The following is a 72,089-nucleotide window of genomic DNA, read 5'->3' as shown; positions in this document are numbered from 1 at the left end:
TCCTTGAGTTAAGGGTATAGAGAGATGATAGAAATAAGTAGAATAATTTAGAATTGTTTGATAATTAAAAATAATATTTTATTTATTTTTATTATATTAATTAGTGAAGATAGAATAATTGGGTCAAATATGAGAAATTAAGAAAGTTAGTGGGAGGAAGGAATATGAGATAATTAAGTTTGTGCCAAGTTGGTGATTTGGAAATTTTTACCCTAAAAATAAGGAATATGAGAAACCTAGGTTTAGGGAGATTTTCACAATACATATTTGAGAAAAAGGAGCAAAGAGGCAACAGGAAAGGTGATCAAGAAAAGAGAATGAAGGTTTCAATTCAAATTTTTTACAAGGAATTCAGGTAAGGATGAGAACTTGTTCCAATAGTAAAGGGTATGATAGAATGATAGAATGATAGAATAGAGGAACCCTTAACCTCCTTAGGGTTGTGTGTTTTGATTTATAATTTTGAATTTGGATGCTATGATGATTATTATGTGATGATCATATGATGAATTTCGTGTGCCTTATATGTGTGTAGTTTTCTGTTTTGATGATAGAACTTATATTCATCATTATTATAATTTTGAAGGTTTTAGGCATAATCTTAAAATAATGATTAGATGATTTACTTGTGTTAAAACTATAAATTAACTTTATATAATTAGAGTATTGCATGATTTGTAAATTTTTGAGCATTTGGTTTTTTACGGAATCTAAATCGGAGGTCCGGAAGGCCTCCAACGATGAAAAGCGCAAAAAATTTTGCATTCTGTCTGTCACAATCGCGAGCCTTTTTTATGTTTTTCGGTCGAAATCATTTTGGAAATAACTTTTGATCCGTAAGTCCAAATCGAGTGTCGTTTGAAGCGTCGGATATCTGAAATAGAGGCCTATAACTTTGATTCAGATATGAAATAATTTTGGTGATTATTTCATGGATGTTTTTGGGGTTGAAGATGAAAATTATGTTGGAAATTTTAGAAAACAACAAGTTTTTAGTAACACCTTCGAGCACGGTTTTGATCATAACTTTCAACTCGTGAATCATTATGGGTTGGGGTTTGAAGCATTAGAAAGCCGAATGTAAGAGATATAATATGATGGTAATAAGTGAATTGATTGAGTATTATTCCTATGCCTATTGTGTTGGTGAAGGTTTTATTCATATGTTCGGTTAATGAATTGTTGACACATCCCGACGATTTTGGTCATAACTTTTATTTCGTAAGTCCGATTTTGATGTAGTTTGAAGAGTTAGAAAGCTAAAAATCATACCTATAACATGGTAGTGATTGTTGATATGTTTTAATAATATTCACATGCCTAATATATTAATGAATGTATTGGTTTATATGTTTGGTTGATGAATCATTGCATTATTGTAATATTGTGGTGTGATGATTATGTTGTTATGTCGATGATGTTAAGATGTTGATAAGTTGCTGATGTTTATTGATATTATTCACATGGCAACATGAATTGGTTATTGCATGATGAATGATGTGATGCATACATGATGAGATGTGTGTGGGGATCCTTTAGGTGAACTTTGTTGTGTTAATGCATGTTATTTGAGAGTTATACATCTTGGTGTACAGGTTTCGGTCTAATTTTGGTGAGCCTCAATTCTATGGTGATGGATCGGGTGCGAGTAGCTAATTCTTATTAAGGTGGATTAGTGAAGCGTTACCTATGTTGATGGTAACGAGTTTTGGTGAGCCTCGATCCCATTGTGATGGATCGGGTGCGAGTAGCTAATTCCTATTATGGGGGATTAGTGAAGTGTTACCTATGGTGATGGCAGCGATTTTGGTGTGCTCCGGTTCCAAGAGGGAATCGATCCTATGGTGGGGATCATGGAGTGAGATGAACCTGAGTGTTCATATTTGGTACCACGTGCATGTCGAGTCGGTGTTGAGTACATTGCATAAGTGTTGCATTTGTATTGGTTGTTGTTGATGTGTTGTTGGATGATATGTTGTTGCATATGATGTTAATGATAATTGAGATGTGGTTTTGTATGATGTGGATGATAATTGAGATGTTGTCGTGTATGATGTTGATTATGATTTGGATGTAAGAATGTGATATATTATTATGCATGATTGTGTAGATGTTGTACTCTATTCTTCATTCTATATCGTTATTATTGAAATGATTCTCAGTCCTTCTGTTTGAATGTTGCATTTACATGGGCATCGTGAAGATACTCAAGAGTAGTATTGCTGAAGTAAGTGGAAGGTAGCTCTTGGATTACTTCTTTATTTTGTCTCTTTTACTAGTGGTACCTTGCTCTAATCGTGTAACACCAGGTTAGGTTAAACGCTTATTTCATTCCTTATGTCTAATTATGTTGAAGTCATAAGAATAATTTTGTTGTTGAGAATTCTTAAGATGTTGAGTTGATTGATTACAACTCTCTTATTTTGCTATTACAGTTGAAGTTGAGACTAGATGTTATTACTTGCTTTATCTTCCATAACTGTGATGATAATTCTGCTACGATGATATTTTAAAATGGAAGTGAGCATGCAATGACAAGTTATGAATGTCTTATTATGTGAATATATAATACCGATCAGATGAGATGGATGTCGTATAAACATCCCAGGTATGATTCAGATAAGTGGGATGTCGTGTAAATATCCTTATTACAAATGTGTGGATTGAAATTTACTATTGAAACCCGTGTTACATAGCAGGTTGTGTGTGTTATGAATGTGTGACACTCTACGTAGTTTTACTTTATATTTAATTTACGTGATAAATTATGTTAGGGGATTAGGATGTTACACTTTCCTCCTCTTATCATGGTAGCTCTTCTGGCGAATGTGTGAATCTTTTCATATTCTCTTGGATCATCTTGATCTTCTCAGAAGTTTTATTGCACAATATCAGGTCCAATCACCGCACTTTCCCCAGATTCATACCAACACAGAGGTGTCATACACCTCATACCATACAATGCCTCAAATGAGGCCATTCCAATACTCAAACGAAAATTGTTATTGTAAGTGAAATCAATCAGCGACAAGTAATTATCCCAACACCTCTTTATTCTAGCACACAATCCCTCAACAGATCTTCTAAGGATTGGATAGTCCTCTCCTTTTGACCATCAGTCTAAGGATGATAAGCAGAACTCAACTTCAGCTTAATACCCAAAAGATTTGAAATTTGTTTCTCCTTTTATGGTCAAGGTGGTCTATATGGACGGATCATCTCTTCTGTTTAAACTTCTCTTGTTGTTTTCTTTTGTGTTTTTTGTTGTCTATGTACTTTATCTTTCCCTTTAATGAAATGTTTTTCTCTATTTGATTATTGTTTTTCTCTATTTGATTATTGCTTGGTTTCTTCTTATTTATTATTTTCTAGTTTTATTTCTGATTGATTGATAAGAATCTTTACAAACTTCATGATTATATGGAAAAGAAAGTTTAATAGCTAAAATGGTTGCAAAAATTTCAAAACTGTTTAAAGGAGACATTACATGATATTGACCTAAAGACTATTACAATCATTTTTATTCAAAGACAATTGGAATTCTCAGACTTGCTCATTTGTAATTCCTTGTGCCTCCAAATAAGTCTTCCAGTCATAATCCCACTCCTTCATCTTGAAATTTGTCAAATCTGTTTTTGAAGTATTTCCTGTTTTGGAGACTTCAATAGATGAGCTTTCATCTTTTACATCCCTAGATCTCTAAGCCTTTGCTAGTTTCGCAGATTTATATTTTTCATTCATTGCCTACTTATTCATCAGATTTTGTATCTCCTTTGCAAAATCTCTCTTATCAACCTTGAAAGGTTTTGTCTTACCCATTCTTTTGCTATGCAGAAAACCTCCAGAGAAATATGATCAAGGTGTTAGTTCAACATTTGCTTTTAAAGATGTGTTTTTGAGTAAAATTATTTCTTGAGTCTTGCTTTCTATTCTATGATGTCAGAACCTAGCTTTGACCATCTTGGAACTTATGGAAACAATGTTTATCTATCAATAGTTTTTCAGGTTTTATTTTTATTTTTCTTCGGTATCTTTTCTCTATCTATGCTGGCTTGTTTACTTGTTAACTTTTTGTTGATGACAAAAGGGGGAGAAAATTATGGGAGTATTTTAAGAGGATAAAAGTATTTTTGAATGCTTTTATTTACCTAAACCTTGATCAGAACTTAATTCAATGCTTAAATATGAATATTATATTCTTATGATTTTAAGATAAGTTTAATTAACTTGGATAGGACTTAGGGGGCCTTACAAAACTCAACCTTTGAACTATTAGACTCAGGGGGAGCTTACAAACCGCTGACTATGATGTTGTCAAATTAGTTAAACTGACCAACCATTATTCTTAAATACATGTGTTTGTCATCATAAAAAAAGGGGAGACTGTTGGAACAAGATTGTTCACATCCCTTGGGTTTTGATGATAACCATGTACTTGAAGAACAATTAGGTATACTAACATATGTTTAAGTGTGTATGATCATAAGCTTAAATTTAACTCGGAATTGACCCTGATAAAAGCATTTGTTGACAAGCTTGTAGTCTCAGATTCTGATGGATCAGAATTTAATGACACTGATATTGGTGTTTCAGCCTCTGAAGGATCAGACTCTGAACATTATGTTTCAGCTTCTGAATATTCATACTCTGATGATGGTATCCCTGCCTCTGGTGACAACTCAGACTCTAGGGACCTCAACTTGAAGAGTTCAGTCTCTGGTCTCTACTATGTCTCCATAGCAGACTTATCTTGTCAACACCAGACTTATGGAAAAAGTCAACTAGAGACTCTTAGTGCAAGGCTCAAGGAAAGTTGATGCGACTTCTCTAGTCCGCCCCTCATCTAGTTTATACCTAGTGTGATAAAGATGTAGTGGGCTATATTATTACACATTGGTTGACGATCTTAATAAGATTCATCTTCCAATGTCTCTATCTCTTGGAGCTACTGCATTTCAAAGATCATATGTGCAAACAACTTTCCAACAACTCTTTTTCTGCCTCTATAAAAGGGAGCTGAAGATTTGAAGGAAGGTTGACAATTCACAAACAACTATCAGCTAATCTAACAGAACGCATTGAGTATAAACTTTGAGCTAAATTTTTATATGTTTATTTGCACAAGCTATTAAGATTTCTTATCTTAGTATATCTTAGAAATCTTAAGTGTTAAGAAACATTGTGGTTGTTGTAACACTTTTATACTTCTAATTGAACATCAAAGTATAATTGTAATCATTTCTACTAAACTGTTTTTTTTAAATAGAGGAAGTCTCTTACAAGGTTGCTTAAGCAATGAAGTCTTTTGCATGTGTGCTTGAGCAGTGAAGTCTCTTGCCTTTATGCTTGACCAAGAGTCTCTTGCAGGATTGCTTGAGAGGAAGTCTCTTTCTGGTTTGATTGAGAAGTTGAAGTCTCTTTCTAGTTTGACTGGTCAAATTTGTAATCAGTTTGATTATAGTGAAATTATCTTGTTGGACAAAGGGACTGGATCACTCTCAGTTTAGGAGAGGAACCAGGATAAACTTTGTGTGTTGATTTTCTACTTACTTCTAAACTCGATTTAATCCATTGCTATTAACCTTATGATATCAGACTCTGGACTTTTTTCAGATTCTGAAGTTGTTCATCATAAGCGAAATAGAATTTACATACACAATATAACCCCCCCTCTCTTCTTGGGTATTTTTCTCACCTTCAAGGGGGACATATACTAAAGAATATGGATGTCGATCATCCACTGGCGTGTGGAAACTGCAAGTGCATGACTATGTCAAGTAGTACAAAAAGATCGAACCCACAGAGAGATATTCTATGAGTACTAGATATTTATTCTAATGTTGTTTAGCTAAAGTGATCGTAATGGTTGGTTGGTTAAGTGAAAATTGGAATAAAATTAACAGATAAATAAAGCAAGAGATAAGGTTTATGATTACCTATCTAAACTCACCCCATCGATTATCTATATTTCAATACAAGAATATCTAAGCTTTTATTTATAAAAAATTAGATAAATGTGTGTGACACCCACTTTCGTGGCGTGCACATCTAGACGTGTTTCTCGGAACGAATAAGCGATTCAATCAAGAGCGAAGCCCCTTGTCACATGATGCCACAACTTAATTGTTTCTCAACTGAAATCAAGTCTCTTTGTCAGTGGCACCTCGAAATCTAGTGTTTAGCAATTTGTGGTTCGACAGCGATGCATATCCTTTCAGACTAAGATCGTGTTTGGGTTAACTTTACTTTCATAACCGATACAAATATATTTATGGTCTCGGATTCTAAAATAAAAATATGCTTATTATTTCTCGTAATTAAAACTTAAATGAATCAATTAGGGATTGTTATAAGATATGCTCTCATAACCCTTTGTCATTATAGGACTACTCACATATGGTGAGGTAAATAACAATTAAACAATGATAAGGCATAACGTGCAATTGAATAAAAATACAGCAATTCAACAAAACTAAATTGTAGTAAAATTAAAATAAAGAAAGCAAGAATTGTAATACTGGAGTTGCTTAACAATTACAAGTGTAGGTAAGAATAAAAGGTATAAAATGGAAGCAAGCAACAAGTGAAAAGTGTAAGTGATGGATGATGGAAATGTCAAGCTCTAAGCCTCTATTTATACTAAACTTAGCCATAAATCATCCATAAATATACATAAATTTGTGTCAAATCATTAATACATAATAACATAAAGTTTGGGGGGGTTACAAAGGTTTAAAAGTCACAAAAACGTCCAAAGAAACAAAGAGGTTGTAACTGCCTAGGAGCCAACACGGATCGTGTCAGGGGGCACGGGTAGGCCGCATTGCTCCCGATTTTCTTATTTTGGAGGGGCGCCAAGGCATTTAGACCTAGCTTTGCGAGTGCGGGGGGGGGGGGGGGGGGGGGGGGGGGGGGGGGGGGATTCATGAAATGAGATTAGGTTTTGTGAATTTTTTATATGTGTGTGAAATTGATGCATGACGATCTTGTTGTTTTGCATGTCTATTTGTGTTAAACCATGTTAGTTAATGTTATTGGATGCAATATGATGATACATGATTATATGTGTGACTTATTTTCCCTTCATGCTATGTTTCTTCCCTGGATGGACTTTGTCTTTCTCGCTAAGCGAGAGAACTACTCGCTAGGCGAGCATATCAATTCCTAGTGCAGAATTGTTATGTTATATTCGCTAGGCAAGGATATGTCTCGTTAAGCGAGACAACAAATTCTGAGAAAAATGTCATCCTGTTTGGCCTAGCTTGAGACTCGCTGGGAGCTCTTTAGGTGAAAGCTCTATTTGATATGTCTCGTTAAGCTAGTAAAAAGTTCTAAAACTTTGAGAAATTACTTATTTTCCGGTTTCCACCATAAAACATGATTCGTAACTCCAATTAATGTGAGGTCAGATACATTGGAAAGCTAGTCCAATGCTCTACTCAGGGTCGACCCTTTGTCTATGTAAGCAGTGTCACAACACATAGCCTCATAAAAGTAAAAGGCCTCAAAAATTAAAATTTCATAGCTTATTTTCTTAACTGCACTAATCATATAAAGTAATACATCACCTGGATATTAATTTTATTTTATTTAATATTAGAAAACTTTCTATTGGGTCCACCACTACAAATGGTATTTGCTTTTATTATCACATAAGTTCGTTTATACTAAAAATATATAGCCACATTTATTTGTCCAGTTTTTAACAACACCCAGAGGTTATACTTCAAATATCTCTAGTAAAATTTAACACATTCTATAATAAAATTCAGAAGTTACTTTACAATTACTCAACCATAATATTAAATGTAATATTTGCATCATCATTAACAAATTCTTCACTTAATTTATGGTAGATACAGACCGGTCCAATGTAGGTGTATAGCCCGTGTTATAACACTGAAAGTTTATTTTTTTTAATACTAAAAATATATTTTACACATGTATCTAAAAAATAGATGTAAAATTATAGTTTGTTTTCAAAATCTATTTTACATGTACTTCTTTAAAATATGTGTAAAGGCATAATTTATTTTTAAAATTTATGATTTTATATAGGTTTTTTAAGGTTAAAATTAATATTTTTTAGGCCTATTTTATAAATTATAATATGGTCTCCAAATTGATTGGGTCGACCCTGACTCTACCTTTTGGTAAAGAGAAACAATGTTTGTATTCCAATTATTACTTGGATAATAGTAATGAACTATTATATGTATTTTATGTATTATATTATGATGTGTATGGATTGAATGAATAATAAATGAAGCAAGTTCCATGATGATGAGTGAGAGAAACCTAGAGTAATAACTAGGTGAATCAAATTAGTAAAGACAAATTAGGTTATGATAATAACTTAGGTTGTGATACTCGAATGTAAGAGGTGCCTCGGTGTGTACACATGAACAAGTAGTCACTTAAGATGAGTCGTCCCATCTACGAGAATGTCGAAGGCATGTGTTGAGAATGATGTCATAATTGTGATTCAATGAGCTTGTATGAAAACATATTATAATATATTGTAATTGTCATTTAATAACATGTAAATTGTGTATAATATTATGATGATTATGATATAATCACATGAAGACTGAAGAGAATAATCATATTATGATTAATGATAATAATCATGTATTCAGAAATAACCTTTATTCGTGTTTCTCTCAAAAATCCAAGACTTATATAAAGTAGTGATCGGGATATATGAATCATTCAGATGGATATCATGACTCGTGTCCATAGTCAATGGACTTGGATCATCCAGGGAGAAGTATTCCAGTTATAGGAAATATGTGACTCGTGTCCATAGTCCTTATATTAGGATCGGTCAGAGAGAAGATGTTCCTTATAGAGCGGACAATCGTGACTCGTGTCTATAGTCCATGGTTTTGGATCGGCTAGGGAAAGTTGTCCGAGGTAGCATAGATCTGTGACCCGTGTCCATAGTCCTAGACATGGATCGATCGGGGAAAGATACTTTGTTGTTTGCATTCATGAATATTGATTCATTGAGTTATGTGAACTCATGTTGTTTGTTTCCATACGAAGTGTATAATCCTTTGAGCGCTTAAGTCCTTGTTACATTTGCGTGAGTGATTCACAAGTAATGTAAGGTGGAAAAGCTTAAGTAAAAAATCCATAAGAGACCCCTTTAGAGCCGAGTGAACCCATAAGATAGGGGAACTATCTGAGATTATTATCTCATCCCATTGTTATTGTTGTTTTTCAAGTAATTCTATGCAGGTAAAAGTCAAGGGCAAGCTTACTTGATGATGTTTGGCGACTCAACTTTTTTATTATGATCTTTCATTATGGATCATCTGGATGTTATACATAGATCCTAGTTTTGCTTAGGCACTCTTGTATATCATGTGCCATAAGTGGAAAAGAAACTAGATGTTGATCGAGTGTTTATTCACATTAGTTTGAAAATGGTTTAAGATAACTTGATTAAATTTGGAAAAGGTTTTGAAAATAAGGAATATCATTGAAATATTTATTTTGAAAATTGTTTGATTTTCTTATAAAAATGGTTTTGAATCGATGATGGAAATGGTTGAAAAACAATTGAAAAGTGAGAATCGCAACACGGGGTTCGCGAGTTGCATCGCAAGGGCACAATTTCTAGCACGATGGCGGGAACTCTAACGTGATGCCGTAACTTAACGCCACAAACCATTCGAATTGAAATACCGCACATAAGAACGCAATAGAAAGACATGATAAATGACGCACCTACAATATAATTACAGTAAACACACATTCATCACAATCAAATCAAAAGTTAAAGAAACACATAGCGTGCACTTGTTAAATTAACCTAACGCAAGTACGCGAATTGAGTTCACGTAACGCGAAGACGTGTGATGCAAAGCTACTAACGCAGAATTTAAATTCGATTTAAATGTAACAAAATTGAAACATTGTATGTCACCATAAATTAGATAACAAGTTTCTAGCGCGAAGAGCGGTCATCGCAAATAAATTAAATGCAACGAAATATATCATAACGAAAGCAACATCACATGACGAAACACAAAGTAGCGAAAGCAAATGCGAATTGACGATATGCCAAACTACCAAAAGCGCATATGAATCTGAATCAAACGCGATGACATTAGAATTGAAATGTCGCACATAAATAAAAGCAGACCAACCAGTAACTGCTAATGTAAGATAAGATTATCACAATCAAAATGAAATACACGTAGCACAATGTTGACGAACGGAACTAAACTGAATGCACATGATATGCTCAAATCCGATTTCGGTGCAACAACAAACAACAAAACAATGACTCATATACCAAATACTTCCATCATTATACCAAAATAAAAATACAGTAGCGTTACGACATGCAAATCGTGTCAAACCTGCGGATCGATTCGGATCAATTTCAACGCAATAAACAATAAAACAACAACATACACATTCACACATGTTTACATTATTACATGTGTTTACAGCTAAATCTAGCATACAAAGTGCAACCAGTATTCAGAAAATAAAAAATATAATGAAATAACATATTCAGCAGCACGAAAACACCACAAAGAAAAGAAATTTGAAACCAAAAGTTATCCAACGAAATGTCGAATGCTACGCGTTGATATTCCTGTTGTTAGAGATGAAAGCTCGTGGTGGCCGGAATGTTTGAACTGTGGAAGGGGGAGTGAGCTTGTTGTTGTCACATTTTAAAGGTGAGCGATGGAAATGAGGTGTTGTGACTCTGAATCTGCTTCCAGCGGTGGAAATGTGTTGTTGTTGAATGAAGGTGGCCAAAGTTTGGATGTCTCACAGTGGTTGTTGGAGGTGCACAGTGGTGACGACGAGAATATGTATGTGGTGTTGCAATATTGAAAATTGAATAAGGCGAAGATGTTTACATGAGAGTAGTAACCGTGAGAGGATGTCGGTTTAGTGTGGTATGAAGTTAAAATGTGATGGTTGTATTCATGCGAGTAGAGGAGGAAGGTCCTCTCTCAACTGTTTTCCTTTTTCGTTTTTTTACTTTTTCTCTTGTCTTATGAAAGAGGGATGGTAGAACGTAAGGTTGAAAGGATTTTTTGTGAGAGTGAAAAAAATATACTGAGATTTTACTCCTAAAGAGAAACATTCTCCTTCTCTCTTTTCTATTTTATTTATTTATTTATTTTTATTTGTTTATTTTGATTTATGAGATTCGTTTTGGAAATGAAAGTAGGTTAGCATCAGTTTTTTTTAAAGTCTTTTGCAAAAAAATATATACCAGTAGATTTAGGGTTTCATTTTTTTTAATTCCAACAATACCCTTGTTGTACCCAAATTATGTGATGAAGTTGGTCTAATTTTGATGAAATAATATCACCCAATTTTAAATAAAAACAAATAAAACCAATTAATTATTTTATTTCTTCTTATTTATTTTCTTTATTTATTTTGAATTATAAATGAAATAAAAGCAAATAAATCGAGCAAAACTCGAACGCGCGAAGACGAGAAACAAGCAAAATGAATGCACTAAAATAATCTACGCAAAATAAAGTTTAGTAAAACATCGAGGATCAAATATTGAAGTTAAAAAATATCAGATGAAAAGGCTCAAATTGATCAAAAGGCGACCGCACACAGAATCAAAAAAATTAAATGAACACACCAGATTGACCTGCACAAAACATAGATCGATAAATCAGATAGTTACATGCCCGAATTTTAAATTTTCCGCCCGCTAATTTTCCGCGCAATTGAAAATTGCTTCAACCGATTTGTATGCAAAACTAAAATTTTATTTTGGTTTACTTTTTAGGAAATATGCCTAATGAAATGCATGTCATGATATGTAGATTATGCTAATGTCATGTGATTGAATCAATTTATTGATCTAGGGGTAAAATTAGGGTATGACAACCAAGAGTTAGTGAATTGATAGAACAAGAAATAGTAAACCTACTTGGATCAGTGACTTTGGGTGAAAGCTTTTGTTGAATGAGTGTGTTGCACTCTTACGCCAAAGCGATATTCTCGTCATACTTCAATTTTCACTTTCCCGACAAGAGATCCTTCATGAATTTAGCATAAACTGGAATTTATTCGAGGGCTTCACAAAATAGAATGTTAACATGTATTTTTGTCAACATATCCATAAACATTTTGAGTTGACCCACTTCCATTTCTTTCTTTAGTTTCTTTTTCCATATTGGGTAATGTGGTTTGATGTAGTCTGGTAAGTTTGGGTTAGGTTAATTGAGGATTTGTTTCTTAGTCCTTCTCTAAGGTGTGTTTTTATCTATGAATTTGTCAATGGTAAGCCCCTTAACTTGAGTTTCAATACTTTTCTCACTTTTTTCTCCCTCTGATTTTTCCTCAACCTCATTTTCGACTACTATCTCCTCTTCAATTTCAATCTCACCATCACTTGCTTCTTTCCTCTCATCACTAGTCTTTTGGTTCGAAAGTACCAATATATTTATCAACTCAATGGCCTTGCAACTATCTTTTTCCAGGTTGTTGCGCTTGAGGAACATGTAAAACTGCTTGATTTGCATTCAGAGTTTGATTTTTGCTCCACTTAAATTTTGGATGATCTTTCCAACCAGGATTATAGGTGTTGGAATATGGGTTGTTATTTGAAAATTTGCATACTAAGCTTCAACATTATCTCCCTCTGGTACATAATTTCCGTTTGCATGTCCCCCCACATAAATCACACCATATTGCCTAAACTTGACTCACATTTTCTTTCCCCAATGAGGATGCGGCTAATTGTTTCGATATCAACTCAAGTTGAGCTTATACTACAGTATTTGAATCTATTACAAGAATACCCTTTGGTTTCACTATTCGGTTAGTTTAGCGATACTCATTTTGAAACATATTTTCTATCATTGTTTTCACCTCATATTCATTATTAGTTCTTAAGGTACCTTTTACTGAGGCATCCAGAAGTATTCTTGTTGGAGTTTTGAGACAGCTGGTAAAATGTGTCATTTGTTCCATAACACCCATTTTATGACTTGTACATCTTCGGAGTAAGAACTTGAATCTCTCTCATGCATCGGATAACGACTCAGATTCACCTTGATCAAAATGTGAAATTTATGCTTTCCTCTCCACAAACTGAGCATTAGAGAAATACCTCTTCATAAATTTGTCTTCCAATTCCTTCCAAGTCTTAATAGTACTATTTAAAATGCATTTCACCCAATTATTAGCTCGACCTATCAATGAAAACCAAAAAACCATAATTTTATCTGATTGTTAGTTACATCATTCGGCTTTCACATCGAACAATTCTCATAAAATTTAACCAGATGCTCCCAAGGGTCTCTGATAGCTTTCCCGTCGAACGAGTCATCTCTCAAACCTGAAAGAACAAAATTTTGATATCAAAAGTTACAGGGTTAGCTGGTCAAAAGCCTAATATATGTCCAACATTACTCCTCATGCAATAATCCCCCATTGTTTGTCGTGATGGATTAGCCATCTCTTATTCAAGTTCTTCTTTAGCTTCTAGTGCCTCTCTTTTTGCTTTTCAAATTGATCATGTCTTTCTTTCGATTTCTGAATCAAACGGTATCAACATCAAATTTGAAACTTGCGTAAATAGACAAATAATATCTTAGTAGCACTACACAAACCCAAACTGAAGAAGAGTAGAAAATATGAAGAAAATTAAAAATAAACACTACATAATAAAAAGTAAAATTAGAAAAACTGCCTTGTTGAAATTCTCAACAATCCCCGACAACGACGCCAAAAATTTGATGACTTTCTTAGCAAGTGTACTAATACAGTAAAAGTAATAAAAATAAATTTGTTTCCATAAGGATTGCAAATTTAAATAAGGTTGTAATCGTGCGATTTAAAATAAAATACAGGGGGATTTTCAGATAGAGTCTGCAGATAATTAATTACATGAATAGAATTGATAACATATACGTTAATGCGAAGGCAATAAGATGTTTATTCGAATCCCCTAATTATCCCCTATTGGTGAATGTGCATTACTTGAATGAAAATTACTCTATAATTATATGGAGAATTAACAATACCACTGTACACAGTTTCCTTGGTGTACAACCCACTAATTTAGACTACAACTCCCTAATTGCTTAGGCGAATTCAAAGTAAAACTAGGCGTTCTCTATTAGTTTATTCTCTAGCCACAAATTATTTACCTATCCCTAGTTAATTACTAAGTTAAACATTTGATCTATTTTTGTTTGATAGACTTACGATCAATAATCCCTACTCATATAAAATCACTTTGCGTGCTCGTCAACACATAAAGAGCATTAAAAATAAGAATAATTGAATAATAATTATAAAATAAAAGCATTCAAATAACATCAAAAATTCATACGATCCAACTGAGTTCAATTAGGTTCATCTCTAAAGACCTAATCAAAGTACATCTAGCCACTCATAGTTTAAGAAATAAATACCACGAGTTTATGTGAAGTGTTAGATACCCAAAAGTGCTTATTTGAGCTATCAAATATGGGTATCTTTCACTCCATTTCCTTGCTAAAGTGTTCGAAAACACCTTTATTTTAGATGAATTGCAATACAATGATAAACAATCTTGGTACCTTTGATTTGTGTGTTATTGTGCAGGAATTAGGCATGAAATAATAGAAACTGAAGCCACAAGAAAGTTGGCAAAGGGACCAAAAAGAGATGCATTCATCAGCTTCCTCGCTAGGCGAGGGCTGTGGCGATGAGCTCGCTAGGCGAGCGCCCAGCGAGTCCCCAGCGAAGAGCTCCAGTATTTTACAGTAGCAAACATCAACAAACTCGCTAGGCGAGCTTCCAGCGAAGGGTGTAGCGAACACGTCCAGACTTGGCCAAAAGCGCAACCAGCACTCACTCGCTAGGCGAGCCATTAGCGAGCTCCCAGCGAGCATTCCAGTAGCAAAACCTCTCAAGCTCGCTGGAGCGAAGGTTGAAGCGTGTGCTTCGCCTAGCGAAGGTTTTGTTCGCCTAGCGAACATGCCAATCTGGCAAAGGTCATTTCTTTGGGCGCAGGTGCCACAGGTGCCTCATTTTGGGGCTCGCTAGGCGAGCCATTCTGCTCGCCTGGCGAGCATGACAGCTCAGTAGCAGCTCTATAAGTAGCAAGGGCTACTTTTTAGAGCCATACTTTACACCTCCATACTTTTGTACTTTTTAGATATTTTTCCAGCATTGCTCTAGAGATCTTTTGTGACCTAGAAATCATTTCTCTTCATCTCTTAACAATCTTTCACAAAAAGAAGGTGGATTCCCATCCAATCTCGATTATTCGACTCGGATGTTGATCAACCTTCTTCCGAAACTTGTTGACCAAAATACCATGAAAATGAGTAGCTAAGTTCTTCATTTTGTCAAGGTTAGATGTAGATGATCATTAGCTTTGTGCGTAAATGGGATGATCTTCATTTGTAAACTCTTTAATGGTGAATATAAGGTGAAAACTTTGTTTTATTGAAAACTCTTTGTGTTGGTTTATGATCGAGAGATGTTTACCAACTCTTTACCTAGGTTTTCATCCAATCTTGTTTGTTAGCTAGAGATAGTAATGAATGATTTTGTTCACCATAAGGTTGAACCAAAAAGTTGTCATTTTGATAGATTGTGTTAGAGATAAACAATGGATCAAAATGGGAAAACTCACAATGTGTGTTAGAGATAAACACATTGGGAGGACTTTGTGAAATAGTTTATCATCTAAAGGAGTTTATAAGTTTTGTTGATCGAACATATACACGCAAAGTGATTGTCGAACCCTAACTTTGGCAATATTTCTCAAATATTAAAACCAAATCTTTTACCGCATTTTCTTACACTTTTATGCAAGATACCGTGACTAAAACCAAGAACCATTGTTACCTTAAGCTAAGAGTTAAAACAACTGTCGAAAGGCGGTGATATCTCACAATCCCTGTGGAGACGATAACAAAAACCCGACACTTAAAATTAAAATCAACAAAATGGCGCCGTTGCCGGGGATTGTGAATTGATATTGCGAGTATCGCAATAGTTGCTTAATTTTTAGCTTTTGAATTTTTGACTTGTGCTTGTAATTTGTTTGGTTTAGTGTGCAACTTTCGTTTTATGCGAGGTCAGATTCCTGTGGACGAACTTCTTTTTGATCCCGAGATCGAAAGAACCGCAAGGAGGCTAAATAGCAGAACAAGACGAAGGAGGCAATAGGCTAGACAACGACAAGAACAAGGAGAAAGTTCTTCTACCACACATCCACCACCTTTCATACCTATCATGGAACCACCACCACCGCCCATTTCCACTCCATGTGTAAACCGTCCAAGGAATACTGCTCAGTTTGCCAACCACACGGGAAGGCAAGCCGAGATGAAAACGGGAACTCTTAATTTACTATATGGAAGTCCATTCACCGGAATGGACCATGAAGATCCCTTTGCTTTTCTCACAAAATTTTACGAGATAGCATTGGCGGTCGAAGTTGATCAAGCTCAAGAGCTTCCGTTGTTCAAAAGATTATTTCCCCACGCTTTTCTCGGCAAAGAAAAAGATTGGTACTTAGATCAAACACCAGCCGTCATGACAGACTGGAACGTGTTGGAAGAGAAGTTCATCGAAAGATTTTTCTCCCATAACCGGTTCATGGAATCCAAGACGGCCATCTCAGTGTTTTCACAAGGAACCAATGAATCATTAAATGAGGCGTGGGAAAGATTCAAATCCATGCTTCGAAAATGTAAAGGGCATGGTTTTGATGAATTGACTCAAATCCATATTTTCAAAAATGGACTTCAACCAAATTGCAAGACGTTGTTGGATGCTACCTCGGGAGGTTCTTTATTGTCTAAAAGCACCGAAGAAGCTACAAATATCATAAATCGAATGGCTCTAAATGATCTTCAAAGTCAAAGTAGAGGCAACTCTTTGAAGAAGCCGGGAGTGCTTGAACTTGGGACGAACGATGCCATTCTTGCCCAAAACAAACTGATTTCACAACAAGTGGAACTCTTAACGCAACAAATAAAAGAGTTGAGAGAACCTTCAAAAGCTAAACAAATAGCTTGTTGTGAGCTTTGCAAAGGTGAGCATGACACCGGATTTTGTCCACCTCCCGGGTTCGAAGAAGTAAACTACATGGCAAACCAACGGGACTACCAACCGAGACAACAACAACAATAACCTTATCAACCACACCCTCAAAATCAACAACAATTCCAAGGGAATCAAGGGTTCCAACCTAGGAGTAACTATTACCATAACCAAGGTTATGGGGGTGGTTCTTCTAGCCGTCAAAACCCTCCCCAAAATCCTTATCAACCTCAACAACCGCCGATCGTAACGTCCAAATTAGAAGATACATTGACACAATTTATGCAAATGTCAATGGCTAATCAAAAGAGCAACGACGCGGCTATAAAAAATCTCGAGACTCAAGTTGGACAACTCGCTAAGCAACTAGCGGAATAACAACCCGGTCCTTCTTTTTCGGCGAACACGCAAACAAATCCTAAGGAACATTGTAAAGCGATCACGACAAGAAGTGGGAGGGAGTTGATTAGTGAGAATAAAGAAAGAGATGAGAGTGAACAAAGAGAGGAAAAAAAAATGAGGAGGAAATATTGGAGGATAATATTGATGGTGAAGTTGGGGAGTGGAGTGATGAAGAAGTTGAAAAGGATGAAAAGAACGGTGAAGTCGAAAATAAAGAAAGTGCAGAAATTGAGAAAAACGATAGTGATGAAGTGAAGGTGGAGCCAGTGAAAAAGCCTAGATGGAGGAGTTCTAGAGTTGCTAAAGGAAAGGAGGTAGTGAGCGCTACTCCAATCCAAAACCTTCCGTACCCACATGCTCCATCTAAGAGGGAGAATGAATGACATTACGCCCGGTTCATGGATATTTTCAAACAATTGAAAGTGAACATTCCGTTTGCCGAAGCATTGGAGCAAATGCCTAAGTATGCAAAATTCATGAAAGACATACTTACTAAAAAGCGGAGGTACACGGAACCAGAGACAATCTTGCTTGATGCACGATGTAGTGCCATCATTCAAAAAACTCTCCCAAGGAAGGAATCCGATCCGGGACGAGTCGCTTTACCGGTAACCATCGGAGACACCTACACGGGTAATGGCTTGATTGACTTGGGATCTAGCATCAATTTAATTCCCCTATCCATTGTCAAAAGATTGGGAAATGTTGATATCAAACCTGCTAAGATGACTTTACAACTAGCTGATAAGTCTACCACTGCACCATATGGAGTGGCTCAAGACATGTTAGTCAGAGTTGATAAATTCTTCTTCCCGGTTGATTTCATTGTTATTGATATGGAAGAGGACGATGATGCTCCGCTTATTCTCGGCCGACCATTCATGAAAACCGCACGCATGATGATTGACGTTGACAACAGTTTGATGAAAGTAAGGGTCCAAAATGAAGAGGTAGCCTTCCATCTTTTTGAAGCCAAAAAGCATCTTAATGAGAAGCATGATTCTTTCCGAATCGATGCCACCAAGGAGAAGCTAGTGGAGGTCGCAAACCAGGTTCATGTTTCTAATCCTTCTGAAAGATCTCTTATCGGAGTCTACAAAGTTTCGACTAAAAATAAAGGAAAAGAGATGGAAGCATTGTTGCATGAATTAGAGGCTTGTGGAGAACTCGTCTATCATGAAGAAACAAGGGAAGGCTTGGATATGACAAAGAAAGTGGAGGAGCCAAAACTTGAGCCAAATTTGAAGTATGTTTTCCTGAGTGATAACTGTACCAAACCGGTAATCATTAGCAGCACTTTGTCCACAAAGGAGAAGAATCAATTGATGCGGGTGCTGAGAAAGAAGGATGTTGTCAAACTAGTAGAGGCCGGGATGAATTGTTCTATCGCCGATGGTGAATGGGTGAGCGTTGTGCAAATAGTTCCGAAAAAGGGTGGTATCAGATTTTATCGAAGGTTCATCAAGAACCTCTTGAAGACAACAAAGCCCTTGAGGAAGTTTCTCAACAAAATGGATCCCGGAAGCTCAAACAATAAAGTGGATCGCGGAAGCTGCACAATTCCCTTGGATGCTCCTCAGTGAGCATCGAACCGTCGAGCTTATCCGACGTTAAACAAGCGCTTGTTGGGAGGCACCCCAACATTGTAAGTATTTATAGTTTTTTTGTTGGTTGGTATTGGTGTTCAACTTGAAGAAACTTGCTGAATTGTGCATTACATTCTGTTTTGAAAAGCAAAATACTGTCATGCTCACTAGCTTCTCGCTAGGCGAAGGCAGTAGCGAAGATTCGCTAGCTGCTCGCTAGGCGACGCAGTAGCGAGTGCTGCGTGACAAAACCAATTAAAGTTTCAGCAGGCCACTATTTTGGGCCCAAATACCATCTTTCTTTTTAGTGGTGTAGTCTGAATTAGCACTCACAAACACTCTCTCACTTTTCATCTCACACAAACCCTAAACGGTTACATTCCATTACAAAACTTATTGTGCACTTCAAATTCAATCATTCTCTTTCACTAAGATGGCGGCAACTCAGCGCGCCATGCTCGATATGCACGATTCTATGCAGCTGTTACAGCTGCAGGCACGTGACCCCTCCGGTGATCACTCGTTGATGACGCGTGAGCAGTTTCTGCAGAACGCTAGCTGGCCTGTGGACAGGCCTGTGTTTGGAGAGGGGGCGGGTGCTGGTGCATCTTCTGGTGCTGCTGATGGAGATGATGATGATGATGATGAGGCTACCGGTTCTGAAGCCGGTACTGATGAGGGTTATGAGTCCGTGGAGGGCTAAGTTATTTTATTTTTCATATTATGTTTTATTTCTATTGTATTTTCAGACTTTTGTATTTTGATGTTGATTATGTACTTTTGGGGTGTTTTGTCCCCCATGAACAATTTTAAATTTTGAAGTAATGTATTATTTATGTTTTAAATTTCGTTTGTTTTAATAAATTTTTGGTTGGTTGAGTGTCAAACCTTCTAGATTGGTTGCTCCTCAAAGAAGTATCCAATGAAGGTGCATCCGAGCTTGGATGGCAATGATAAAAATAAACAAGTGAATAATGCTAAGGTACATGGTTACCTCCGGCTAGAATTTTAGAATGCATTAAGAACTTTACTCTTTTTTTGTAATTGAATATTGTCTTTTTGCAACACAATTGAATGAATGTTTCATCTAGGACTTAAAACCACAAATTGTGAGGAAACCTCCATTGTACACTTAAATGCTGGATTCTAATAAGCTTTGTTGATTCATTTGATTCATGCTTTGTCTTTTATTATTGTGAATATATGGAAGCAATTAGAAATGATCAAGGCACTTGTTTTCTTTCGAGCACAACCAGTTCCAAATACAACTTACCTGTGAGCAGAGAGAGTATTCGTTAACCCCTTTGAGCTTAAATAGTTGAATCTCACCTTGAAATCAAGCGAGATTTCAAAAATCTTTTTTTTACAACCCGGAAATTTTTTGATAATTGTTCTTTTGCCGTAAAAAGTCAAGAGCATTCACTTAGGGTGAGTAAGAAAAAAGTTGGGGAGAACGAAAATGAGAATCGGTAAGTGCCACAACTCTTGAAAAACCAAGCAAGCATAAATATAATATATATTATATATATATATATATATATATATATATAGATATATATATATATATATATATATATAGATATATATATATATATATATATATATATAATATATATATATATAGATATATATATATATATATATATATATATATATATATATATTATATATATATATATATATATATATATATATATATATATCTATATATATATATATATATATATATATATATATATCTATATATATATATATATATATATATATATATATATATATATATATATATATATAATATATATATATATATATATATATATAGATATATATATATATATATATATATATATATATAAAATATAGAAAAGAGAAACATCTGTTTGTAAGTATGATGTGAAAGAAAAGAAAAAATAGAGAAAATGAAAATGAATGCTTGCTTGGAAGAAAAATAGTGAAAAACAAAAATTGAGTGGCGAAATAAGAGTTGTGAAGGTTTCAAATGAGAAATAAATGGAACGAAGTGGAGATGTGTGAATAATGTACAGTGAATGTCTCTTTTGCATCGCCAATTTCGTTTTCAATGGCCTTAGAAATGACCCTTGTTTGTTAATCTAACCAAGCTTCAACCAAAAAGTCCTTAGTGATCTTCGTGCTTCCACATTACCATTTATAATTGTTAGACATTGTATGAATTGAATTGATTTCGTCATTGTTTATTGGAGAGTGAGATTATTCCCGCGGTTGCAAACGCTTAATTTCTTCAATCCTTATTCGAAGAGGAGAGATAGGGTGATTCATTCAAGATAATATTGTTGTAGATAGATACATATTTCACATTGCTACTAAGTTTTAGTTCTTGTGTATTATTTTATTCTAACCGTTGGAAATTTGTATCTGCTGATTCGCTTGTGTTTGAGTCGTTTTATCCGATTTCGGAGAAACATTTTTCTTAATGCAAATCCCCTTGTCCTTCAAGAGGCATACTTTGCTTGAGGACAAGCAAGAATCTAGTTGGGGAGAGTTGTTAGATACCCAAAAATGCTTATTTGAGCTATCAAATATGGGTATCTTTCACTCCATTTCCTTGCTAAAGTGTTCGAAAACACCTTTATTTTAGATGAATTGCAATACAATGATAAACGATCTTGGTACCTTTGATTTGTGTGTTATTGTGCAGGAATTAGGCATGAAATAATAGAAACTGAAGCCACAAGAAAGTTGGCAAAGGGACCAAAAAGGGATGTATTCATCAGCTTCCTCGCTAGGCGAGGGCTGTGGCGATGAGCTCGCTAGGCGAGCGCCCAACGAGTCCCCAGCGAAGAGCTCCAGTATTTTACAATAGCAAACATCAACAAACTCGCTAGGCGAGCTTCCAGCGAAGGGTGTAGCGAACACGTCCAGACTTGGCCAAAAGCACAACCAGCACTCACTCGCTAGGCGAGCCATTAGCGAGCTCCCAGCGAGCATTCCAGTAGCAAAACCTCTCAAGCTCGCTGGAGCGAAGGTTGAAGCGTGTGCTTCGCCTAGCGAAGGTTTTGTTCGCCTAGCGAACATGCCAATCTGGCAAAGGTCATTTCTTTGGGCGTAGGTGCCACAGGTGCCTCATTTTAGGGCTCGCTAGGCGAGCCATTCTGCTCGCCTGGCGAGCATGACAGCTCAGTAGCAGCTCTATAAGTAGCAAGGGCTACTTTTTGGAGCCATACTTTACACCTCCATAGTTTTGTACTTTTTAGATATTTTTCCAGCATTGCTCTAGAGATCTTTTGTGACCTAGAAATCATTTCTCTTCATCTCTTAACAATCTTTCACAAAAAGAAGGTGGATTCCCATCCAATCTCGATTATTCGACTCGGATGTTGATCAACCTTCTTCTGAAACTTGTTGACCAAGCTACCATGAAAATGAGTAGCTAAGTTCTTCATTTTGTCAAGGTTAGATGTAGATTATCATTAGCTTTGTGTGTAAATGGGATGATCTTCATTTGTAAACTCTTTAATGGTGAATATATGGTGAAAACTTTGTTTTATTGAAAACTCTTTGTGTTGGTTTATGATCGAGAGATGTTTACCAACTCTTTACCTAGGTTTTCATCCAATCTTGTTTGTTAGCTAGAGATAGTAATGAGTGATTTTGTTCACCATAAGGTTGAACCAAAAAGTTGTCATTTTGATAGATTGTGTTAGAGATAAACAATGGATCAAAATGGGAAAACTCACAATGTGTGTTAGAGATAAACACATTGGGAGGACTTTGTGAAATAGTTTATCATCTAAAGGAGTTTATAAGTTTTGTTGATCGAACATATACACGCAAAGTGATTGTCGAACCCTAACTTTGGCAATATTTCTCAAATATTAAAACCAAATCTTTTACCGCATTTTCTTACACTTTTATGCAAGATACCGTGACTAAAACCAAGAACCATTGTTACCTTAAGCTAAGAGTTAACAACTGTCGAAAGGCGATGATATCTCACAATCCCTGTGGAGACGATAACAAAAACCCGACACTTAAAATTACAATCAACATGAAGCGCACATGAAAGTCAATGACGAATTCTGGTTCTAATGGCTCCAAAGATCTCTAAATTGTGTTGGAATTCTTCTTGTCGTCCCTTTCTCATATCAAAGTCAGAACCCCTTGGAAAAATCTTTTTTTACCCTTTTTAAATAGCCAAAATGTTCAAAAAAGTCACCTATCGTTCACACGATGCTCAAGATCGTGCACACGATGCTCAAGATCGTTCTCATGATGCTCAAGATCATGCACACGATTTTATTATATAGTGCAAACGATAGCCTTTTATCTCTTCTCATCGTGTGCATGATGCCACATGGTTCCCACACGAATTTTCCAATAACTTTCTTGCTTTTTGCTTGCAAACTTTCATACTTTTTCATCTTTTGTCTCTACTCTTCACTTGATCAAATATTGGTAATTTCATCTCCAATTTCCTCTTGATTAACTCACTAACACATAAAATTAATAAAAAATGCTTGTAAAATTACGTAATGATGGAGTGTCATCAGTAAAATACATTATTATCACAACACTTTTGCAACAAGATTCTCACATGTATTTTTTACTCTTTCGACACTAAGGAAGCTTTAGTGAAAGAATATAAAAAGTAGAAGAAACAAGTAGAAAGTGAGAAAGAGAGATTTAAAATTTAAATTTTGGTGTAAAATGAAATGAGGAGAACCCCTATTTATATAGAAAAATATTTGCCTAAAAAAGAAAATGATTCATGGACATTTTTATTCTTCTAATTGATTAGACAATTGAAATATAGAAAGTTTTTTATTTCTACTGTCATTCAACAATTAAAGGCGTATCTGATCGATTAATTGGGGTAAAAGGACTCTTAATTGATTTAAACAAAAAAACTAATCAATTAATGATGCATATAAAATATTTTTAGGTGTTTTATCAAGCAAGATAGGCTTTGAAAAGACTTTGTGTGTGTGTGTGTGAGCCGTCTTAGCATCTCGAGAATCACTCTTATACTTTTTCATATTAAATTGATCACTCAGATACGCGCTAAATGCCAGACCAGACAAACTTTCACACTTCCTCTCTTTCATAACTTTGGAATTTCAAGTTCCTTTGATTGATTCAATATTGATTTAACACTTCAATTGGAACTTGACTCTTGTTAAGAGTTTCACATCGGACAATATATGGCCTGAACATGTCTTTATAAGTGGTGGCAAACCTCACTGTACAAGTCAGTTTTGTAGGATTGAGTTAGGTCTAACCACATTTCTTAACATGGTATCAACGTCTCGTTTAAGATCCAGTGGGCCACCTTCTATCAAGTTTCCATTATGGGTCCACCTACCATTTATTTCCGAGAGTCTCACATCGGAGAATATATGGCATGAACATGTCTTTATAAGTGGGGGCAGTGAAGAATTATAATATGTATAAACTGAAGGAGAATTGCCATCCAAGGCGCAGCGGAATTTAAAAATTTCTCCATTTAGTGATCCTTACGAATGGGCATGATCAGTGATAGAATCGTTACCTCTTGTGGCGATTCAAACCTTTGGTGCAGATCTCTGATAATGATCAAAACCTTTGATACAGATCCACAGGGCGATCACGAACGTTGAACGATGACAACGTCTCTACTCAGTCCACACGAACGGATTCCTTCAATCGCAGTGCTAGCTGTTGTGAATGAAGGCTTTGAGTGAGAGAAAGAGGGAAACAAAATTCCAAGTCTCTACTTGAATTTCTGTCTGAGTGGAATTAGAGTGACAATGCTTCTACCCAAGGGGTTCTATTTATAGAACCACTTGTGTGGGCTTCAAGCCAAAAAGCCCACTTAAGTGCATTTTGGCCCATATCTCATAATATGCCAAAATCACTTAAGTATTTGGTACCTTACCATATTTCGTCTCCCACTTAAGTGCACCGTACCTTACGGTGTTCCTTAATTATTCTATCTCTCATCAATCCGTCCTTTGTGTGTGACCCTATAGGTTTTCGCGACGTTGGCAATTATATTAAATCACGCATTTAACATAATAAACAGTGAGCGGTATCTAGCAACACATCACTGCTACCCAAGTCACGAAAATGTCATGTGATCTGACAAAACCTCCTGTGATAATAATTATGTGTATAATTACCCCTTTGCCCTTATGTCTATATTGAACACAAGGTATAGACCATGTCACCCTTGTCCAGTTCAATATTGGGCCCATAGACATTTATCCTGTTACGCAGGATTGGCAAATTCCATCTAGGACACTCATGTCCCTCAGCATGCTTCGTGGAGTACCCATCAACTGTCTTTATGGTCATCCAGTTACGGATAACGTTGGATCAGTAATAAAGCACTCAACTCTACATCTAGGATCCATAGTGGTTTCAGGTCGAAGAGTGGTATACACTATTATCACCATGAGAATAACTTATGACACTTTGCATAACTTTCTATATAGTATTCTCATAGCGGGTCAATCCGGTATAAATATTACTCCTAATATTCATACCTATGTTTAAGACTTGATAACTCTTTATCCATGATCCATGAGATGTGATCATCAGTCTACAAACATAATAGTCTTAATGCTTTAATGTTATCCCACTTCACATTAAAGCTCGACTACGGATACTTTAAGAATAGTGTCCTTATGTTTAATGTGTTCTCATGATTAAGTCACACTTAATACATTAAACGGACTATCTATTCTAGGGACTTTATTAATCAACCATAATAAAGAAAATGCCTTTTATTATTAATAAATAATTCGATACAAGTACCAAAAGTATTGGCCTCTAGGGCTTACACCAACAATCTCCCACTAGCACTAGAGCCAATCAGACATACCCCGTATGCCCATTGATCTAGTATGGCCATCATGCTTCTGCTGCGCAAGAGGCTTTCTCAGTGGGTTAGCAACATTGTCAAGTGTAAGTACTTTACATATTTTCACACAACGCCTAAGTATGTGTTTGGATCGTTGGTGAGATCTAGGCTCCTTAGCTTATGCGATAACACCATTGTTATCATAATAGAGACCAATGGGATCCATAATGCTAGGGAATATGCCAAGTTTATTGATCCAAACAGCTTCCTTTGCTGCACTTAAGGCAGCAATATACTCAGCCTCAGTTGTAGAATCAGCAACTGCATCTTGCATTGAACTTTTCAAGCTCACAGTGCCACCATTTAAGCAAAACACATGACCAGATTGGAATCATTCATATTAAAGCGTCTCAGCACTTTGTCTATGTACTCTGACTTAGGACAAGCATTTCATGATCTATCTCTATAGATCCTGATAGGCTGCTTCACCCAGGTCCTTCATAGAAAAGCATTTCCCCAACCAAGACTTTACTTGTTGCAGGGTAGGGATATCGATTCCAATGAGTAATATGTCATCTACATATAATACCAGGAATACGATCATGCTCCCACTAACCTTCTTGTAGACACAAGGCTCATCTTCGTTCTTGATGAATCCATACAGTTTTACTGTTTCATCAAGGCGAAGATTCCATGAGTAGGTCACAGGCTCATCTTGATCCATGAGTAATACATCACCTTGATCAGATATCCATATATCTCAGGTAGGTGACGTATCCTGCCTGACCTACGCTGGTCTTGTTCTACTTGAGCAGGTTGCTCTTACTCAACTACTTGTGTTTCCTTCTCTAATTCCTCCATAGGTGTATCGATGCTTTGTGATTCTTGAATTTCTTCAAGCTCTACTTTCCTCCCACTGGTTCCTTTGGAATTAAAATCCTTTTATAGGAAAACTCCAGTTCGAGCGACAAACATTTTGCCCTCTGAAGGATTGTAGAAGTAATATCCTCTTGTTTCTTTAGGATATCCCACAAATAAGCATTTGTCAGATTTGGGCTCAAGTTTAGTTGAAATTTGTCGTTTCACATAAACTTCGCAACCCCAAATCTTCATGTAAGACATATGTGGTTTCTCACCACTCCATATCTCATATGGTGTCTTATCAACCTTTTTGGATGGAACACGGTTAAGTGTGTAAGCTGCGGTCAACAGCGCATGTCCCCAAAAGGAGTTTGGAAGATCGGCTTGACTCATCATGGATCGGACCATGTCTAACAGGGTTCGATTTCTTCTCTCAGACACACCATTCCATTGGGGTGTTCCAGGAGGAGTGAGTTGGGATAGGATCCCACACTCTTTCAGATGATCATCAAACTCTAGGCTTAAATACTCACCACCTCGATCTGATAGAAGAGTTTTAATATTCTTACCCAGTTGGTTTTGTACTTCATTCTTGAATTCCTTGAACTTTTCAAAGGACTCTGATTTGTGTTTCATTAAATACACATAACCATATCTACTGAAATCATCAGTGAATGTGATGAAGTACTGAAAACCTCCTCTGGCTGGTATGTTCAGTGGTCCACATACATCAGTATGTATGAGGGCCAAAAGATCATTAGCTCTTTCACCTTTTCCTGTGAATGGAGATTTTGTCATTTTTCCAATTAAACAAGATCTGCATGTCTCATATGATTCATAATCAAAAGAGTCCAACAATCCATCTTTATGGAGTTTGGAAATGCGTTTCTCATTTATGTGGCCTAATCGACAATGCCAAAGGTAAGTTGGATTTAACTCATTAGGTTTCATCCTTTTAGTATTAATGTTATAAATTGGCACTTCAAGATCAAGGACATATAATCCATTGTTCATTTGAGCAGTAGCATAGAATATATCATTCAAATAAATTGAACAACAATTGTTCTTTATTATGAATGAAAAACCGAACTTGTCCAAACAAGAAACGGAAATAATATTCCTGCTAATTGCTGGTACATAATAACAGTTCTCTAACTGAATTATTAAACCACTAGGTAAAGTCAATTCATAAGTTCCTACGGCTAAGGCAGCAACCTTTGCTCCATTGCCAACTCGTAGGTCGACTTCACCTTTTGCCAAATCTCTACTCCTTTTCAGTCCATGCACATTTGTACAAATGTGAGAACCGCATCCAGTATCTAATACCCATGATGCAGAAGTAGATAAATTAATTTCAATAACAAAAATACTTGAAGTTGGAGTCTCTACTCCTTTCTTCCTATCTTCCAGGTACTTTGGGCAGTTCCTCTTCCAGTGTGCGGTCTTACCGCAATGGAAGCAGGTGCCTCCCTTTTCTATGCTTCCACTAGGCTTCAAGGCAGCACTAGTGGGTTTGGGTTTGGCAACTTCCTTGCCTTTCCCTTTATCATGTTTGAGGACAGTCCTCATGTCTCTGTACCAATCTAGAAAATTTGTCCCAGACAATTTTTCTTTCTCAGGATTTGATCGCAATATGTTGTTAGAGGTGTTTGTTGTCATGGTAATCTACACAAGGATTAATGAAAATATAAGTATCATTGACATATTTAATTAGGCCTTTAATTAAACATGCTCCCACTATTTTACTCAAAACAAATGACCCTCATCATCTGATTCGGAAAATCCCGTTGGAAGATTTTCTAGTGGGTCGAGATCCATATTTCACTTCGTTCTAAGTCCGCGTAGGCGGATTACACAAAACTAGGTTATTTAGGTAGGAACTCCTTCCAATTGTATCTCTTACAACTCTCGAAAATTTCAATTGGGTGAATAACTCCTTATTCTAATCCATCATATGGATTATTCCCAACTCTTGCTTCTAAACATATATAATCTTATTATAATTTGTTTAGTTAAGTTTGACCCATTGTTTTAACAGTTGGATATTACAATTATCCCATCGCACCTTACTAATATATAGATCATGCACCTCGCGTAGGCGAAACCTACAATTTCCATTACTAGTCTTGATGAGTGTTAAAACTTGGAAAGCTTAAAACTTAATATTTAGTTTTGAGGGAATTGCAATTTTACTGATCTCACCGGCTTGTTTATCATATAAACCGTCTCTCACATGCATCAACATACATACATACATACATAATGAAACAGTTATGGCCCCTAGCGCAATTGTTCTCCCAAGCCAATGAGAGAACCTAAGCTAACCTACGACGATCTAAGCTTCTCCAAGCAAGATCTTCAAGGCTGTCCTCCTTTGGCACTGACTTCTTTGCTTTCTTCATATCATTACATTACATGAAAGAAACTCGTTTTACATACGAGGGAGTGAGATGAGAAAAGAAGTTACATTTGGGAGATTAAGAGAGAGGCACAACACGCAGGTCGTATTTTAAAATCCAAAACAAAACAAAGGAAAACTAAGGCCATAACCGATCACCACAAGACAATAATAAACACTTTATTATTATTATTAATTCCTTTAATTAATAAAATCAAATTAAATTTCGACGACCGATCACACTACGCAGAGTTAGCCGGGGGTCCGCTGCCCGGACAGCGGGAACGGGTGTTCCGCTGCCCGGTCAGCGGACGGTGGTTCCGCTGACCGTTCAGCGGACAGGGGTCAAGGGGGCAGCGCCCCTTGCGGGGTCTAAGGGCCAGCGCCCCTGCTCGAAAATTTTAATGAACAATTCATTTAAAATTTACGTCATTTTTCGTATCAACACTTGATACTTCAAAGCACTTTTTCTAGCCGAACGGGTGAATTTTTCCTTGCGTTAACCGGTTAACCATATACGTTAACCGGTTAACACTGTTTGAAAACATTTAGAAAACTCTTTTCTGCCTTGCGTTAACCGGTTAACCAAATGCGTTAACCGGTTAACACTGTTTGAAAATCTCAAAATTTTATTTCGCATTCCGTTAACCGGTTAACCATATGCGTTAACCGGTTAACGCTGTTCCAAAAATTAAAAAAATTTATTTCGTATTACGTTAACCGGTTAACACTGTTCAGAAAAGTGTTTAGGACGCACAACTCTTGTGCAATCAAACCCCAATCACATAACTCTCTAACAACACAATCCTTGTGTTGTCACTAACCCTGATGCACCAATTTCAGACCGTCAAACACATCTCGATTGTTAATTCAGTATGATTGATCAACATGTCATTGCTTCACCATACTAATGTCGGATCAAGAAGCAAATGACCATTGATCGCTCAAAGGAAAACAATCATCGAGGGTTTGAATGAACGAAACAAGAACACTATATCATATATAATGTATTTTGCATCAGGATTACATATATCACATATATGTAACTTGATCGATCTCAATTTAACCTTTGATTCATTCTGTCTTTAATCATATTATTACAGAACAAAACAGATATCAGATTCATGGTTTCGTAAGTGGCTCTGATACCACTGAAGGAGAATTGCCATCCAAGGCGCAGCGGAATTTAAAAATTTCTCCATTTAGTGATCCTTACGAATGGGCATGATCAGTGATAGAATCGTTACCTCTTGTGGCGATTCAAACCTTTGGTGCAGATCTCTGATAATGATCAAAACCTTTGATACAGATCCACGGGGCGATCACAAACGTTGAACGATGACAACGTCTCTACTCAGTCCACACGAACGGATTCCTTCAATCGCAGTGCTAGCTGTTGTGAATGAAGGCTTTGAGTGAGAGAAAGAGGGAAACAAAATTCCAAGTCTCTACTTGAATTTCTGTCTGAGTGGAATTAGAGTGACAATGCTTCTACCCAAGGGGTTCTATTTATAGAACCACTTGTGTGGGCTTCAAGCCAAAAAGCCCACTTAAGTGCATTTTGGCCCATATCTCATAATATGCCAAAATCACTTAAGTATTTGGTACCTTACCATATTTCGTCTCCCACTTAAGTGCACCGTACCTTACGGTGTTCCTTAACTATTCTATCTCTCATCAATCCGTCCTTTGTGTGTGACCCTATAGGTTTTCGCGACGTTGGCAATTATATTAAATCACGCATTTAACATAATAAACAGTGAGCGGTATCTAGCAACACATCACTGCTACCCAAGTCACGAAAATGTCATGTGATCTGACAAAACCTCCTGTGATAATAATTATGTGTATAATTACCCCTTTGCCCTTATGTCTATATTGAACACAAGGTATAGACCATGTCACCCTTGTCCAGTTCAATATTGGGCCCATAGACATTTATCCTGTTACGCAGGATTGGCAAATTCCATCTAGGACACTCATGTCCCTCAGCATGCTTCGTGGAGTACCCATCAACTGTCTTTATGGTCATCCAGTTACGGATAACGTTGGATCAGTAATAAAGCACTCAACTCTACATCTAGGATCCATAGTGGTTTCAGGTCGAAGAGTGGTATACACTATTATCACCATGAGAATAACTTATGACACTTTGCATAACTTTCTATATAGTATTCTCATAGCGGGTCAATCCGGTATAAATATTACTCCTAATATTCATACCTATGTTTAAGACTTGATAACTCTTTATCCATGATCCATGAGATGTGATCATCAGTCTACAAACATAATAGTCTTAATGCTTTAATGTTATCCCACTTCACATTAAAGCTCGACTACGGATACTTTAAGAATAGTGTCCTTATGTTTAATGTGTTCTCATGATTAAGTCACACTTAATACATTAAACGGACTATCTATTCTAGGGACTTTATTAATCAACCATAATAAAGAAAATGCCTTTTATTATTAATAAATAATTCGATACAAGTACCAAAAGTATTGGCCTCTAGGGCTTACACCAACATAAACTTGTGTAGATTCTATTGATCAGTAACATACACATATATACAAATCAGAAGGGAGAACATGATCCTACAATTAAGCTAATATTGATGCCTATACACTGAATATGGAAACATAACATTCTAGTCTATAATTAGAACATAAATGCTATTGACTATACCTTAAAAAATAGGGACATGACATAAATGCTATTGACTATACATTAAACAATAGGGACACAATGTTGATATTAAGGAATCATGTTTCTAATTCCCCCTTCAAACTGGTGGTGAATGGATAACACAGAGTTTATCTCTGAGCTGGCTGAAACGTGCATGACTTAATGGCTTGCTGAGGTAGTCTGCAATTTGATCAGTTGTAGGAACATAGGCCATAACAACTTCATTTTGTAGTACTTGATCTATGATATAGTGAATATCATTTTCAATGTGTTCGGAGCGAGCGTGGAGGATAGGATTTGAAGCTAGTGCCTTGACACTCAAGTTATCACACCACAATATGGGTTTCCTTGAAGTGGGAGTTTAAGTTCAGCAAGTAATGACCGAACCCATGCTATTTCAGCAGCTAGGCCAGCTAGGGATCTGTATTCTGACTCAGTGCTTGATCTTGATACCACATTTTGCTTCCTTGATGACTAAGAAACAAGTGTTTCACCAAGGAACGCACATTGACCAACCATGGATTTCCTGTCATCAACACTAGTGGCCAATCAGTGGATGACTTGATGTGTAAGCAATGATTTATGGTGCCTTGGAGATACCTAAAGATTCTTTTTATGCCTTTCCAGTGTTCAAGTGTTGGTGAGCTCATGTATTGGTTGAGTTTGTTAACAGAGAAGCTAGATCAGGTCTTGTGTGAGTTAAGTATTGTAAGGCACCTATGGCTTGTCTAAACACAGTTGGGTCAGCTAGTTTTTCTCCCTTAACTGTGAACTGCCTACCTATTATCATAGGTGTGGGACATGGTGAGGCTTTGTCCATCTTGAATTTACTCAGTAAGTCACTGATGTACTTAGATTGTTTGAGATACATTCCACTAGTATCTCTTTTCACTTCTATGCCCAGAAAGTAGTGTAGTTGACCCCAAGTCTTTGAGAGAGAATATATCATTAAACTGAGTGATGAAAGCTTGAAGGAACTTGGTGTTGCTTCATGTAATTATTATGTCATCCACATAGATAATCAGAAAAGTAATGTGATCTTTACCTTTTAGGAGGAAAAGAGAGGAATCACTCTTTGTGTTTTGAAAACCCCACTTCAGTAATACGGCCTTGAGACTATCAAACCAAGCTCTTGGTGCTTGCTTCAGTCCATAGATTACTTTAGATAACCTACATATGTGATTAGGCCTGGTTGGATCAACAAATCCTTCAGGTTGATGCATGAACATTGTTTCCTTGAGATATCCATTTAGGAAAGCATTGTTAATGTCTAGTTTCTTGACTTCCCGGTTGAAATGGAATGCAGTTGAAAGAATGATTCTGACAGTGCTAGCTTTGACTACAAGGCTAAAGGTTTCTTCATAATCAATGCCAGCTGTTTGTTGAAATCCTTTGGTAACTAGCCTAGCTTTTCTCCTTTCTATGGTACCACCTGAATTGTATTTGGCCTTGAAGACCCATTTCGAGTCAACTATGTTTTCTTCATCTTGATAAGGGACTAGTGTCCAAGTTTTGTTAGACATGAGTGCTTGAAACTCCTTTTGCATTGCTTCCTTCCATAAGGGCCTTGTGAGAGCATCCTTGGCATTTGTAGGTTCCACTGTATCTTTGTAGGTCTCATCTAGAACAATGTAAGGAAGCTTTGGCTTGTGAATGCCTGACTGGATTCTGGTTTGTATGATGCCTACATTGCTTGCTTCACTTGTACTTTGTTGGGTTATGTTAGGTTGTATCTCTAGATGAGTTGCATCATCTAGTACAATATCTTCAGATTATTCTATGACATTGTTGTCAACTTCTGTGGCATTGTTGTCATCTTGTGATTATTGCTCAATTTCTGAGTTAATTGAGTTCACTTCATCTGAGATATCTCCTTCAGGGATTGCATCAGTGATAGGATTACCTGTAGGGCACAAGGGAAAAGTGAATGATGGATTGTTAGTTGTTTTTAGAGGACCTTTTGTGTTGAGAAACCCATAATGGAATGGGAAGTGATCTTCATTGAAAATAACATGTCTTGATATGAAGATCCTGCCGTGGGAATTGATACATTTATACCCTTTGTGAGAGTTACTATAGCCTAAGAACACACATCTGGTTGTATGAAATTGCAACTTGTGTTGATTGTAGGGTTTAAGGCATGGATAACAAGCACAACCAAAGGGTTTTAAGAGCTTATAGTCAGGTTCCTTATGAAGCATGAGTGAGTAGGGGGTCTCATTTTAGGTAACTTGAGATGGAAGTCTGTTTATAAGGTATACTGCAGTGTCGAAATGCTTCCCACCAATATTGGAATGACATTTGAGCTTGTACAAGCAAAGTTAAACCAAACTCAGCTATGTGTTTATGTTTCCTCTCAGCTCTTCCATTTTGCTGAGAGGTATAAGAACAAGACATTTTAAAACCTATGCCAACTTCTATTGCAAGTCTCCAGCACAGGTTTGTATTCACCACCACCATCACACTGAATTACTTTGATTCTCTTATTGTATTAATTTTCAGCCAAGGCTTTAAATTGAATGAAAGCTTGCACAATTTCAGACTTTTATTTTAAAGGATAAATCCAAGTGAACCTACTAAAATCATCAACAAAATGCACATAATATTTGAAACCAGAAGATGAAATTATTGATGCAGGGCCTCATACATCAGTGTGAACCAACTCAAGTGGTTCCTTAGCATGAGATGAAGAAGACTTAAAGGGTAAGAGGTGCATTTTTCCATATTGGCAGACCTCATAAAAACTAAAGTGATCACTAGGTGATACTTTGACATTACAATTTTTCAAGACTTTGTTAATGCGTTGTTGTTTGGGTCACCAAGTATCCTATGCCAGTTCTCTCTGACATATATATAAGCACTTGGGCTCCTTTCAATTCCTAAGAGCTAGTATAATCCATCTTTAAGTATTCCTTTTAGTACCGCCTTCCCTGTTAACTTGTCCTTCACAAAACAACAATTCTTATCAAACTCAACAAGAATGTTATTGTCAGCAACCAATTTAGATACACTTAATATATTTTTGATAATGTTAGGCACATATAGTATATCATGTAGATTAAGTGACTTGAGTTTGGAAGATTATGTGGCTATAATTTCTAGTTGCTCACCACTTCCAATAATCAGAGAGTTCTTACCATGACATTCATTTATTTCTTGGAATTTTTCAGTTTGATGTGTCACATGATTGCTTGCTCCACTATCAAAGTACCCGTCATATTCTTGATTGGTTCCTTGTGATGCTAGGAATGCAGATTTCACTTCCTCTTCTGCTGAATGATTTGATCCTGAGTAGGTTTTGTCAAGCCTATAGAAGCATTGCACTGCTGTGTGACCAGTCTTTGAGCATACTTGACAGGCAGGTTTAGAGAACCTGCCTCTACCTCTGCCTCATCTCCAACCTCTTGAGTTGGAGCCTCTCTAGTTTCCATTTGAGCCATGGAAGTCAAGTCTATTGTTTCTCCAGTTTCCTTTGTAATCAGTCTTGTTTGCAACATTTGCTGAGGCATTGAGACTTAAGTTGTTAAAGGAATTGAGCTACTCAATTCTACTCTCAAAACTCAGCAATTGAGATTGTAAATCAATCCAATTGAGATTGATTTGATCAGAGAGTTTTACCACTACAGGATTGTGCTCAGAATCCAATCCATTTAGGGTTTGAATGATTAAATATGAGTTGAGAATTTGATTTCCTTCCAGCTTGAGTTTATCAACAAGATTTTTCATCTTGGACAGATAATCATGCACTTTCATTTCACCTTTCTTGGTACTGTGGAATTTTGACTTCAGGTAGGTGATTCTAGACCTTGTATGTGAAGGAGAATTACCATCCAAGGCGCAACGGAATTTAAAAATTTCTCCATTTAGTGATCCTTACGAATGGGCATGATCAGTGATAGAATCGTTACCTCTTGTGATGATTGAAACCTTTGGTGCAGATCTCTTGTAACGATCAAAACCTTTGATACAGATCCATGGAGTGATCACGAACGTTGAATGATGACAACGTCTCTACTCAGTCCACACGAACGGATTCCTTCAATCTCAGTGCTAGATGGTATGAATGAAGGTTTTGAGTGAGAGAGAGAGAGAGAGGGAAACAAAATTCCAAGTCTTCACTTGAGTTCACTTGAGTGACAATGCTTCTACCCAAGGGTTCTATTTATAGAACCACATGTGTGGGCTTCAAGCTAAAAAGCCCACTTAAGTGTATTTTGGCCCATATCTCATAATATACCAAAATCACTTAAGTATTTGGTACCTTACCATATTTCGTATTCTACTTAAGTACACCGTACCTTACGATGTTCCTTAGTTACTCTATCTCTCATCAATCCGTCCTTTGTGTGTGACCCTATAGGTTTTCGCGGTGTTGACAATTGTACTAAATCACGTATTTAACATAATAAACAGTGAGCGGTATCTAGCAACACATCACTGCTACCCAAGACACGAAAATATCATGTGATCTGACAAGTCCTTCTGTGATAATAATTATGTGTATAATTACCCCTTTGCCCTTATGTCTATATTGAACACAAGGTATAGACCGTGTCATCCTTGTCCAGTTCAATATTGGGCCCATAGACATTTATCATGTTACGCAGGATGGGCAAATTCCATCTAGGTCACTCATGTCCCTCAACATGCTTCGTGGAGTATCCATCAACTATCTTTATGGTTATCCAGTTACGGACAATGTTGGATCAACAATAAAGCACTCGACTCTACATCTAGGGTCCATAGTGGTTTCAGGTCGAAGAGTGGTATACACCATTATCACCATGAGAATAACTTATGACACTTTGCATAACTTTCTATATAGTATTCTCATAGCGGGTCAATCCGGTATAAATATTACTCTTAATATTCATACCTATGTTTAAGACTTGATAACTCTTTATCCATGATCCATGAGATGTGATCATCAGTCTACAAACATAATAGTCTTAATGCTTTAATGTTATCCCACTTCACAATAAAGCTCGACTACAGATACTTTAAGAATATTGTCCTTATGTTTAATGTGATCTCATGATTAAGTCATACTTGATACATTAAACGGACTAGCTATTCTAGAGACTTTATTAATCAAACATAATAAAGAAAAAGCCTTTTATTATTAATAAATAATTCGATACAAGTACCAAAAGTATTGACCTCTAGGGCTTACACCAATAGTATGTGCTTCAGCTAGACTTTGGGCCTCCTCCCAAAGTTGCTTTGAATTTTCACAGTGCAAAAACTATGTTGCAATGTCTGCAGTCATGAAGTTCTTTAACCAACCTAGAAGTTGTTGGTCATAAGCTTGCCAATCTTCAAGGGAAGGATTTAGCTTCTTGTTTGAATATGAATTTGTGATATATTGCTCAGGACACTCCTTTGTCCCTAGCATGTATCCTTCAAGTCTGCAGCCTTTGATGATGGGCAAAGACTAAGGACTGCCACAAGGGAAAATTGTCTCTATCCAACTTGACAGAGATAGTTGATGGAAGATCATTTTTGTTGTTTGTATTTGCAGCGGATGTCATGGTTTTAATTGGATCACGAGTCTTTTGGCAACAATGCTCTGATACCAAGTGAAGAATTATAATATATACAAACTTGTGTAAATTCTATTGATCAGTAACATACAAATATATATAGATGAGAATGGAGAGCATGATCCTACAATTAAGCTAGTATTGATGGCTATACAAAGAATATGGAAACATAATATTCTAGCCTATAATTAGAACATAAATGCTATTGACTATACCTTAAACAATAGGGACACAACATAAATGCTATTGACTATACATTAAACAATAGGGACGCGATGCTGATATTAAGGAATCAATTTTCTAATTGGGGCAAACCTCACTCTACAAGGCAGTTTTATAGGGTTGAGTTAGATCTAACTACATTTCTTAACAATTCTTATGACTATTGAGGCTTGAGATATCTTCTTGATTGGATGCCATCATCGTATCTTTTTGGACAGTTGATACAAAAGACTTCCCCGAACGTCGTTTGATTTAAGGTGTTGTCATCATTGAGATGGCTTGACATTTGTCATCATAAAGAACATCTTGACCGTCATTCTTTCTTGATAGATAAAGACTTCGCTAAATTCCATTTGACATAAAGTGTTGTCATAATTCAAACCAACAAGATCATATAATGGTCGCAGACAATTATACCTGCAAGCACATAGATTAACAGGGCAGTCAATTACTTAGAGGCGATTTTGGGAGACATTTTTTCTCCATTATGGTCTTTTATGCGTGTTCATCCAGGTGGAGTTGTAAGAGGTTGGAAGATAGACCGCAGGTTTTCAGGCTCTTGACGACCGTTATTTGTTGCTGCGACTGCAGTTGAGTTGCGCGGGATGCAAGGCTAGGTAGTTGGTTGTTTGTGCGTTGCAACATCATATATGCATGCATTATGTTGTAATGGCAAAAAAACAACATTAAATACAATACTCTATTGTTATTTATGAGATATTATTTGAATAGAAAGTTGATGTACAAAATATACATGTTATACATTGCTACAACTGTGCTACCTGTAGGAACAGTTATCATTATATACATTATAAGTTCTTGGAAGTAATGAGATATTTTCATCTTTAAACATCACCTAGTATTTAGCAACTACAATCCATCCTCATCACCAAGTGTTGCAAATGCAAATGGGAAGAACTTGTAACCATCTCCCTCATAAAATTTGTTCTGGAACTCTACCCAATGAAGTCTTAAAGCATGCAAGAAAGCACTTAGGCTTTCCATTATTAACAAGACGCCAACCGTCGCGCTTATAAAAACGACAATACCAACAATGAGAACAATAGTATTGTTATACCTGCATCAATACACAAATATATCCATTAAACTGCACAGGACCTCTAAAAACGTGAGACGACCCTGATTACCGGTACTTACCCTAGTGCCAGAAGTAAGACTTTGTCGTAGAAAACACTTGACAACTCTGAATGAGCTAGACTAAACAAGGCCAAAAACCAAAAGAAAGTTAAAATGATAGTGTTACGAAGCATTCATATCAGAAACTTTCAAATACTTACCTGAGGGCCCATAAACGAAGATATGAAGCAGTATTGGACACAGCTCCAAGCACAAATTCTATTGTATGTATAAGTTGGTGCACAAAAATCTCACTGAAATCAAAATCATCCTTGTCATGGTGAGCACCGTCTGGCTGTGATTCAAGAGGATCATCGCCGGTAAAGAGCAGAGAGTAAGATTCACCTTTATGCCTCTGAAGAAGCACGGTAATAAAAATTATAAATCGGTATCAATAACAACCAATAAAAACCAGAAAAAAAATATACAACAGTTTATAGTAATATATATAATATACTTCTTTATGTTGTTTCTTTAGGAGAAAAGGCTTTGGCAATAACATCCATGGTACAGCTACAAGCGCCAAAAGTAGTAACATAATCTGATAACAGATAAATAATACACAGTTTATATGTAACATATATTTATTTACTATAGAAAATTGTGTATTCAAATTAAATATGAAATTTCCTACTTGAAGAAACTTCTGGCCAGCAAAGAGTTGGTTTTCACCCAAATCATCTGTTGGACTTAGGAACATGTATATCATCACATGGTAGAGGTCAGCTTCTGATCCAGTGCACCATTTTACAATTATGAGGAGTGAAAGGTATCCAAATAGGCTATTCAAGAATAGCACCTGCGGAACAAATTGGTGCCTGAACCAACGAAGACAAATCAAATAAGACGATCACGAATCAAAGCGATAAGAGCTGAATGAAGAATAGTATACCACATTAAACTAAAGTTAATTTGTGATATTACCATATATTTATGTTGTTTTCAAAGTATTTTGCGTTATAGTAACTCAATATGATTCCGAGATTCATCTGAGATACTCCTAGAAGAATCGACATCTTCATTTTCAGAGAGTTAAGAAATGGAAGTTCGCTACGACTACCATGCCATTTAGGATCGACGCCAAATGGATAAGTGTTACGCACTTTTATCAAACCTATCGTAGTAGCATCCCTGAAAAAGTAATAATAAGCATGACTATAATCATCATAAGAGAACATTGATATGTTAAACAATTTGGTTACAACCACCTGCATGAAGGATCACGACATGCATAGGCCGTTGGTCCGAATAGTTCGAAAGGAATGGAGAAGAACTCATTGTATATAAATCCGGTGTAAATTGAGAAGAGAGACATCATCAAAATAATATATCTTCCACCAAAAACCATTTCTAATATGTCTCCAAGTTTCTACATATTAACAACATCAAATAAATCTCACATTGATACAACAAACAAGATAATGTTTGAGTGAATATAAAACATAGTGATTGAATGAAGTACCTGAGAAGAAAACCTTTTCTCGTTTATTATGAAATACAAAGTTGCGAGTAATAAGCATATGCCATGACCCCAATCGCCAAACATTACAGCGAAAAGGAACGGAAACGTAATAATCGTGTATACACCGGGATTTGCTTCTTGATATTTGGCAATTCTGCCGAATATTGGCGATTGTCAACAACTTATTTACATTAAAATACTAAATTATATTGTCGGGGATTGAACTCTGGACCAATATCGTACATATATATATACATCTAACTCAACTGTGTGGAGTATCATATGATCTGTGTAACTTACCCATATGCATCTACAATTTCTTGAAAAGAAGAAGTAAAACTATTTGTGCAAAAATAGGTAGGAGGTAACTCCTTTGTCTGTAAAACTTGGAATATTGCCCCAACTTGAGAGCTACAGTCTGTAGTTGCCTGCAACAATACTTTTTGAATCTGCATGTTGAATTTAAATAAGTTGGATAAGTTAGCTAAGAAAAGTTACAATCCATATAGATTTATGAATATCTTATCATAAATTAAACTTGTTGGTTTGAAAACAAACCTGACTTGTTGCAGAAAGAGGACACCATCCTTCTGCAAGGAGACATTTCTTTGTCACATTAATGCTTAGCATATTTAGAATGTGATAAATGGATTTTTCCTTCTTCAACTATTGATGAAAATTTATGAAAGAAAATGTTAGTTTTAAAATGATTTTTTCACATATGCTTAGAAGTAAAATTGAAAAAGAGAAACATATATTATATAGACTATTCACGGTGGGAGGGAGTGGGGAGATTAGACAATAGGTGCTTAGATTTTGTCTCTCAACAGTTTATGGAACCTTTGTTTGATCTTTCTTAGTTGGATGGGGTGGACTTTCCTTTTCTTTCTCCGGAGGACAATCAGATTCTCAGTCCTCCAATTTTACCTAGAGATTGATCTTGGATCTATGAGTGTGATGAGAATAAGAGTCCTGATCCTGATGGTATTAATTTCTTTTTTTTTAAGAAATTCTGGTCTCTCTGTAAGGGGATCTCTTGTCCATGTTTGGCCAATTTCACTGCATGGCTTCTCTCCCTCGGAGTTTCTCCTGTTATTTTGTCACTCTTATCCTTGAGGTTGAGTCACCTACTAGTTTGAGAGACTTCCATCCTATCTCTTTGGTCGGATAACTCTACAAGCTGGCGGAGAAAGTGTTAGCCGCTAGATTAACCAAAGTTATAGACAAGCTCATATCTCCTAATCAATTGACATTTTTTAAAGAGGGTCTTTTGGTTAATGGTGTAGTAGTTGTGAATGAGTTGGTTGACCTTACTAAGAAAATAAAAAAGGACTACCTCATTTTAACGGTGGATTTTGAAAATGCATATGAATTTTTATGGTAGACTTTTTTGGACTATTTGCTTCTTAAGTTTGATTTTTCTAATAAGTGACATGCATGGAACAGTACACGTATGTTTTATGGGAATTTAGGTATCCTAATTAATGGTCTCTGATTGAGGAGATAAGTATCCTGAGGAGTTTCAAGAAAGGAGATGCATTAACTCCCCTCCTTTTTCTTTTGGTCGTGGAAGGGTTTAGTGGTCTTCTCAAACGGGTCATGGGTTTGGACCTTTTGTCGATAAGTTCTTAAGACTTAGTTGTCTCTCACCTTTAATGTGTTGAAGACACTTTAGTCATAACTGAAGCATCAATTGAGAATCTTTGGATAATTATAGCCATCTTAAGAGCTTTAAGTTTGCTTCTGGTTTTCGGGTCAATTTTGTTAAAAATAGTCATATTGGTATTAATGTGGACCATTCCTTTATGGATTTAGCTAGTGACTTTCTGAATTGTTATCACAAATCTTTCCTATTCAAGTACTTTGACCTTATGATGGGCGTGAACTCCCATCTTGAGACTACTCGACAACCTCCTATTACTCTTCTTTCTAGGTGTTTACTCTCTTGTAAACATATGTGTGTTAGCACGAGCCATATGGTGACTCTTTTCAATTTAGTTTTGAATGCAATTTCTATCTTTTCATGTATTTTCTCAAAATATCTGTTAAGGTGTGGAAGAGAATTGTTAAGCTTAAAAGGAGGTTATAATGGGGTGGGGTTATCATTAATGATGAGATCCATTGGGTTAGATAGGAGGATGTTTGTAAAACCAAAAAGAATGGTGGTCTTGGAGTTCACAACCTCCTCTTAATTAACCTAGCTCTTTTAGGTGAATGAGAATGATGTTTGATTTGTGAGGTCATTGAGAGGGGTATCTAGACTGCTAGATATGGGATTCATTATGTCTCTTTGTTTCTAGAGGTATGGTATCTATGCTTCGATCAACTTCTTCATGGTGGAGAGGGGTATCTCTCTTAGATTCTAAATATAGTGACACTTCTGATTGGTATGTTGAAGGCTTGATGAAGAAGGTGAGATCTGGTATGCTTACTTCTTTCTGGGATGATTCATGGATGAGGGTCATTCCTCTTAGAGTTACTTTATATAGACTTTATCCCATCTCTAATTAAAAAGAAGAAAAGGTTGGTGAATTTGGTAGTTTGGAAGATGAGGCTATAAGCTAGAATTTTCAGTGGAGGATGCCTCTTTTTTATTATAAGCTGGATTTGCTTGACGGTTCTTCTAACTATTAAAGGAATTATCCTTTCTTTGATTTATGATCGTTGGTGTTGGCTTTATGCGAAGGGTGATGTCTACTCAATTGCATATGCATGTTGTACTCCTTTGTAGGCTAATCATGTTATCAATGCCTCCTCTAGTAGTTTGGAAGATATTCTATCTTCTATTTGGTGTAGTTGAGCCCCCTTAAAAGTGGTTGTCTTTTTTTGGTAACTTCTCTAATATAAGATCTCGTCTAGAAAAAACATGCTTAAAAGAAAAGTTATTCTTTACTTTGTGGGTCTTTTATGTGGATTGTATATAGAGTCTATTGAGTCTGTCTCTTAGTTTTTTTCCACTTGTAGTGTGTAGGTAAACTTGTGGTATAATATTTTTCGGTGGCTATGAGGATAGTTTACTTATCGGGAATTATTATCTCTCTTTTTGAGGTTTTTTAATCTTATAGGTGTTTGACTAGGATTAGAGGCGGACTTACCATGATTTGGATCTCGATAGTGTCTAATATATTGAAATTCCTGAATAAATTCATCTTTATAGGTTCATCGATAAACGAGGAGGACATGGAAGATAATAGTATCTCTCTTGACTGAAAATGATATCTTGGTAGTTCGCCGACTTATTTATGTTCTTTTTCTAAGAGGCTTGCGGACCATATTTTATGTCTAAGTCAATAGTGAGAGTAACAAGTGTGAGTGGTGTGGGGATGTCTCACATTGGTTAGAAATGTGAAGACTTGAGCATTTATAAGTGGGAGAATACATACACCTATCACCTTAAGGTTTTGGGTGAGCATGTGGCATGTCTCTCAAAAAGGTATATTGCTCATAAAAAAGAAAGTCCCCAAAGTAAAAATGCTCCCTCGTGTTAACCCCCCAAATTGATCCCAACAGTGGTATCATGAGCCTTTGGTTCGAGTGAAAGGATCGACTCATTTGTATCAAAAGTATCCTCATATGGTTGTGGATAGAATGTGAATGGTGTTACAAATGTATGCGGATGAAAGAGCTTCCACTTGAGGGGGAGAATTGGGGATAGACTCACACTTGAGGGGGGGTGTTGAGAATAACAAGTATGAGTAGTGTGGGGAAGTTCCACATTAGTTAGAAATATGGAGACTTGCGCATTTATAAGTGGGAGAATTCACACACCTATCACCTTAAGGTTTTGGGTGAGTATATGGTGTGTCTTTCACAAAGGTGTGTTGCTCATAAAACATAAAGCGCCCAAAGTAAAAATACTCTCTCGTGTTGATCCCCCGAATTGACCCCAACAAATAGAGGTTTGAGAGTGTAATTTGATTTTACCAAATATGTGTTCTTAATTTTCTCTCGGAAGATGTTACTTTGTTGGTGGTGCTTCCTTTTCCTAGGACCTAGCTTAAGTCTATTGCTGGTCTATGTGGTTCTTGAAGCTTTTGATTTATTTATCCATCTTATTTTTGCATCTTTCTTTTTCTTGATTTGTTTTTAAAGAGATTTTTGTGTACTTCTTGTGTCCTCTTATTAACTCCTTATGTATTTTTAAACTTGTTGTTAAATTGATGCTCAGAAAACAGAGTATGATAGGTTTCTTAATTACTAAGAAAACTACAAAGTAAAAAAGAAGAGATAAGAGAAGAGAAAGAACAATCAAAGTGGTTAAAAATCGGACATTTGATTCAATTACACATTAGGAAATAATGTTTACAATTGAATCATAATTACACCACTTTCTCTCTCTGACTAGGATTATCATGGACTGATGGAGAAGTGAGAACTAGTATGCTATTTATAAGAACATTAAACCCTAGCTTTCAACTAACATACTAAACAATTGACCCAATTCAACATGCTAACTTAAACAACAAGCTAACATATAAATCTGCATGCAAGAACAAAGTTCGACTATGACATGCATATCTTCGACTGCTGTCGAACCATGAAGTTAACCTTGTCGAGGCTAGAGTTTGATCTAAATACCATAAATCTCCACCTTGGAACAAACTCTACACTAACAAGGGAACAAACTAGCTTTCATCATGCAGCTTTATCAACTGCATACGGTAGAAGAAATTGCTACTCGGAAATGTCTTGGTGATCATATCAACAACATTGTCATCAATCGAAACGTTCAACACTTGGACTTCTCCACACTTGATTATCTCTTTGACGAAATGCAGCCTCACATCAATGTGCTTGGTTCGCTCATGATAGACTGAAATCTTCGACATGTGTATTGCACTATAACTATCACATTTAACAGTGATAACTCAACCTTGAAGTTTAAGCTCCTTAGCAAAACCTTCAAGCCATAATGCTTCTTTCACAACTTCAGTGAGGACAACATACCCCGCTTCAGTGGTTGATAAGGCAACAACCTTCTGGAGTGCTGCTTTCTAACTGATTACTATGACAAGCATAATGAACACATATCCAAAAATAGATTTTCTAGAATCCATACAACCTGGATAATTAGAGTAAAAAAATCCTTCAATTTCGACTTTTCTATCATCACCACAGGCTCCACCATAAATCAGGACTTAGCTCAGAGACTCGTTTATGTACCTTAGAATCCACTTTAATGCTTTCCAGTGTGCCTTCCCAGGATTGGCCATATACCTTCTTACAAGGCTTACTTCGTACGCTATGTATGGCCTTGTATAGACCTAAGCATACATCAAAGAACCTACAATACTAGCATATGTAATGCTATTCATATAGGCTCTTTCGACTTCAGCCCTAGAACTTTGAGTTGTAATCAGCTTGAATTGAGGATTAGTCGGTGTTAAAACAAGCTTTGAATTCGACATACCAAACTTGTCGAGGATCTTCAGTGGTTATGTCTCTTGAGATAAGCATAATATTGACGACTTTATATCTCTCTGAATGTCAATCCCAAGAATCCTGAAGGCAACTTCTAGATCCTTCATGTCGAACTCCTTATCGAGTTCAACATTCATCTTCATAACCTCTTCGACACTGTTGCTTGCTATGAGGATGTCATCCACATAAAGCAACAAAATAACAAGTGATTTTCCAGGTCAAAGTTTGAAGTAAACATAGTGTTTGAACCAACTTCTAGTGATACCTATGTGTGTCATGAACTTGTCAAATCTCTTATTCCATTGTCGAAGAGATTATTTCAATCCATATAACAACCTATTCAACTTGCACACATAATCTTCCTTTCCCTTTTCTGCATACCCTTCAGGTTGCCTCATCAGGATTGTTTCATCTAGATCACCATACAAGAAGGCGGTTTTCACATCCATCTGTTCAAGTTCTAGGTCAAACTTTGTCACCATGGCTAACAACATCCTAATGGATCTATGCTTTACAATTGATGAGAATGCATCATTGAAGTCGATTCCTTCTTTTATAGTGAACCCCCTGGCAACCAACCTTGACTTAAATTGCTTAGACATCACTCCTCTGATTCCTTCCTTCACCTTGAAAATCCACTTACAACAGACTAACCTAGCTCCACCAAGTTTCTCGATCATATCCCAAGTGTTATTATAAAGATATTTCATCTCATCATCCATGGATTTCATCCATTCAGTATTGTCTCGACTCCTCATAACTTCTTTATAGTCTCTAGGTTCTTCATCCAAAACCCCACTTGCAGAGATTAAGGAATAAGCTATGAGATATGCATAATCAAGTCTTTGATGTGGCTTGATGACTCTTCTCGATCTGTCTCTTTCCAGCAGATAGTCATTATCAACATCCTCATCTTCATCAGCAACTTGTACTTCTTCTTCGACTTTATATGGGTTATGAAATTCAACATCACTATGCTCCATCTCAAAAGGATCATAGTGAAAACTACATCTCGACTTATGATACACCTCTTGTGGCCTAGCTCTAGGCACCATAACCTATAAGCTTTGACTCCTTCAGGGTATCCAAGGAACATACATCCCAGAGCTCTATGTTCGACCTTATCTTGCCTAATGTGAGCATATGCTATAGAGCCAAATACTCTAAGTTTGTCGAGGTGTGGTGAATGACCTGACCAAACTTCTTCAGGTGTCTTCATCCCCAAGGCAGTCAAAGGACACCTATTTATCAGGTATGTTGCAGTCTTAATAGCCTCAACCCATAACACTTTCTTCAATCTATCACTAACCAACATGCATCTAACCCTTTTCAAAAGGGTTCGATTAAACCTTACAGCCAAACCATTTTGTTAGGGAGTACCCACAGTAGTTATGTGCCTTGAAATACCAGAAGCAACACAATAACTGTCAAAAACCTCATTGTAAAATTCAAGACCATTGTCGGTCCTCAACCTCTTGACCTTCCTACCAATTTGGTTTTCAACCAGAGTCTTCCAACTTTTAAATTTTTCAAAAGTTTCATCCTTAGTCTTCTAGATGAATACCCATAACTTTCTGGAATAATCATCAACTATGGATAGAAAATACTTTGCACCTGAGTGTGAAGGATTCCTTGCAGTCCTCCAAAGATCATCATGGATGTAATCAATGGATCCATGTGTCCTTTGTTTACCTTTATTAAACTTCACCCTACAGGATTTACCAAATACACAAGGTTCACAAAACTATAGTTTTTTGACCTTGTCACCACATAGTAGATTTTGTTTCGATAATTTGACTAAGCCTCTTTCATTGACATCGACAAGTCGCTTGTGCCACAACTCAATCTTCGACATAGGTTTTGTGGATGCCCCATCTACTGAACCACTTACAACCTCAACCTCAAGGATATACAAGCATTGTTTTTTCACGCCTCTCAAGACTTCCTTCGACCCCTTCATTACCCTTAGGATACTTTGCTCTCCTTTGAAAACATATCCTTTCTTGTCAAATTCACCAAGAAAAATCAAATTCCTATTAAGATAAAGTACATACCTGGTACCAGTCAATAACCCTATCGAGTCATCATGGAACTTGAATCTGACATATCCAATTTCTGCAATCTTGCAGGCTTTGTTGTTTCCCAGCAACACGTATCCACCATCTTGGTCACATAATTCCTCAAACACGTCTTTGTTTGGAGTTATGTGCCAAGTACAACCTGAATCCATAATCCACTCCTTGCTAAAGTCAATGCTTAAAACCACCTGGACATCAGATGAATCATATTCATCTTGCACAATGGATGCATTACCATTATCCTTTCCACCATGATTATTCAGTCGATCAGCGAACAACTTTCTTGTATGACCCTCCTTCTTTCAACGATAACACCTAATTTCTGGAGTATTACCCCCATAAGAATTTTGTAGAACCTTACCCTTTTTCTTCTCAAACCTACCATCTTTCTTCAAGAATTTTCCTTTTACGGATAATCCTTAGCCAATAGAAGATTGATTTTGCTCCTTTCTTTAGTTCAGGTCCTTAGAATACAAGGCTTACTGAACTTCTTCAAAGGTAAGGGTCTCTCCTCCATACAAGAGAGTTTCTTTGATGTGAGCATGAGATCTTGGTAAAGCACACAACATCAGCAATGCTTGATCTTCATTATCAATCTTGACCTCAATATTTTCAAGATCAAGAATCAACTTGTTGAACATATCCAACTGCTCAGCCAAGACTTTGTCTTCACTCATCTTGAATAAATACAAGGCTTGCTTCAGGTAGAGACCATTGACCAACAATTTGGTCATGTACAAGCCCTCGAGTTACCCTACACACCCATTGTCGTCTTCTCCGTCGAGACTTGCCGGAGAACCTGATCACCAAGGCTCAATATGATGACATTGTGGGCTTTCTCAATCATCGCCATCTTCTCCTTATCCATTAGGGCAACATCCATCTTCTTCGATCTTTTCAACACTTCTAACAAATTCTATTGAACCAGTAGGACTTGCATCTTCAAGCACCACAAACCGAAATCATTCACACCAGTGAGTTTCTCGTTCTCATACTTTGTTGACGACATCTTCTCCTCCATGCTCACCGCAACAATTTGTTGTGAAACCGATGCCCAGAAAATAGAGTATGATCGGTTTCTTGATTAAAAAGAAAGTCACAAAGTAAAAGAGAAGAGAGAAGAGAAGAGAAAGAACAGTCAAAATGGTTGAAAACTGGATTCTTGATTCAATTACACATTAGGGAATATTGTTTACAATTGAATCTCAACCACACCACCTTCTCCCTCTGATTAGGATTATCAAGAATTGATGGAGAAGTGAGAACTAGTATGCTATTTATAAGAAAACTAAACCTTAACTTTCAATTACATACTAAACAATTGGCCAAACAGACTAACCTAATTCAAAATGTAAACTTAAACAACAAGGTAACATATACAGTATGCAAGAATAGACTTCGACTACGACATATACATCTTCGACTGCTGTCGAACCATGAAGATAACATTGTCGCGAATAAAGTTCGATCCAAATACCACAAAACTATATATATATATATATATATATATATATATATATATATATATATATATATATATATATATATATATATATATATATATATATATATATATATATATAATATATATATATATATATATAATTATTTCTCATTAAAAAAACCTCATTTCTTATGAAAACTAGTTAAAAAATACAAATTGAAATTGTCAAACTAACCAAAAGGTTCCATTGCTCAAATTCATATCCAACTGTCTGCAACAAATTGCTCCGATGAAGTAAACCCATATCTATAGTTGTCTTTAATTCTGCAAGTCTTCCTGACACCTACCAAGTTCATAATGCAGTTGTTATAAGCATTTTAGAAAGAAATACTCATGATCATGATGCAACAATCTAAACCATTTAGTTAATATAAATTGAAAAAATAAACCTACAATAATATTGTGTTTACCTCCGTCAGTGTTTGAAATTGTTTACCCAAATCATCTGCAAAAGGATAACGATTTGCTCCAAAAGCATCACAAATTTTGGTAATTTTATTTTTTATCCTCTCTCCAGAATAAAATATAACAAACACATTTTTATAAACCTATAAAAAAAGGTTAGAATGAATTTCAAATGAGGTTAAATAGTTAAAGATTTTAATTTTAGACTTTAGAATAAATAACCTTCTCTCTTGATAAAGGATCCACAACGTAATCTTCAACCATAGCTTGTTTCAGAAACACATTTCCCCTAGTAGCGCGAAACAAAATTCTTTCGAACGGAATCGATTTTTCCCTATTAACAAGACCGCATATAAACCCGAGTTTAATCTGGTTTACCAGGTATGCTGTTCTCTCCTACAAAACGAAAATTTTCTTAACTTCGCCAACAAGTAACATAGAGTAAAACTTACAAATATAAACTATCACGACCGTTTTAAGTTTTTGATGATCATTTATATGATTATCACGATTTAACCATGATAAATTTTATATATGTGCGTTAGTTCGCCTTAATGCCCTTAAAGACGATCCTGAAAACTAAACAACTAGATATTATACTTGTTCGATTAATAATGGACTGTCAATAGACCCTTCGACAATCGGTTGAACTCCAAATTCTCTTTGGCGAACTACAGCACTATTTTGCGCCGAAGGAAAGAACTCTCCAACCTGAAATGGTTAAACAAATAAGGCATTACAAATTTAAATATATGACAGCAATGGTGAACATTAAAAACTTTACCTTCTCTAGAACAAGCTTATACTCTAAAAGCTCATTATAAGCATGTTGCAACTTCTCATTATTCGCATTAATCTCGAGTAGATCAACTTCAAGTTCCGCCAGTTTACTCTATAGACATAGAGAAAAGTTTCGTCGCATGATTATGGATTCTTTATTACCTTATGAAAGAATAATAGAAATTTCAAAGGACTTAACAACCTCTAATTTTTCAAGATCAACACCAGCATTTCGTGTTAATCGTGTCGTGGGGGATATATCAGCCTTTGTCATTTGTTCTTTGAATAACCGCATTGCTCGCGTCATTTCTCCGCATCTTTTAACCTAATGGTTAAAATGTTTAAGTTTTTCCTATCCAATATAGGAAAATCAATTCTGTAAAATGCAGCATAAGTTACCTGAGAAGCATAAGTTCGTTGGAACGGGCTTTTATCGCCATTAAGCTGAAGAATTGATGATTTAAACAAGAATTATCAATAAAAGAACAGAATATAATCGAAAATGTGATGGTAGACGTAAAGATCATACATCGTTGAATTGAAAAAGACCGAGATCGCCGAGGTAAGAGATGGTTTGATGAGCTGCTTCAATTGGAATGATCAATTGAGCAAGTTGCATAGGCTCAGAACGTAGCATATCCATTGTGGAAGAAGAATGATATTCATGAATGAGTGAAGAATTCATGGCGAGAATATATGCTATGCATCAAATTAATTATTGATGTTACTTCCATCTGCGATGTAAAATGCTTCTTTTACGGAAAAATGCTCATGCACACATTTTTTTCTCTTCATAATAATAACAATAATAACTTGTGTTTTATCATTTCATTACTAATAATAACAATGGTAACTCAACATTATAATTCATGTACTAATTTCCTAAGGTGAAATACCTTAAACACAAACAATACACATAACCATAAATATATAATCAAGAATTTAGTGTGTTAACCATGCAATTGGATTTTACACCATGAAAAATATCACAAGAAACTTTCTCTTGAAAAATGCAGAGTCATAAGATTGATCTTAATGAATATGAAGAGCGGACCAACATGGATCTTATGGCTAGCGATCACTCTATGATGATGACAAAATGAGTCATTAGAAGATGAAAGTGAAAATGAGACTTTCGTTTCAATGCTCACGACACATGATATTTATACATAAGTTACGGTACTTAAACAATGGTTGTTCGGTGTTGGAGCATAAGGTTGAAAATTAAGAAGAGAAAGAAAAGAGAGAATATGTAATTGAATTGTAACTAATTTTTAAAATAGAAAATTGATTGCATCAGAATATGTTACATTTGAATATATAGTTATATACTGTCAGAGTCTCTAAATAAAACTCAAATTCAAACTTTAACTACAAATGAAAATAAATTTCAACTAATCATTATGACACATAACATTAGAAAGTAATATGTTCAAAATCCTGACGGGCGGAGATGATGGGAACGTAGGTTTTTAAGATTTTATTTAGAAAATCATCTAAAAATGATATTTTGATGCTGACACCTATAACGGTAAAATTAGAGTCGCCACCGCGTTTTTATTGTTTCTAAGGGAAAAGGGAAAAGTACGAACAAAACTCAAAAGTAAGAAGTTTTCAAATTAAAACTAATAAAATGTCAGAGATTACAGATAAGGGGGTTGGTTACACAGAGGGAAGGTGTTAGCACCCAAAGTGTCATAGGTACTCCTAGGAAACCCTTTTTTATGTGTGTATGTATTTTGGTATAAAGGATGTTTGCAATAAATAGAGTGTATGGATGAAAAAAGAATTCATTGATTATATTTTTGTGTTTGACAAGACCTTCGGACTTGTGCCTACGTACCAACATAAAAAATGAGGGATCGAAACCTCGTAGTTTGTGGTATCAATTTCAAAATGAGTGAATTTTTTTTAACAAAAATTTGAGTTTAAAAGAGGCACAAAAGACCTAAAAGAGTTTGAATGAGTGTTAGTTATTTTTGACTTTTGAAATTTTAAGTCTAATATGGTTAGATTCATTTACAAGTTTGATTAAGAAAAAGAGAGTTTGAAAAATGCAATGGCATAAAGTCAAAGTTTCTAATTTGCAATAAAGCCTAAGTTTAGAAATCACAAGAAAAGAAGGTTTTAAAAAGGGGGGAGAGATTTGAAATTTAAGAAGTGGGAGGAGATGAAGAGACTAATCTTAAGCAAAAATTAAAAGTTAAGAGTTGAAAAGATCTGACCAATGAGATGCAATTCAATAGACAAGAATGTCATATAGAAACTCACTTTTCCCTTAGACTTTAAATCAAACAATATCAATAAACAATTAGCACAATGAAGAGCAAGACATCAAATAAAGATAGCCACATCCAAGCTAACAACTTCATAGTCTTCTTCATAATCTTCCCCATGTATCAGATGACATACTCCTTGAATGGCTCAGAATAAGGCATTAGATTCAGGTTCAAAATAACACTTGCATCAAGGTCATGTAGCAGATGAACTCAAATGGATATCAATACTTGCATCAGATGAGAATTCAAATCACAAGAACTTGATTTCAGAAATGTTGGCATTGGCCAAGTCCTTTTGCATAGGGAATGTTGCCTAATTCTAAGTCCAAAGCTCAGATCAAATCCAACATTCCACACAAACATTTTTTAGGGGTTTTTGTTGTTTATTAAGTATTTTAAGGTCCAAAGACCACAAGCACAAACAAAATATACAAACAAATATATACAATCACAATATATGGCTCAAGTGAGCAAAAAGGAAAATGACACTAAAATAAACAAGTTAAATGATATGTATAATGACAAATGATAAATAACTTGAATTTAAAGTGCATAAAGTAAATGACTTGCACAAAAATATGTCATAAACAATAGACAAATATGATACAACAAAGGGTGAAAAGTTGGCAAACACACTAGGAATTTTTAGTTCCCCAGCAGAGTCGCCACTTTTCTGTAGCGGTGTATTCATCACTTTATGATTTATTGACTAAATCAAAAGCGAAGCATACAAAGATAGAGTCGCCACCGCACTTCTATTTATCCAAAGGAATGGCTAGAAAGCGAACAAAAGCCTAAGAAGTTTTACAAAGAAAACTAATAAAAGGGGTACAGAGATCTGGGTAAGGGGGTAATTATGCAAAGGGAAGGTGTTAGGCACCCAATGCATCCTAGGTACTCCTAGGGAACCCTTTTCACAACTTGTTGTATCAGATGATTGTTTATGAAAATATTTATTGTGCAAACATGAGGGAAGAGGTGAGAAAAGAATGTACAAGTTTATTATTTTTTTGTTTGGATGGAGGAATCCATTGCCTACGTACCCTTACAGGATCAAAACCTCGTAGTTCGGCTAAAAGATTTCCAAAAGTGAGTGCATTAATTTTGAACAAGAGCCATAAGGTCTTTCATTATCCATGGGAGAAAACTCAACATATACAACCACAAGTCCACCATGTGAGAACATCTTCAACTTGCTAGTGAGGGACCATGCCCTATAATAAGAAAGGAAGTCTTACAGTTCAATCACTAAGGACAAAAGGTGAGATTCACATCAACCACTAAGATAATTGAGATCTATGGCTAATGTATGAAAACTTGATTAAGAAGTGGACTAGAGCCACAAAAGCAATTGAGTGAGTGAAATTAACCAATTATGAGTATTCACAAAGATGGTCAAAGTTGACATTAGATTCAATTCAGAAGAAGTATTGTGAAAATGAAGTTTGAAAATCAGAGGCTTAAGGCCTAGGTTTCTAGTTTGAAAACAGATGAAAAATGTTTGCACAAAGTTTTTGGTTTGGGTTGCGAATGCAAGTGGAGGTTGTAAGGAAACAAAAGGTGGGGATGAGGAGTAAAACTTCATTAGGAGTTCCTCTCTTGAGATCATATGTAGATGATCCGACTAAGTACCATCCTTTGGAATGAGCAACAAAGCAATAAGCAAGTAAGCAGGTTCAAAGAGAACAAAGCTGGAAATGGAGTGCCAATAAATGGTCTTACGTCCAACTCCAAAAACAAATGGGAAACGGAGTGCCAATAAATGGTCTTACGTCCAACTCCACAAAAGGAAACAGAAACAGGAAACAGATGGCCAATCAATGGTCTTACGTCTGACTCCACTAAAGAAACAAGATAGGAAACAGATAGCCAATCACTGGTCTTACATCTGACTCCACAAAACAAAGCAAGATAGGAAACAGATGGCCAATCAATGGTCTTATACCTGTCTCCACAAAAAGAAATAAAATAGGAAATGGAGTGCCAATAAATGGTCTTATATCCAGCTCCCCAAAAGGAACAGGAAACAGATAGCCAATCACTGGTCTTACATCTGACTCCTCAAACAAAACAGATAACAAATGCAAAAGCACAATGCAAATAATATGCAAAAGCAACATGAAGGATGCACAGGTAAGCAAACAATCAACCAATTAGCACACACTATACACAACCAAAAGGCTCACACAAGGCTGGGCTTTAGTCAAGGGGTCATATCAACCTCGACAAACAAGCCAGATATGTAAGGGTTTTTTGGCTCTTAACCTCTAACATTGAGAGTTAGGGTGAGCAGATGAAATGGGAGATGAGGGTTAGACCTCATAGCTCTTAACCCTGGCTGGGGTGAGCTTGACTCAAAGAAGGTGTGGGAGTCTAGAATGAGGAACTCTACTCCACAATGACTGACTCTATATACAATGATCTTGGGTGTTTATTCAAATGCATCAGCACGTAGTGCGAGCAATATGAAAGACTCAACTGAATAGCAGGGGATGGATTGCACATCCCTTCTATCTGCCAATGCCTCTTCACTTAGGAGGACTTAACCTGTATGCCTCGACAAGGAGGTCTTAAGCACAAAATTAAACAATCAAGAACATGGCCTCTTAAGGAGGGCTTCAGACAGGTGCCTGCCAAAAGAACATGATAGGTCTTCCAGACTACATGGAGAATAGAGAGTTTACCTAAGTGGTATGCCAACCACAAGCAAAGCAAAGCAACTCAAGTAATGAGTTAAAGCTACTAAAGTACCTGTAAGAAAATCAAACCAGTCAATATTCACATTTAGACAAACTAAACAGACAATCAACAGTCAGACAACCAATATACACAATGTAAGTCAACAACTCAAGTGAGTTAGCCATCCAAGGACCTACAACACAATCACATTAGTTAAACAAAGCAAATTGTATCTCAAGCAAGGAGATCACATCATCCATTAGGACTTATTGCATGAACCTGAAATGCAAAGCTCAAATTGTAAGTTCAAACCCCTAGGGCAAAGCCTAGGGTCAAAAGTGAGGCAAAAGGTCAAAACAGAAGCCAAAATTCAACATGAATCACATTTAATCAATCATGAACATGTCCTAAAAAGGACCAAGTCAAAAGCATCAAGCAAAGTCATGTAGTGAGCAAGAGAAGACAAAGGCAATTCCAAAGCACACAATTGAACATCTAGAATCAAAATTCCATATTAAAACAGAAATGACTCAAACAATTCTGGAAATTTTTATGAGAATACAACATGTCCAACACAATCATCATGCCAAAAATTATAATCAGAGAAGCTCATTTGACATGGATAAGAAATTGCATAAGCAAGACATCAAATTGTGTGACACACAATGTCACACCAAAAGTCCATGTGACCCAAACAGTGAAGGAAATAGCAAAAAATGCCAAATAAAATCTCATAAATCAATCATCATGTTAAGAATCATCATGCAAAATTTCATGGCAATTGGATCATTATTGAGCATTTCACAATAGAAAGAATGGAGCAATGTCACATATGCATACATGTCCAATCAACAGTCCACAATCCAAAATCCAGAAATGTTAAAATCATGGAACCACCACCAAAAAATAATAGACAAACATGTGAACATTTTGCAAAAAATTTAGAATTAATTGGATGTGTTTTCAATTTTATATGATTTTTCAAAGTTGGAAAATATTTGAAATAAAATGTGGAAAATGTACATGAAATTATGGAGGGAAAGAGGAAATGATGAATTAATTTGAAAAATGTTGCCAGGTAGAATCGAACCCTGTAGCACTAAAAACACGCTGAAATGAAATAAAATCTCAAAATGTTGAAGCCAAGGATCGAATGGAGAACATGCGCTGAAACGATGTAGTTTCATTAATGCGCTGGCGCTTACATCAGCAGGTCAATGCATATGTGGACGCGGTCAACTAAACCAGAGCCAATCGCTTGGACATGTAAGCGCTCGCGTGGACGTATGCGTGTACAAACCCTAGCCAGCTCACAAAATTACAGACGCCGGCGCTTAGGGCGGAAACCACCGTCTTCTTCATGAAGACGGTGGATGAACAGTAACATCATTCAAAAAAAATTCCAGAATCGCGTGAAACTTATACCAAACGAAAGCTCATGTTATGTAGGTTCCAAATCTATTATTATTTCACATCAATTCATCATGATAAGAGCAAATCGAACAAAAACATTATGATCTAACAAACTTTAACTCAGCATAACTCAGTCATTACTCAACCATTTCACACAAAATTTAGATCAGATTAATCAGCAAGAGAAACACTACAAGATCATGCACATAAAATCAGCAATTAAGAGGATCGAAAAACCTACCTCTTGAAGAGCAGTTTCTGGAATCAGCAATTTCAAGGCTTGACATGATTCAAATCCCCTCCTCTATCATTGTTATGAAGCTTTGTGAAGAAATTGAGGCTTGGAGAGGCTTATATCTTGCTCAAATAACAGTTTCCATCTTCACCTTCATGAGCTTGGTATGCTTGATTTCTGCTCGAATTCAATGATCCAATGCTTGATCTACACTAAATGAAGATCAGAGAACAAGAATCTAGAAGAAAATCAAAGGCTTATGTGGAAGAAATTGAAGTTTCAAGTTGGAGAAATTTTGGAGGGAACTTGAATTTAGATCTAGAAATGGTGAATCCTCCACAATTCTGTTAGGTTTTAGTTTATATACCATGTGTTAATCCTACTGAAAATGTAATTAGGCTTTGGTTAATGCAAAATTAGTGAGAATGAGGTGCATGGTAAAATTAGCAAAAACACCTTATGCATGGCAAGGCACACGTGAACAGTAACATGTGCATGGATGAATTCACTTAAAATCTTCCAATGAACACAATGGCAATGGTATTTTGTCCATACAATGCACCAATTTCAAATTTGTCATTTTCCCTCCAAAATGGGCATGAAAGAACAAATGATCATATGATGAGATTTCATGCAATGTGATGAATGATTTGGAAAATACATGTCATGAGAAGAATTATGCAAAAAGAAGCACTCAATTTGGAATTATGAATCAAAAGTTATGGCCTTTTGAAGTTTCAAGCACACTTGGCAATGATTTGATCATATCTCCTCAACCATTCACCAGATGATCATGATCTTGGACTTTTTGGAAATGGGAGAGAGATATCTTCAACTTTCATGTTGGACAAATAATCATTTGAAGCTTCTTTGATGTTGGAAAGTTGAGTTGAAGTTGGTCCAAAAACTTTCCATTTTTGGAAACTTGAAATTATAGGTCACTTTCCATTTTTGGAAACTTTTGCACTGACTTCAAATTCTTCAATGTAGATGTTTGACATGATGAATAAGCATTGTTGGAACATGAATGGGATAAAGAAATTCAATTTCTAAATTCAAAACCCACAGTTGACTTTTCAGTTGACTGGCATTGGTCCTCAGATGACCTGAAAATGTTCTGATGAACTTGGGCCTCAACCACCTGGGGAGTTGGTTCCAAAATGAACCTATAGCTCACATAAGCTCAAAATAATGATCACATGATCCACATCTCAATGGAACCCTCATCTCTTGCACAAAGGATTCACTTGAATTGCCTTGACCTGTTGACTGCTTAAACTGCAAGACAAATGTTAGATGACATATTTTTGTACATTTTGGTTAGTGAATAAAAGAAAAGCAATGATACACAAATGCAAGCAAGGCTTGGTGATCAAGAACCACTCTCAAGAAAGATCCCACCCACAGGGAAGGAAGCAAGGTGTCCAATGATCCTTGAGGCAATGCAATGCTATGATATGATGCCATGAGGGATCTTAGGGACAAAATTGGGGTCTTACAGATGCCCCTATTTAAGATCATTCTATCCGGAGAAGTGAAGGTTAAAATCTTCGTCTCGACGCGGTAGAATGGGCTTAAATATCAACAATGAGACAAAATTTGGTCCCTAAGAGACCTCATGATGCAAATGTATGAATGCGAAAGAAACAAACTCTGTGGGGAATATAGGTCCACAAAGAAGGAAAGAAAATCAGAAGAAAAGACAAATCCACATGAATGATGCACTTCCTAATGGAACAGAGACTCTAACGGGACTCTTATGGGGATAAGAAAAAAAGAATGCGTGAGCAGGACACGACTCTGAATTAGGGGAAAGAAGAACTTGACACTGCGTGAGCAGGACACGACTCGACTGGAGACCTTACTGGGGAGTAAAGGACTCAAACTGGGAAAAAGAGTTCCAAAGGAAGACAAATCCCTTGGAAAGACTCAAGCTAACTCAAAGATGCGTGTATTGGGGAAAACGCCAATACAGCAAAACTATCCACAAAGGATACTTCGGATAAAAATCCGGACTCAGACTGGGGAAAGATTCACACAGAACCTCCCTGCCGGGGAAAATTGCATATATTGGGGAGTTATGCCAATACAACAAAAGGGTAAAAATCACAACAGAAACTCCGCTGGGGAATGTCTAACAAAGACTCTCCAGAGGAAGCAAAAGGATGAGGTGTTACCGGTTACTGGGTAACAAGCTCAAAGAGACATGTGATATGAACACCGGTTACTGGGTGAAAGAACAACAAGCTCAGAAAGAATGAACATCTAAGACCGGTATAAGGGTGAGAGATATCAATTAACCAAACATCTGAGGAAAACCTGAAAAAGGTATATCAACTCAGGAAAATCTGACTCCACAGGGGACCAAGGTCATAATAGGGAGCAGAAAGGAAGGAACACCAGGGATACCGGTTACTGGGTATATAATAGGTGACCGACCAAAGCGTGAATTGGGGTTTACTTCCAAAACACTCATCATCTGAAAGGAGGGCTTGAAAAAGCAAATCGACTTACAGGATGGACATTCGACTCCGCAACGGGAAAACGAATCTTGCTCAAATGGGGGAAAGACAAAAGACTTCAACCAAAGAGTGCATGAGATATATTATCCATTACCGTCAGAACGTGGATAGTATACTCACATGGCAGGAACACCAGGGATACCAGTTACTGGGTATATAATAGGTGACCGACCGAAAACGTGAATTGGTTTTTACTGCCAAAACACTCATCATCCTAAAGAGAGCAAAACGCAAACTGGTTAAAGGATGGATATTCAATTCTACAAAGAATATGAATCTTACTCCGCTGGAGAAACAATCAAAAGATTTTGACCAAGGAGTGCATGAGATATATTATCTATTACCGTCAGAACGTAGATAATATACTCGCATGGAAGGAACACCAGGGATACCGGTTACTGGGTATATAATAGGTGACCGACCGAAAAGAGAAACAATCGTTACCAACAACAACAGGGTAGACGAAAGATAACTCGCTGGGGATAAATTGCAAGCATACGACAATTATCCAGGAGACATATCACCGGTTACTGGGAGATACGCTCAAAAAGGGGTACAAATGAACATTCGATTCCGCAAAAGGAACATGAATCTTACTCAACTGGGGAAACACAACAGGCTTCGACTGAAGAGTGCATGAGATATATTATCCATTACCGTCAGAACGTGGATAGTATACTCGCATGGAAGATTATCCACAACCGGTTACTGGGTTAATAAAGGATAAATCAACCGAAAAGAAAGGACATCGGGATACCAAAACTAGGTATATAAAGATGACCGATCAAAGGAAGCAACACTCATTACCAACAAAAGGGTAAATGAAAGAGAACTCACCGGGGATGCATTGATAAAAAAAATCAATGATCCGGGGAACATATCACTGGCAAACGGTGAAAGGACCTGCTGAGGATAAAATTGCTAGCATACGGCAATTATCCACAAGGAGGAGAAAAGACCTGCTGGGAATACAATTGCTTACTCAGAGCAATTACCCAGAAGAGGGTGAGGAAAGATCAACATCGAATACTGGATATTGATAACCACCAAGAGTAACTGTCATCCACTAGGATGAACCACAAAAGGTTAACTCTGCAAAGGGGAGAGATTAGGATTTACAACCACCGAATACTGGGTAGAAGACCATCGAACTCCGATGAGGATAAAACATAGGGTTTACAACTACCGAATACTGGGTAGAAGACCAAACCTCTGCGTGGGGAGCGAAAGGATCACAATTCCGCACGGGGAACAAATAGGGTTTATAACTACCAGTTACTGGGTAGAAAACCACAAACTCTGCTGAAGAGCAAGAAAATAGGATTTACAACTACCGAATACTGGGTAGAAGACCAAAAACTCAGCTGAGAATAAAGTGAATGATTGCCGGTTACTGAGCAAACATCCAACTATTCCACAAGGAAAGCACAGACTCCGCTAGGGAGACAACAACAACATAGGATTTACAACTACCGAATACTGGGTAGAAGACCGCAAAATCCACCATCAACCAGGATGAACCACAAAGGTTACCTCTACTAGGGGATGAAAGTAGGATTTAATAACTACCTGTTACTGGGTAGAAGACCAAAAGGTAGGACTTACAACTACCGGATACTAGGTAGAAGCTGCCGACTCTTGCTGAGGAACAAAAAGGTATATAAATACCAATCTCTGGGTAAACAACCACAGATTCCGCAAAGAGGGAAAAAGGTATATAGGATTTACAACTACCGATTACTGGGTAGAAAACCACAAAGGATAGGACTTACAACTACCAGATACTGGATAGAAGCCACAAATTCCGCAAAGAGGGAAAAAGGTATATAGGATTTACAACTACCGATTACTGGGTAGAAAACCACAAAGGATAAGACTTACAACTACCGGATACTGGGTAGAAGCCACAAATTCCGCTGAGGATAAAGTGAATGATTGTCGGTTACTGAGCAAACATTCATTTATTCCACAGGGAAGCACAAGAGACAGTTGAAAAAAAGCCAATTCAGGATCAAACCAAAAAGGCGAACTGAATCAAGACTCTTCCTAATGAGGAAATAACTCAATAGGGAAAACCCATCCCAATATATATGTTGGGAGGAAACGGGAACAACCATCATCCACGAGGATATATCTCAGTGGGGAAATGCAGAAGGAATGACAGACACTTTCTGCTTAAAGGGCTGACTCTATATTGAGAGATTAGACACCCGACATCTGCTTGGGGAGATCTACAGGGGAGATCTATATCACCAATTAGCAGGAGACAACAAACAAAAGATATATGGCAAAAATGCAACATGAATATCTGAATGTTGCAAGTATGCATGAATATGCGTGATTTATGTTGGATGAATGCTGACAAAACAGACATTTCTAACACAAACAGGTCCAGGAATCAAACGCCCGGTACTACACCACAGGAGAGAAAGCCAGGATCACCGGAGAACAAGCAATCTGTCGGGATCAGGAAACAACAAGATCTCTGCAAGGATGGATCATCAGTCTCAACTGGGAAAGAGGAGCTCACTGCACAAGCGAAAACTGCCACAAAAGCAACTCCAAACAACTCCACTAAGGGAAAACCCACTGAGGGAGAAAAGATCACACAAGTAGATTCTGCCACACAAGCAACTCTACTGGGGATCAAAGATATCAGGAAATCACCAAATCTCTGCATGGGAGGAATCATTACAGATACAATCCACCATGCCACAAATCTAATGGGGGATTTATCTAAGGCAAAGAAGGAGAACTGGGGATCAACCACCAAATACTGAACCTTCCAAAAGGAAATCGCGACTGCTGAGGAGGAAAGAATCACTGCTCTGCTGAAGAGAGGAGAGGAGAGGTGAAGACCTCAACAAGCACTCTAATGGGGAGAGTCCTAACAAAGGCTCTGCTCAACAAAAATCTGTTCGGGAGAAATCCCAACAAATACCCCGCTTGGGGGGGAAAAACTCAACAGAAGCTTTGCTTGGGGAGAAAACCCCAACAACAATCTGGAGAAAGAGGATACAGCCACGCCAGGAATATGAACAAATGTCTTACCCTGTTGGAAATCATGCCACCCTTGGGAGAGCACTGAGAAATTCTTAAGTATCCTTTTATCATTGTGAATGTTCACCTTGTTTAAAAAACAATTTTGAAAAATTTGTTTGTTTAAAACAATGGCATTTTATCAATTAAAACATGCAAAACATTTGTTGAATTGAAACAAATAAGAATGCAAATAATTGGATAAAAGCTCAAATTTATTTGATGGAATGGTAGCCTGCAAATGGCAAGACTCCATAGATCTGTACAAAATTTGAAATCGGTGATATATATTGGAAGAGGGCTACATTGAACATAATGACCATTTCTCTACCAATTTGAATCCGATGTATTTGAAACTTCAGTTGACGATGACTGAGCGAGAATCTCTGACGAAAAGACAGTTGTGAAACAGAAAGTCTTGTCAGGATGCAGTTACTTGCCAAATCCCTAATTTTTGCCTAGATTGCCCCCAGGGTGAGGTACTCAATCTAGCGGGATGCAAATTCATTTTTTCATGTCTCTAATTTTTGCCTAGATTGCCCTTTCGGGTTTTCAATCCACCGAGACGCTCATTTTTGCCTAAGTCGCCCTTTCGGGTTTTCAACTTAGCGAGCTATTCTGTTTTTCTTTTTAGGCAAAGTATTTCTTGACTGCATCTGAATTCACAGGACGAGTGAAATCCTCCCCATCCATTGTTGTAAGCATCAAAGCACCGCCTGAAAAGGCTCGCTTGACAACATATGGACCTTCGTAGTTTGGAGTCCACTTGCCCCTGGAATCGGGCGCGAAAGACAAGACTTTCTTGAGCACGAGGTCACCTTCTCGGAACATACGAGGCTTGACCTTCTTATCGAATGCTTTCTTCATCCTCTGTTGATATAACTGACCATGGCACATGGCAGTCAATCGCTTCTCTTCAATCAAATTCAGTTGATCATAACGACTCTGAATCCATTCAGCATCAGTCAACTTGGCTTCCATCAAAACTTTCATTGATGGGATCTCCACCTCTACTGGGAGAACAGCCTCCATGACGTAAACAAGAGAAAAAGGGGTTGCCCCTGTTGAAGTGCGGACAGATGTATGATATCCATGCAAAGCAAATGGCAGCATCTCGTGCCAATCTTTGTACGTGACTGTCATCTTCTGGATAATCTTCTTGATATTCTTATTAGCAGCTTCAACAGCCCCATTCATCTTGGGTCTGTAGGGAGAGGAATTATGATGTGCAATCTTGAACTCAGCGCACAACTCTTCCATCATCTTGTTGTTCAAGTTAGATCCATTATCAGTAATGAGCTTATCAGGCACACCATAACGGCATATCAGTTGATTCTTGACAAACTTCACGACCACCTGCCTAGTCATATTAGCATACGACGCCGCTTCAACCCATTTGGTGAAGTAGTCAATTGCTATGAGAATAAACCTGTGTCCGTTGGACGCTTTCGGTTCAATCATGTCGATTTTCCCCACATAGAGAAAGGCCATGGTGATGAAATCACATTTAGAAGTGTCGGAGGAATATGAATCTTATCCGCGTAAATCTGACACTTGTGGCATTTCTTCACATATTTGCAGCAGTCAGACTCCATTGTCAGCCAATAGTAGCCTGCTCTCAACATCTTTCTAGGCATGGCATGTCCATTGGAATAAGTACCAAATGAACCCTCATGGACCTCAGTCATTAACAGGTCTGCTTCGTGTCTATCCACGCATCTGAGCAGAACCATGTCAAAATTCCTCTTATATAGCACTTTTCCACTGAGGTAGAAACTGCCTGACAACCTTCTCAGAGTTTTCCTATCTTTCACAGATGCCCCAGGTGGGTAGACCTGGTTCTGGAGGAAATATTTGATATCATAATACCAAGGCTTGTCATCATTCACTTCTTCAACTGCAAACACGTGAGCTGGTCTATCCAAGCGCATCATGGTGATATTGGGAACTTCATTCCAATACTTGACCATAATCATTGAAGCAAGCGTAGCAAGAGCATCTGCCATCCGATTATCCTCTCGAGAAATATGATGAAAGTCAACTTCTGTAAAGAACGTTGAAATCCTCCTCGCATAATCTCTGTATGGAATGAGACCAGGTTGATTCGTTTCCCATTCACCCTTAATCTGATTGACAACGAGGGCCGAATCACCATAAACATCAAGATGCTTGATCCTTAGATCAATGCACTCTTCTAATCCCATAATGCAGGCTTCGTACTCAGCCATATTATTCGTGCATTTGAAAGTTAGCCTTGCTGTAAATGGAATATGTGTGCCCTGAGGAGTAATGATTACTGCCCCAATTCCATTCCCGTACTGATTTACAGCGCCATCAAACACCATCGTCCACCTGGAACTAGGTTCCGGACCTTCATCAAGTGTAGGCTCATCATAATCTTTCATTTTCAAATACAGAATCTCCTCGTCTGGGAAGTCGTACTGAACAGACTGATGATCTTCAATCGGCTGATGTGCCAGGTGGTCAGCCAAGATACTACCTTTGATAGCTTTCTCGAAGATATACTCGATTGGATCCATTCTGGATATCAACCAAGTTGTATGATTTATCATGTACTGGCGTAGATGCTTAGCAGCCCAAGCTAAAGCACAACACGTCTTCTCAAGCATAGAGTATCGAGACTCACAAACAGTGAACTTCTTACTCAGGTAGTAGATAGCAGATTCTTTCTTCCCTGATTCATCTTGCTGACCGAGTACACGACCCATAGAATCTTCAAGAACAGTCAGATACATGATCAGGGGTCGTCCTTCTACAGGCGGAGACAAGATCGGAGGTTCAGACAAATACTCTTTGATACTGTCGAAAGCTTTCTGGCAATCCTCGGTCCAATCATGAGACTGATCTTTCCGGAGGAGCTTGAATATCGGCGCACATGTGGCAGTCATGTGGGATATAAATCTGGAAATATAGTTCAAGCGGCCAAGAAAACCTCGGACTTGCTTTTCAGTTTTGGGCGCAGGCATCTCTCGTATTGCTTTGACCTTTGCAGGATCAACCTCAATACCTCTTTCGCTGACAACAAAACCCAATAACTTGCCAGAACGGACTCCAAATGTACATTTGTTAGGATTCAGACGAAGCTTGAACTTCCTCAAACGCTGAAAAAGTTTCAACAAATGCTCAACATGTTCAACTTTCGTTCGTGACTTAGCAATCATATCATCGACATAGACCTCGATCTCCTTGTGCATCATGTCATGAAACAAGGTACTCATAGCTCGTTGATACGTGGCTCCGACGTTCTTCAAACCGAAGGGCATCACTCGATAACAGAATGTTCCCCAAGGTGTGATGAATGTTGTCTTCTCCATATCCTCGGGTGCCATCTTGATTTGATTATATCCAGAAAATCCGTCCATAAACGAAAAGACTTTGAATTTGGCTGTATTGTCTACCAACATATCAATGTGTGGTAGAGGGAAATCATCTTTCGGACTAGCCTTATTCAAATCTCTGTAATCAACACACATACGGACTTTTCCGTCTTTCTTAGGCACAGGCACAATATTGGCCACCCATTGAGGATATGTAGAAGTCACCAGAAACCCCGCATCAATTTGCTTTTGAACTTCCTCTTTGATCTTCATTGCCATATCTAGATGAGTTCTTCTGAGCTTCTGCTTCACAGGCACGCACTCAGGCTTCAGAGGCAGGAAATGTTGCACAATATCTGTATCTAGACCCGACATATCTTCGTACGACCAAGCAAAGATATCGGAATATTCTCGTAGCAAACTGATCAACCCCTTCTTGACAGACTCTTCAAGGAGTGCCCCAATCTTCACCATCCGAACACAATCTTCAGACCCCAAGTTGACTGTTTCCAGATTCTCAAGGTGTGGCTGAATGATCTTCTCTTCGTGCTCAAGAAGACGGGTAATCTCATCAGGAATCCCTTCAACATCATCTTCCTCTGCTTCAAATACAGTGAATTCAAAATTGGGAGATGGCGTTGGATCATTATGTTCAATGGGTTTAAGAATCAACCTGCACAATGATTTGGGATAATGAAAAACTTTAGAATTTAAACAAGCAAATCATTATGCAGATGAAAAGATTGCTTTTATTCTTGTTTTTAGGGTTTTTTGTGATCACCAATTTCATGCAAAAAGCAAAAAGTGAAAACAAATGGAAAAACAAATATTTAACATGAATTTATTGAATGAAATATCATTGTATATATGATGCCAACAATGTCATCACTTCTCCTTTTGGCATGGGAGAAGGGTTTTTAAACAAAGCAAACATATTACGCTGACTTATGAATGACCGTAGGAACATCCACAGCGACCCAATTGTGGCAGATCCCGCCAGGGATGACAAAATTGTCAGTATCTTCTGCATCCTCTTCCAGAATAGCAGCAGCTTCCTCAGCTTGATCGGCGTGGATGAAACCTCCACTCTTGAACAGCCCTTTGTCGTTGAAGACCCCAGAAGAATAGCCAATGCCAGCCCGGGATTTATTGTCTTCAAGCTCGATCATTTTTCCTAGACCAGCAACTGCACCACATTCGATGGCCAATTTCGCATCACGATAGGAAGCAAATGAAGAAGTTTTCTTCTCAATAGGCTCAGCAATAGACAAAGCTTGGAAAGGCGTTCCAACTTCATCCTCAGCATCTATGTATGAGAAAGAAGACAAGTGGCTAACCAGGAGAGCCTTTTCTCCCCCTACCACGACCAGTTTCTTGTTCTTAACAAATTTCAGCTTCTGGTGTAGGGTGGATGTCATGGCGCTAGCCTCGTGAATCCATGGTCTGCCAAGGAGACAGCTATAAGATGGGTGGATATCCATAACCTGAAAGGTAACTTGGAAATCACTTGGTCCAATCTTGATTGGGAGATCAACTTCCCCAATCACGGTCTTACGCGACCCATCAAAAGCTTTCACAACAACTCCACTCTGCCTCATGGGAGGCCCTTGATATGACAATCTAGATAGAGTGGATTTCGGCAATACATTCAAAGATGACCCAGTGTCCACCAGCATGTTGGACATGGCGTCGCTCTTGCAATTCATGGATATATGTAAAGCCATGTTGTGGTCTCTTCCCTCCTCAGGGAGATCAGCGTCACAGAAACTCAAAGTGTTGCAAGCAGTGATGTTTGCAACAATGTTGTCAAACTGTTCAATAGTGACGTCATGATCAACATAAGCCAAGTCCAAAACTTTCTGAAGAGCCTCCCTATGGGGTTCTGAATTCAGAAGCAAAGATAACACGGAGATTTTGGACGGCGTTTGTAGAAGCTGGTCTACAACGTTGTACTCACTCTTCTTGATGAGCCTCAGCATCTCATCACACTCTTCATTCACAATGCCACTAGGGCCAACAGAAGAAGTATGAGTATTTTGTACAGAGGAGGGTTTAACAACAGGTGCCGGGTTCGGAGGATTAACCGCATTCCCAACCGGACGCTCAACGCAATCAGCTCTAGCCTAAGGCTTCGGAGGTGAAAACACGCGACCACTACGGGTCAATCTGCTCACATCAGCTATATTCACAACAGATGGAGAAGGCAAGGGCACTTCTTTCCCATCTTCAACAGCAACAGGATTATAACGGAATGGAATTGCTTTATCAGATGAATAAGGCACAGGGCCTGCAGGCTTGATAACCAGAGTAGGAGAAACCTTCTGCTTGCTACCATCATATCGAATGACAACAGGCTCAGGGATCCTAAACACCGGAGAAATCACATTCACCTCTGGTTCGTCTTCATCAACATTTCTGTTCTGAAGAATCTCGATGGTCCCATTATGCAGCAATTCTTACAACTCTCTACGCACTTGGCGACATCCCAATCTGTTAACGGAACAAATTCGGCACTTATCATGATCATGCTCCAAATGACTGTACTGACACAGCAGACGGTGCAACTCAACAAGTGACTGTCGAATATGGCTCACATATTTGACCTTATACTTGCCAGGGCAACCCTGGACCATGTTAACAGACTTCCCATGCTCGGGCAATGGGTTCTTCTTAACATTGGGACCAACGTCCTCAAAGCACAAAATTCCGCACCGCATAAGGTCTTGAACCTTAGTCTTCAACGGAAAGCAGTTGTCCACATTATGGCCGGGAGCACCCGAATGATAAACACAATGTTGATCGGGCTTGTACCACCACTGAGGGTTAGCAGGTACAGCCGGTGGGTCCCTGGGAGTAATCAATTTCCGCTCTATCAAAGAGGGATACAACTCTGCATATGACATAGGAATCGGATCGAAAGTGATCTTCTTCCTCTCATAACTCGTACTAGCTTGATTACTGTTGTTGCGAGGCTGGTAAGCCTGTTGCTGAGGACGATGTTGTTGTTGATATTGCTGAGTTGGTTGTTGATTATTGTGCTGATATTGCTGATTGTTGTCTCTGAAAACAGGTGCTATGTGAGCCACCTGGTGCTGGTTGCTGGCTGAACGCACAGGCTTCCTCCTAACAGAGGGTCTTCTGGGTTTCACATGGGATTGCACAACATGTGCCTCTCCATCTTTCTTCTTTGCAAACGCCCCATATCGCTTGCTAGAAGAGCCTTCATCTTTGGTCAAACGTCCTTCACGGACTCCCTCCTCTAAACGCATCCCCATGTTCACCATCTCGGTGAAGTCAGAAGGAGCGCTAGCAATCATCCGCTTGTAATAAAATGAACTCAAGGTCTTCAGAAAGATCTTGGTCATTTCCTTCTCTTCCAGCGGAGGAGTAATCTGAGCTGCCAGCTCTCGCCACCTCTGGGCGTACTCTTTAAATGTTTCTTTGTCCTTCTGGGACATGGCTCTGAGCTGATCCCAATCGGGAGCCATATCCACATTGTATTTGTATGGCTTGACGAAGGCTTCGCCAAGATCATTGAAGGAACGGATGTTTGCACTGTCCAAACTCATATACCATCGCAGTGCAGCACCGGACAGAGTGTCCTGGAAATAATGAATGAGCAGTTGATCATTATCCGTTTGAGTAGACATTTTCCTGGCATACATAACCAGGTGGCTGAGCGGGCAGGTGTTCCCCTTATACTTTTCAAAGTCTGGGACCTTGAATTTGACGGGTATTTTTACACCGGGAACCAAACAGAGCTCGGCTGCAGACTTGCCGAACAAATCCTTTCCTCGGAGGGTCTTCAATTCCTTGCGGAGTTCAAGAAATTGGTCATTCATTGCATCCATCTTCTCATGAAAATATGGGCCCTCAGACGGCTCAGAATGATAGATGGTGTCGTCTACCCTGGGAACGGTATGCACGACAGGAGGAGGCACAACAATGACCGGGCTAGATGCCGGCATGGAAGCAAATGTTGGTGCAGGAATATCAGGCATAAAGCCAGAAGGCATACCCCACGGAAACCCGGCTGGCATGGCTGTTGGCATAAAATGGGCACTGGCAGCTGGCACAGTAGCAGAAACAACCTCAGAAATAACAGTCCTCTGGGGAGGAGTTGCAGGTGTTGGAGACGGCTGATTCTGAGCGGCTAGGAAAGATTCCATCAACGCACTCAGTCGGGCGACTTCCTCTTTGAGCTCCCGGTTCTCTTGTTCGAGATGATCCATCAATCTAGAAGAGTTGGCTCTGGTGTAGTACCGATGAGTCAGCTTGTCTTCAAAATAAATGAAGAGCACAAAGTTAGGCCACACACAAGACGACCGGAACAAACACCTGCTTATGCAAATGATGCATGCAATGCTCGTGCATATGATTTGTTTTTATTTTTGAAGGAACTTTAGGGTATTATTTGCAAATTTTGAATATTAAGCATTTTATCGCATATGGAAAATATCTCATCAAATATATTTGAGAAAGAGAAGTACAACATTGTCAATTATTACAAGAGGAAAGGAAAATAAACATCCTATGGATCCCTAGAAGCTCGGGATGCCGGAAGATAAGCTGCACGAAGCCTCTTAACCTCTCTCTCATATGCTGCTTCCATATCCGCCTTCTCTTTAGCGAGTCTGTCATACCTCCTTTTCCAGAACTTGGAATACTGAGGAAGTAGAGAAGTCCAAGCATCATCAGGATCATCAATGACCTGATGCTCGAGGAACTCGATCAGAGCATCCTTCTCCTTAAGCTGTTGAAGCAACTCTTCTCTTTCACGGATCCAGGCACGTGAAAGGTCTTCGTCTCTCAACTCCTCTACGCCTTGGTTAGGGAGGGTTGAAGGCCCAGCCATAACCAACGGTGTAGGTCTCGGATAATCATAAGGCATGAGATACTCGGATGCTCTCTTCCTCACCCAAGTAGTATATGGCTCCAAAGCAATGCAGTTCTTTGGACCCAACTCACTTCTACCCTTCTTGTGAATCTTGCGCCAAGCGCGGACTATCATGGCTTTCAGGCCTTGGGGATCTTTACCCTCCTGAAAGAACACACCTTCTAACAGAATGTTATTAGGTTTATCCTTTAGGGGGAACCCAAGCTGACGTCGTGCTAAAATAGGGTTGTAGCTAATCCCACCACATGTACCAAGAAGAGACACATTGGAGAATTCACCACAAGAGTCAATGATCTGGACACCGTCATATGCACGATCATACCAAGAGATATCATCATTAGTGAGAGACATGAGTCTCGTAGACCACCGTAGACATCCCTTGTTCTCCTTGAAAGCAACCGTCTGAGGTAAGTGAGAAATAAACCACTTATACAACAGAGGCAAACAGCACACAATAACGCCACCACCCTTTGCATTCCTCAGATGCAAAGAGACATAGGTATCACCCAACAAAGTCGGAACGGGATTAAGAGCAGAGAAGATCCTAATAGCGTTCACATCCACAAATTTGTCGATGTTGGGGAACAATACCAATCCATAGATGAGAAGCACAAATATGGCTTCAAAGGCATCCTCACTCATGGCCTTCCCATAAACGGTAGCTTGAGCGATGAGGAACTCAGAAGGGAGACCTTGAATTCCACCTTTGGAAATCATGTGAGCACGAATCAGAGACTCATCTATGTGCAACAAGTCAGCTATCTCTTGAGAAGTAGGAATACTCTCCAAGCCACTGAACGACAACTGATCCAGAATCGGAATACCCACAAGATGAGCATACTCCTCAAGGGTAGGCAATAGCTGAAAGTCTGGAAAAGAGAAGCAGTGATACAGAGGATCATAGAACTGCACCAAAGTGCCCATCAATCCTTCATCAACCTGAGTAGTCAGAAGAGGCAGAAGCTTCCCATAACGAGCTTTGAAACCCAAGGGATCTAATACATAGGATGTCAGATTCCTTAACTTTTTCAAATCGGGTTGTCTGAAGCTGTACTTCTTTGTATGCCTTTTTGGTCTTTCCATATCTGAAAATTTTGCAAATAAACCCCTTAAGTTCCTTGAAAATTTTCTTTTTTCTCTGATGATATGGATGCAGATGAATGCATGAATGCATGAATGCAACAATCACACTCAAGGATCAAGCAAAGCACACCAGACAAAGGTCATGGGATAGCTCGTATTATCCTTAATATCAATCATCCATTTTGGTGGATTATGGTTTTCACCGTATCGACACCCAAGTTCCATTGATATTAACGATATGCGAACG

The 72,089-nt window shown here is 37.5% G+C and overlaps 1 protein-coding gene and 1 non-coding gene across 2 annotated transcripts; both read right to left on the bottom strand.

Annotated features, from left to right (window-relative positions):
• Positions 1 to 35,356: 35,356 nt before the first annotated feature.
• On the bottom strand, positions 35,357 to 35,489 carry LOC127089950 (small nucleolar RNA Z247). Its single transcript, XR_007791496.1, has one exon. It is a non-coding gene; the product is annotated as a small nucleolar RNA Z247 (small nucleolar RNA).
• A 2,951-nt stretch (positions 35,490 to 38,440) lies between these two features.
• On the bottom strand, positions 38,441 to 51,000 carry LOC127084395 (V-type proton ATPase subunit a2). Its single transcript, XM_051024832.1, has 18 exons — positions 50,887 to 51,000; positions 50,757 to 50,801; positions 50,560 to 50,682; positions 50,362 to 50,469; positions 50,178 to 50,288; positions 49,800 to 49,973; positions 49,583 to 49,720; positions 49,348 to 49,455; positions 40,728 to 40,835; positions 40,470 to 40,618; positions 40,170 to 40,323; positions 39,916 to 40,076; positions 39,632 to 39,838; positions 39,342 to 39,525; positions 39,165 to 39,248; positions 38,869 to 39,062; positions 38,729 to 38,788; positions 38,441 to 38,648 (listed from the first exon to the last, which is right to left on the bottom strand). Exons 1-18 carry the CDS (start codon positions 50,998 to 51,000, stop codon positions 38,441 to 38,443), a joined length of 2,430 nt encoding a protein of 809 aa, XP_050880789.1.
• Positions 51,001 to 72,089: the final 21,089 nt, after the last annotated feature.

The sequence above is a fragment of the Lathyrus oleraceus genome, chromosome 5, assembly GCF_024323335.1.
Source record: "Lathyrus oleraceus cultivar Zhongwan6 chromosome 5, CAAS_Psat_ZW6_1.0, whole genome shotgun sequence".
In the NCBI taxonomy this organism is placed as follows: domain Eukaryota; kingdom Viridiplantae; phylum Streptophyta; class Magnoliopsida; order Fabales; family Fabaceae; genus Lathyrus; species Lathyrus oleraceus.
The sequence above is the reverse complement of the archived record's forward strand: the minus strand, read 5'-3'. Positions and strand labels throughout refer to the sequence as shown.

Excerpts from the sequence above, each read along its gene's own strand:
- LOC127084395 (XM_051024832.1), bottom strand. The coding sequence starts at position 51,000 with ATGGATATGCTACGTTCTGAGCCTATGCAACTTGCTCAATTGATCATT. Across the intron at positions 40,619-40,727 it reads CTCTTTCTGCAACAAGTCAG|ATTCAAAAAGTATTGTTGCA; the intron begins GTTTGTTTTCAA and ends TTCAACATGCAG. Across the intron at positions 39,249-39,341 it reads CTGGCCAGAAGTTTCTTCAA|ATTATGTTACTACTTTTGGC; the intron begins GTAGGAAATTTC and ends ATCTGTTATCAG.